Below are 61,918 nucleotides of genomic sequence, written 5' to 3'. Positions count from 1 at the left end.
AGAGTTAGATGTTAGATGAATGAAGTGTGTTTTATGATGATAAAATTAATGTTTCTGTAAATGGAGTCTGGTGGCTTTGGCGAGAGCGATACAGCGGCTGTTTCTGTTTAAACAAAAACTCTTTAACAAAGAGGTCCAGCTCTGTAGGGATCCTTTCCATAATGTCTGACAGAAAAACAATCTGAGCCTGTCAGTGGTTAAAACAAACACTTTTAATGGACATGCATTGATGGTGTGCAAACACCTGGAGGGATTACATTGAAGCCTGTTTCATCACTGCCGACTACAACGCTCTTGTTCAATACTGGACCAGGTTAAAAAATTGCCCCCATTAGTCACTGAGACACAAAACATGGGATAGTAGGGTCCATAAACAGATAGTATTTGACCAGAATTTCTCCCAGCGCCATTTTTTTTTCTGACAGAAATCCTAATACATAAAACATTTTATATCATTTGGAAACAATACAAACAAGGATGCTTAGAAATGAATGCCTGGCTGAAAATGAAATGTCTGTGTGTTAGTCTGAACCAGAATGGTGGACAGACCAACCAACAGACCAATATTGCGATCCCTATAAAACCATGTCGCAAGAAGAGCTAAAAATAGTTTATTCTATGTATCTCAACCTGTTTTTCAAGATTTCTGAATAGGACAGAGTGCCGCAGACTGGGTAGTGACAGACCAACCAATTGTTGGTCTTAATCTGTTTGTGGGTTTTGAGACAATAATTAAAATCACCAGCCTTTTCCTTTAAAGTAACACTTCAGGGATCATCTTTCTTTGAGTCCATGTATAAAATAATAATATATGAGGACAGTGAACTGTTACAGATTTGAATGTTCCTTTACAGTTATGACAATGACATACAGTATTTGGAGCTCTGACACATCTTTGTGAATTTCAAAGGGTCTTTTTCATATGGTGGCCAGCGCATTTGGCATGTTGACCTCATGTGTCAAGTTCAACTTTGGCCAAGTCCCTCATATGGAGACAACAAAACATAAATGACGTAGTCCTCTGTCTGGAGTTGACTCTCGTTGACTCTCTCTCTCTCTCTCTCTCTCTCTCTCTCTCTCTCTCTCTCTCTCTCTCTCTCTCTCTCTCTCTGACACACACAGACACTGAGTCTGCAATGCGCTTTTTGCACTATGAAAGACGTTTCTGCTCAGGCCAACTTCTTCATATGGAGGCAACAATACACAAATATCTTTGGTGCTCTGGATGCAGACCTAACTGAGTCCACATGTCTCCCAAAGAGATGATTAATGGCTAATACAACAGAAAAGGATTAACAAGCATCACCGCAATAGAGGTCATGAACTTTATACACAACAAACAAACATGTCACGTCACATATGCTTGTACAGTGGTTTTGGTTGTTCGTCTTGACTGAAAAGTTGATGAGTGATGAGGCAACATTTGAGCTTCCAGAGAGAAAAACCCCTGTAGAGCTTGCATATGTGCGTTACATCAGCAAAGCTGGGTAACTCACATCACCGCTGGGCTCTTCACAAGGGACTGTGGCCTGCTCACTCAAACTTGTAATATATTACCTTGAACCTGTACCTATTTTTACAGCAACAGAATTTTCTTCAGTATGGAAATCCTTGTTTGGACTTATGGGCAACACTGATTTTTATAGAGCAAGTCCATTGATGCAGTGGGGATGACAATGCCAAAAAAACACAGTTCAACCAGGCTCATTTTTTTCTGCAATGTCATCTGGCAAGGTTCTGCTTTGGCCAATCACATACATGCAAGCACCCAATTCCTTTGTAACATGAATGCTGTGTTACCGTTGTTTACCTCATGATCGTCGTAATTCAATGTCAAATAGCAAAGTAACTTCCCCTTTCCAGAGTTGTAAAGTCGTTTCTGTGAGTGTTGCAAACTTTTGTCCATGTTTTGGCATCTGCTAAGCCTTTAAATGCGTGAATCTGTTTCTCCAACCGGACTTCCTGGATCGTATTTCATTGTCTCACCACTACATTAAACCTTTAGTCCTGACCTGAGACCTTTAGTAGCACATAGCCTTTTGGCATTTGGTATCCAGGCTCAGTTCAGTTGACATGTTTGGATCAACAACTGTATAAGACAACTGCTCTGACAGCTCTGATTTTGTTTTATTTTCTGTTCACCATTGTCACTATTCCTCTGTTCTCTTTCTTCAATGCATCCCAGTTGTGTCACTGGCTTCCCAACATAGATAGACCTGTTTGTGTGGAAGAAAGCAGCCAAGTACATGGTATCCTCTAGACCTCACAAATGCACGCAGATAATGAAGGAATGTCATACTGTTGCTTCAATCTCTTACATCAGCTCAACACATTCTGTTGAGATGTGGCAGGATAACAATAAAACAACACAGATTGGATGCAGTCAGCAGTGTATCTTTGATGTGATCTGTCAAGCATCTGGTATAAGGAAGGCATATCGTCGGGAGGCGAACAAGCCAGAATTATCTTAGCATCTAGCTTAGCTATGTGGACTGACAGACTGGGACAGCTGAGCAGGCAACAAAATTAAACTCATCAGAGACACATTAACCACCTGCTGCTGTCGTAGATAGGTCTTCAATAACAAGCTCTGCTGAAGAAATGGTTTCCCTCTCTTCATAAATGTTGATTCTATAATTTTCCAGCAGCTCAGTTGACTCAATAGGAACGCTTCTGATCTTTCTGCCAAGAGACTTCACATTTTCACACCTATTGCAGGCAGAATTGGCTGCAAATGTGCAAGAAAACTGTGGATTGGTGGGAAATTTATTACATACAGAGGGGCAGAAGGGGGAATGCATGAAAATGGAAACAATTTAATGTTTCATTGATTTATGCATGATAATGTGGATAATTGTTTATGAATTTTTAGGAAAAAATACATAGTGAATTCTATGTCTCAGGCTGTATTGACAGAAAATGCAAGTTTGTTGGATAAGTTTGTCATGTGGGTTGTTTTGGATATGAAGTGTTTGGTGGAGCAAACAAAGACAAGAAAACACTGAGAGCTGGACTTTACCAAGTGGAACTACTTTGAAATAAAGTATATGACCTATAGTACAACTATCCTTAAATTAGACATTTGTCTTTGCTTGCATTCATTAACCTTCCTAAAACAACAGATGTGAGTATGATGCATTAGCTACCACCCTTTCAGAAGGTGTGGTCATTGCAATTATTCTCCTACTTCAACTATTCTGCATTAGCAGTTCAGCAAAAACTTTCTGTGAAGTTTGGTGAAAGTCGGAGTGGGGGATGGGCATGAGAAACGTTTGCCCTCCACATGGCAGCAGCCCAGCTTTGATACCCTGTAAACAGAATATCACCAATTGTCATGCACATGCTCTTGGGGCAAGTGTTAACTGACACTATGTCTTGAATGCACACGCCAAATTTCTTTCAAATCTGATAAAGGAGGGGGACAAATGGCAGAAGTTTGAGTTGAAATGCTGCAGACTGTAATGAGGAAACCAGTGTGTGATTGGTCTCACTTCTTCTTCAAACAGAATTAAACTAGCTAAACTGACTTTGCTCAGATTTGTGAAGCCTAAAATCTGCATGCTGCTGCTTGCAGCTTTAATTTTGGCCAACTGGCAAAAAGGTTTGAACCTGCAAATTGGTTCTTGTGGCCATGTTTAAGTTCCTGCTTTATCCACTTAATGTTTCATCTTTGTTGTCATGTGTCTTGTTCTTTTCATCAATTCGAAATTCTAATTGATGAAAATTAATATTTAGATTAACATTAATCTCTTTATATTATCTTAATATACATTTTAATTTTCTTTCTAATTCTTCTTTCTGAAGAAGAGGTGTCTTGCTCAGGGAGACAGAAGAAAATGTATCTACAGATTCCATCACTCCTATTTTCTCCAGTTTGATTTTCTCCAGTTACTTTATTTATAAGGTCTTTGACCTGAGTTCCTCTCTCTGATAAATCAGTTCCATCCATCTAAAAAGACCACACAAAAACACTTGTACCTCATGGGTAGTAATTCTTTGAATATTACATCAAGACATCTGAGGATCTTGTTTCTCAAGTCAGACAAACATGACTGCCATATTAACAGATTTTATTAACTGCTAGTCATTTAGAAACTGATATTGATAATGAACTTTGACAGATGACATTTGCTTGTCGAGAGGCTACAAACTAATCTGAGAAATAACATTATTGGAACACTCAGCCATTTCCTGCTGAGCCTAAAACAAACACACATGATTCAATGTCTACTCAACCTTTCACTGAGGGGGATTACAGTACTTTGAAACCTCATTATAGCATGTCTGATTATGGATTTAATCCTGAACCTGACATTGACTGGTCCACTCGACCGAGACACGACATCCGCTCACTCAACAGGAGCGACCTGGAACATAGTCCACTGAAACTTTGTCTTGAGCTCTTGAATTCAGGCATCTTTTACATGTCAAGGTGATAGACCGCCATGCTACTGATAAAATGGAAATTCTTTAAATTAATCAGAATGTTTTGTCACATTAGCAACAAACTATGTAGCTGTTTACAAATTCAGTCCAAAGACAGATGCCTGGAGGGTTTGCAGTGAACTCACATGTAACATTGGTAAATCAGGCATTAATGGAGGGAGGTTAAAGCAGAAAAGAAGACTGTCTGTCTAAGGAGAAACTGTTTTAGACCTTTCCTCCAAGACCATTTTTGCACCGAAGTTTGTCCCTTTTATCACAAAAATTGCAATAAACATTCAGTTTGCACACAGGATATTGCATAAATCTTCATGCACACTATATGATATTTGGCAGAACCTGATCATAATTTCTGCCTCAATGTTGGCTTTGGTTGCAGTGACACTCAGCATGGGCTTAAAGGTTCCTGTCCTTTCCAAGATGAATGCCAGTCCTGAATACTCATCTGGGACTTCCTCTAATTGAACGTTGTGACAATGTCGTTCCAGTCATTTTTCCGGCAGCCGCACGTTATTTCAGTAGCAGTAGAAGGTCGTTGTAGTTTGACTTCTGAAGTCTCATGAGGCTGGCGATTTGCAGCTACTGTAGCTGTCAATCAGGGCAATCAGTCATGGCGAAATTCCTTGCGCAAAGCCAGTTGAATTGCATGATGTTCTTGGTTTTCTTTTGTCCAAAATGGTTTGACAAGTTCCATCTTCCACCAGCTAACAGCAGCTATTATAGTTCCTGGTAAATGGTCTGATCCCATAGTTTATTGTTAGAATTACATAACAGTAATCATGTCCAGTTTCTCCAGTAGCATTTTCTTTGTCTTTGTTGTTGTTTTTGTGGGAATCATAAATTTAGCTTGCTCTTCACTGTTAAACTGTTTGTTGAGAAAAATGCATACAACGTTAAACAGTTTCTTCTTTTAGAGTCATCTTGTCTGATAAAACTTGCACTAGGAGCATATTTTGAGAATGGATGCCATGCAATGCAGCTGTTATTTCAATGTAAAATGTGCTGTTAGTTTTAAAAAAAAAAGGCAAGAATTTCAAAACAGCTGCCAAATAAATGTCTTTGCTTGTCCAATGGTAAAGATTTCCATTCATTTTGGATTTGGATTAATAATAACAGCTTTGTTTGGCCTGTGTGGAGCCTATTAAAGCCATCTAACAGTCAGTTCGGCATGTAGAGACCTCCAGCAGTGGGTCATGCCAGCCCAGTGAGCTCAGTAGGAAAGGTTGACCCACATTTTGTCGTCGTCTGTCTTTCTCATTGCCTGCAAGTCCGTTCTGTTCTGAGTATTTTCAGATGGTTTTTATATGACAGAAATGGCACAGTGAGAGATGTATTGTTGGAAGTTTGACTGCAGTTTTATATCGAACCAGTTTGCTGTTATTGCTTTCTTTTACCGTTCGTCCCTGGAAAAGTGACTGACCAAAAAAAGCACAAAAGAGGCCTATATGTAGACAATTTTGACTGTAAACAGACAATTCTCTCCTCACTAAGTACCCTGATATTCTTACATTCTTAAATAACACCCGCATCACGATTTCTGTTGGATATAGATGGCTGGTGGTGTTGATAGAAGAATGGGTTAGCTTCATTTTAAGTGTCTTGCTTGTTATGCTCTGCAGTAAAGCCTGGGAATTACACAGAACTATTATGTTTAATCTCGTATAATCTGAATTTTGTTTGGCCATTCGTGCCTGTAGTATATCTGTGTCAGCCTCCCTGTCTTTTTTGCTCTTTTATTGTTCTTTTTTTCCCAACCACAAAACCTTAACATTTGTGTCACGTTCCTGAGGAGTTACAACAATCTTACTTTTCTAAAATTGTTTGGTGCTGTTAAATTATACGCCTAGATCAGCCTAAAACTCCAGATCCCAGCATGCTCATCTGTTCCTCTGTTAACCCAGCAGATGAAGTGATCCTTGCGGTGGTAAATCTGTCAATATGTCTGATGTTATATACGTCTGTCTCTCACATCTAGCATATCCAGCCACTGGCGTGAAATCAAGAGGAGTCTACTTGATGTTGGGAGGTGGAAAAAAAGGGTGGTGGGGATACAAAATACTCATCTTTTGTTTTTTGTACCAGCACTAGCTTGTAAACCACAAACTGGAAGGCATCGCTTCACTTAACAACTACTTTCAGAAATTCCTAATTTTCCCAATTTTCATACACACACTCTTTAATTGACTCAGATTATAACTTTTATGCAAAAAAAAATAAATATTTTAATGGGTTTTACATTTAAATATTCTCCTTCATTAAAATAGGAACCATCCAAAAGAAAAGTAAGAGGGATGATGGCTAGTGATAAAGTAAGCAAAGAGCCAAAGCTTTTAGAGTTGTGTGCTAGGAGGGGGAGTATTGAGAAGAGTGGGTGGGCTGTGATATATGTAACAAGCAATGATGTCACGAGAACAATTTGTCTCGAAGATAAGGACAAGTGGTGGAGTTGTTATCTAAAGAAAGATGGAGAGAGAGGCCAGAGAGAGAGGTTAAATGCAACAAAATATATCACCACTCAGATAAATTATAAGATAACCTCAAGCCAGTATTTGCACTAGTTTGATTTCGGTCAAGGCGGGAGAAACTTTGTGTCCTTGTAATGCATCATAAAAAGTAATAAAAACATCTTTTTGTTTTGAGGAACACAACTTTTAGTTTGTTACTCTTTTTACTGATATTATTATTTTCATCATTATTATTAATCACAGCTGCCATCCAGTGTCCTGCAGAGTTTGGGAGCTGAGATTAAACAATGTCCTCAGTCTTTGATATATTATGTATCAGCTTATTTCTACTGTCCAAGAGGTTTTTTAGACTGTTGCAACACTGCAGCGCTCTTGCATTTCTTTGTCACTCCCTTTGCAGAGCAGAGAGATCTTGTAAAAGTCCAGCTGTGAAGACAAATTCCAGAGCTTCCAGGAAAAATGCTATCAGACAGCATTAGCCCAAATAACGTTGTTGATTAATCATTTACTAACAAGCTCTGACGTCGCTTCATATGAGAGACATCCAAAGGCTAAGGCATTACTCACACCGCCTGGTGTTTCTGGTCACAAGCTCACACACACACACGGGCGTGCGCACCCGTACATGCAACAGGAACACAGTTGTGCACGCACATACAGAAAAACATGCATTCCCTCATGCACAAAAACACCACTTAGAGCTAGTACATGTGTACATACCGCTCTCAGGCTCCTTTGGCCTGGTACCTGACTGTAGCTCACAGACCAAGTTTGGTTTGTAATTCAACCCCTCTCTCTTCTTAACATTGGACAAGCAGAGCTCCAGCAGGTGAGGAGAGCCCCCCCCCCCATGAGAAATTAACCTCAGCCAGATAAACGGTGATTAATTTAACTGATCAAAAACACATGGTTAAATTGCTGTAAGGCCCTGATGAGAAGTGAATCTAAGGGCCAGACACTAGATCTAATTCATTACTATAAGTACATATAGATTCATTGCCTCAGCAACATCAGCGGATCAAAGCAATATCAGCAGATTGGATTACTGAACATACAGTTATAATGATTCCTTTTTACAGCAAGACAGAGAGAGGCAGGGGAAGGATGAAAAAGAGAATTTGATATCTCTTTCTCAGTAATCCTTTGTATGATGACAGCATTTTCATGCTGGTGTCTCCCTCATTACAGTAAACCAGAACACATGTACTTGGTGTCGTTTGTTTGTGCTTGTAATTAAAGACCTGTCACTTAGAGACACTTGGGTCTCCCCAGGCCAAGACACACACAAAGAGAGATGCCTGTTGTGTAATAAAACTAAATGAATCATTGTAATTATTGTCAGACGGGTGCTGGGAGGGAATACCTCAGAGTCCAACATTATAATGTCACGTAAGCACAGGCATTGCTTTAGCTTTAAAGTTTAATGTGTGTGTGTGTGTGTGTGTGTGTGTGTGTGTGTGTGTGTGTGTGTGTGTGTGTGTGTGTGTGTGTGTGTGTGTGTGTGTGTGTGTGTGTAGGTGGTTATACAGTATAATGATAGCAATTAAAACAGTCAAAGGCTCTAAATGCACTTGTCAAGCGAGTGGAAATGCAAAACATTAATAATTCATCTGAGCAATAACTGTCCTCATAATATGATCTGTGCTCAAAGATAGTCTCTTGATATTTGATGGCATACCTGCTAACATATCAGTGCACAAGACAAATGGTTCAAACTGGGCTGAAATAATTTTTCAAAGATGGAAAAAGGCACATAAGCGCTGCGGGCCAAGTTGATTCAGCTACAAATGATATTTTCATTTTCATTTTTTGGTGCTGTGGTTGGGTAAAATCCCTCAACGCAACTGCTGCAAAACCATCTGTCCAAGAGCAGAGTAATCAGTGTCAGGTGAAATAACATGGATGGACCATGAATCACTGGAAAAGTTCTAATGTTGATTAAAAATCTGTATTGGAAATCTTAAGCAATGCTCTGGGCAGCTCACATGAGAACCTTGAAGTCAGCTCTTCGAAAGTTTTCTGTTTTTCAGGATTTAAACATGACCTTTCTTGCCGATGTGACTCAGTTTTTGTTATTTTTGAATTTCTACCTGCCACTGTGTGCTGTCTTCTATAGAGCATAACAGATTAAAGGTCTGACACCTGGAATTATTTGAGTCAATGTTACACGATATGAATTACATCTGGTATTTTTGAGCCATATATCTGGAACTGTTCTAATTTGTATGCATTGCTTGTATCATTCAAATGGTTGTGTTTTGAAAGATTTGTGGATTTGTTCACTGTGGAGTTTAAATCCCGGCAGTGGGAGTAAGTTACACATGTAGCCATACCAAATTCTGATGATCTCCCCGTTTCCACTTTAAATTATTTAAAAGGCAGTGCTCATGAAAAGTTGATGTTTTTTTTCAACATTAACAAGCTGTTGTAGCCTGCTTAGACCTTATAAATCTTACTAATATTTGACATTTTGTAGCAGTCAGTAACAAGCCTCCTAAAGCACCAACAATGGAGAGAGGGGTCATGAGAGTTGCACACAGGAGTCAGATCTATCGTGCTGACTTACTGCTGCCCAACAGTACATAAAGTAGTTAAAATTAGCTTAACCTTAAACATCTACAAACTGGAGGCCACTGCAGCCTCCAGTTTGGCTCTCTCTTATGTCATTGTCTAGTCAAACCAGGTTGTTGAGGAAACAGTGGGGGAGAGAGACTATAGGAACAAGAAGCTGTAGACTATTTGATTATGGATACTGTGTACTTGACAGCCACCTCTGATCACCAGGCCGTTGGTGAGTGTGTCAAGTATGTATGCTGGCCCATTTGCACTGATACACTTGTCCATGATACTTACTCCTTAGCTTTGTAGTGGTCTAGAGGAGTAGCACAGTAGGCATAAGTAGCTGTTTTCTGTGTGCACACAGACATTTTTGGGTCTGACTTCCTTTGTAGTTGTAGATTTGTGAGTACTCGTATGTATTTGTGAGTTCTTTGGATCTCAGTTCCTGCCTTGTAGGAGGTTTAATGTGAAGGCAATGAGTAAAATCTTTTCCACTCTTTGTATTGTGTTTATATCTCAACATATTATCACATTCTTGACTAATAATAGCTTTCAACTATTTGTGAAATGATTTTTATTACAACACTTGAGAGAATGTCACCTAGTAATGAATAAATGAGTGTTCATCTGCTTCTCTCTTATGATTATTATATTTTACATGACATTGTTTTTCCAAGAAGCCATGTCACAGTTTTCAAACATCACTTTTCAAGAATGTCATATTTAAAGGGAGGGCGTTTGCCAAGAACCTCTGAAAAATTAAACAAATGCATACCTGGAAAGAGCAAAGCAGTGACTGCAATAACAAGATGTACTGGAGTAATTCCTCATCTGCAGCCCTTCTGCTGCAGTGACTTTACCATTATTATCAACTCTGCTGAGCATAAAACCTTGTGTCTCCGTATTAGTTTCATGTTTTGTTGAAATTGTTATGCTCTTTGATGGTTTCTGCTCCAAACTTTTTGGATTAACAGAAAATACTTAGGCATTTTGCCAGCTGTCTTTCTTAATCCCTAAAAAGTTTAGGTATTGGATATGTGAGGTTTTCACCCGACAGCAGCGATACCAGAGAATTTGAATGCGTCTCCTCTGACTCTAGAGTGTTTAGTCTGAGAGCTCCACTCCCCCATCTGCTTTACAGCTGCCCGTTAGAGGGTCTAATTAGAACAATGATAATGTCCAATTATCTATGCTACATTAAGCTAACATCTAACATAGCCAATCAGGAGGTCAGGGAGCGTGAGGGCTCAAAGCTCATGAGAGGAGATGTTACTGCCAGAGAGTTGAATGAATCATTGGTCAAGGTTTTTAGATTTTGGTCAGCGGTGTTGACCTTATAACCAATAGAAACATTGTATTACATAATTTGCTTGCAATTGTCTGTATTTGCCATGTCCACTAGCTTAATTTTCCATGTTAGCATGTTAACATCTGTTAATTAGCACTAAAATGGAATGTCATTGGTTTTGCAGTATTGTGTAGTAATATTTGGTCATAAACCGAAGTAAAAAATGTACCTGATGAAAAGTTAATGGATTGCAAAAATTTAGTGCAGTTCATCCTGAGGGGAACATAAATGTTAGTACCAGACTCCATGTTAATCTATTCAATACTCACTGAGATTATCACTGAAAACCACAACTGTTAAGATCATGGAGGTTAGAGGACTCACCAGGTTAACAAAGGATCAACAAAGTCATGAGGATACGTCATCTGGGAGCAATGAACATCTGTGCAAAAATTTTTGTGGTAATTCATACAGTGAATACTAAAATGTTGTAAGTAAAAACACAAGCTGGATGAAAAGTAAGGGGATGACCGAGGTCTTTCAGATTCACCCTCTGGGCACCATGAATGTCTGAACCAAATTTCATGGCAATCCATCTGATATTTGTTGAGGTATTTCCATCTGACGCAGCAATCCTTAGAGCTGCTGCGTTAGCATGGCTAAAAACTGAAGATACAACCTGTTCTATTCTATTCTATTCTATTCTATTCTATTCTATTCTATTCTATTCTATTCTTATTCTATTCTATTCTATTCAGTATCTTTGCCACTATTGGACTGGATTTCCCACTAATGCACAGTTGATCAGACAGCATTTGAAAGTTGTGTTGATGGATGTCCTCAGAGGAAGTTTGAAAAATGGTAACAAAAAGTAGGAAGATTAGTCACCTTTTTATTTGTCACCATTTTCACAACTTCTTGCCTCCACATTGCCTTGACAAACGCATCTCTTATCTGGTCTCATTGTCCTTACTGCTTCCTTCTCCTCGGAGCATCTCAAATCTGGTGGTACAGTCTTTGCACTACCTTCCTCTGACTTCTGCCCTTTCCCAGCTAGTCCCCTGAGCCCTCAACATCAGTTACAGTATCCTTTCCTCCTCCTCCTCCTCCTCCTCCTCCTCCTCCTCCTCCTCCTCCTCCTCCTCCTCCTCCTCCTCCTCTTCATCCTTTCTCACTCCCATGCCCCTCAGCCCTGACACCAGCCTCCCTTTGAAGTCCTCTTTTAAGAGCACAATTAACCCCCTCCTCCAGACACCGCACTCACTTCTCACCTTTTTAATAAGGCACTCATAGACAAGTGTCAGACCTTTTTTTTCTCTCTCTCTCTTTCTCTCACACCCTCTGTCACATGCACACTTAGATCTACAGGTCCTTACAACATGCCTGTAAATTCTTTGTCACCCGGCTACAAACTGAGAGACCCCATCTGTGTGTACACTGTGGCACTGTACACATGTGTGTGTGTGTGTGTTTGTGAGAGCGAAGGCAAATGAAAGAGGGAGACAGAGGTGGTTTCTGGTGGTTTGACTCAGTGTTAATGTAGTTTCCGGTCCTTTGATACAAAGTGAATCAGTGGTGACTGGGGGTGAAAAAAGCCATTAAAGCAGCAGACCACCTAATTGTTGCTCAGCATGTGCTTTTTTGTACACAATATCTGTGCAGTTCCGTTTGAGACAAATTAGATGTTATGATATTGCACCAACATCCACAAAAGTGTGTGGACACCTAAGCCTTAGTCCAAAACTGTATTCATTATTATGCCGCTAAACAGCCTGGTTGCAAGGGTTTGCTCTCGTTCAGCCACAAGAGCTCAACTTGGCATCTCAAAGAGAAGAGGGGGCGTCCGTTCTCCCGCAATTCACCCTCATACCTCCGCGATCTGTACATGCTCAGTGTTTCCTGCACCGGCGGGATACATGGCCTTAGGCCCCCACAGTAATTCAGTGCAGGTGAATCAAGCCTTTGTGACTCAGCCTGTAGGACAAGGATGTTTTCCTCAGGGTTCAGGGTGTTGATGAGTATTGTCTGATAGCAGACATAATGAAATAATAATAAAACAGCCTCTCTGATTTATCTTGTTTTGTCCTTGTGGGAGACACATTTTGTAGATTGTGATGTGTCCAAAATCCCAAATAATTGCTTCTGAAGCTCAGACCTGGCTGCATTAAAGTAGTCAAAACCTTTGCTCCCATTCTGCCACAAGAGCAAGAGAACGAGGGCTGATGTTCTGTGGGTATTCAGGGCTGGTTTCACGAGATATGTTTTGACTGTGGCTTGGATCAGACTGATTTATCTGATGCGTATGGCTGTCTTGTTGTCAACTGTCTCAAGCGAGACTAATTTGCTACAAATTCTGTGTCAAGTAAGACTTTTTCAAACTAAAAAAAAAAACACTGCCTGACAACCGCATCAAACTGCTGAGCTCTTGACACTCTGAGTCAGGAAATATTTGTCTTTTGGAAGAATTCAACAGTTAGTTTGACATTTTATTTGAAAATTCAGCACTATACAATCAACTCCCAGTTTCAGAAAATCTCAGACATGTTGCAGAGCTGAGATGCTGTAGCCTCTTCATGTGGCGAAGTTCAGTTCTTGGCTCAGGATAGTTTCTTTGGGCAAACAAAGGTGGCTGCCACTGATCAACAGATCAACAGATCTGCCTCTGATTGTTTCTGACATAGAAGCATGGTTTTTCAAAGTGTGTTCACCTTACAGAGGAAAACCATGAGCCACTGTAGTATTTACCACTCTAGAGCTTCCAGTAAAATTGTACTAAGCAAAAGTCCTTTCTTGTCCTAATATGTGGCCAATCTGTTGTTGTACAGTTCTGGGAGGTCAGAAACACAAATACGTTGTTTTTGTCATCCCACTCCACTCCGAGCATTTCTGCAACAATGTGAATATGCCTTGCAGCCATAACTAGGGAAGCACACTATTGAACTATCGCTGGAAACTGTTCTTTATTTCTGTTAATTAGAACTAAACTAAACAGAAAATCAGCCCTAGAGCAGTACCCAAACGAAGCGCTCACGTACTTTGAGGCATATAGCGTACATCTTTTCAACAGTGTGCATGAGGGTCCAGAGTTCAGAGGCTTTAGGAGGAGTGACATGGGGCCAAGCCTGCACACTACTGAGTTAGATTGAGAGGATATTCCATATGCAAACACAGACGTGCTGCCTTCCTATAATAACTTCCTCAGAAGCGACAGCAGCTCAGTGTTGAGCTATTTAAGACCAGCAAGCCCTTTGAGGAGGGAGGATTTTCCTTCCCACTCCTCTCTCTCCCTCCCCCCACCTCTCTCTTTCTGTCATTAATAATATGATATTGTCCCATCTGTCGGGGGAGCCAGCGTGGAGCACGTGTTTCCAGTTATGCTCATCAGAACCTGATGTGGGGAGGCCGGAGCGAACGAGAGGGACTGTAACTGGGAAGCCCGGCCCAGAGTGGGAACGGCGGCAACAGGACAGGGTAATTAAATCACAGGGTCTCCACAATTTCAGGTATACACTTCAGTGATATATGAAAACTCTCAAAGTCTGTTTGGAATAAGGACAACTCTTGGGAGAGATAGTGTGACCTGCAAAACGTTATTCTCAAGCTTGAGGAATAAATAATCAAATAAAGTTGTTTTTCCTGACCTCCCTCACATGATCTAACATTGACACACTGCAAAACATTTTCCCTTCCAGATCCTTTTGTTTTCATGGCTCCCTCCCAAATGTTTACATGCACATATTTTTCACAATATACAAGTGATCATGTCATTACATTGCCTAATATGATTGGTTGTTTGATTGGTTTACAAAGTGAAGTGAAGGTGCCCTGGGACTCAAGTAACTTGACATCACTATTAACATATTTGTAAGATTCCATAATGTAAAACACAAACAAGAAAATAGTGTGATCAAAGGCCTTGTTCTGCCCACTGCTATTACCCCACCTCCAGACAGTATTGCTGCAATCATTCTGTGCTAAATCAGATGCAGAAATAAACATCTCTGGGGTTTGAATCTGTAGCCAAAACACTCTTCGGATCAGGGATCTCATCCAGCTATCCCACATTTACACAGAGGAAGGGAGCATTTCTGATCAGGGATGCAGCACATGATAATATATTATTGAATAGCATCAATACACATGCAAATATTGGAGATTTGTAGACTTTTAAGAAAGAAGACAGTGGGCCGTTGGTTGGTAGGAACCTAAAATTACTTCCCAAACACTTGGTTCTAAATACAGATAAACACATTCCCAGTCATAACCATTACGAATATTCACAGTACAGCACTTGCAGTGTTTCTGTGCCGGTGAACCTCTCTGTGGTCTGCTGTGTTGTGGTCTTCGAGGGTCGCGAGTCATGTAACTGTATCTCAGTGACCTGGGTTAGTGCTGCCAGCAGAGCTGCAGTCATCTCAGTGATGTCAGGGGAAAGCATCCACATGCCCAGAGATGGTGTAGTGGATGTAGGGGAATACCACTCAGTTAAAGAAATAACATCTGTTATCATCGCGGCAGTGCAGCCCCGTAATTCCTTTTTTTTTAGGGACCTGTATGGCTTCTTTCCCACGGCGAGTAACCAGAGAGCCGAGGCTGTAATCTGTGAAGTCCTCCTGGTCTGCTGCCCACAGCGACCATCAAATGAGACTGAATTTTGTGAAATTTTTTGTGATCTTTAGGTGATGTTAGATTTGAGTCATAAAATGTGCGTTTTCCCGGAGGGAATGTTCCAGTGTACTGTTACAGTCACCTTTTCCAACTTTTCCAATTGATTCTCTATGGACCTGTGCGCCAGTCACAGATTCTTTATCGTTTCTGACTGCGAGGGACTGCATTAAGCGTTCACATGCAGTATATGGAGTCAACAGTCCCAGAAATGTTATGTTGTGTTGTGTTATGGCATAGTTCAGAGGAGCTCCCTGAGTGGCTTCAGGAACGCTCCCCATAAGATCAAATCAGGCCTGTCTCTCTACTCCCTGATCTCTCTCATCATTTCTATTCAGTAATGCTTTATGGAATTTTGACTAAGAGCCAAATGTAGATTACTCAATAGCATCTTTGCATTAATATCATCTTGTATCCATTAGACTAGGTTCAAGAACTGTCTTGAGATGCCCTAAGGAAACGAACCCATAGATTTTGAATCGTTTTGATTTGGTTTGATTCTGTTTGCTTTGCTTCAGAGAGATGAACTTTTGAATGTTTTCTATCAAAGGATAGCCTTCTAGTAGAATTAAAACCTTGTTTTTCACCAACAAACAAACAGAAGATGCTTCTAAGAAGTTTGGGCTGTCGTGACGCATAGTAGAAAATCCGTGTTGTAATTTAGTAACGCGCCTAGCACAGTTTGTGTTTTCTTACCATGTGTACACATGTTTGATTGTGTGTTTGTGTGCTTTTTCATGTGTGTATGCGCATGCTTTCATGTGCATGAATGTGTGTGAGTGTGTTTGTGAGCCACAGTAGGCTGCAGGCGAGGTTACATCTTGCAGCAATTAAGCTGCATGCGTCTTTTACGCCCCTCCATTCATCTACTGCAGGGTCTTGTTTCAAGGCCAGCCTGCATTAGACAAACTGAGAACATTTGACGGCTTGGTGGCTGAGGCTACATGGGAGAACACAGCAACAACATGTTGCACACATCAGTTAATTACTTGACAACAAAATGCGGTTGTATTAGATGGAATGTAAGCATGTTAACAATGTTGACAAACCATAGAGACGTGCATCAGAGGGAAGAGATGAAAAGAAAGGGAGAGGAGGAGGTGGAGGGAAAGCAAAAGGAAGGAAAATAATACAGAGATTGGTGAGGTGAGATTAGGCGAAGTGATGACAGTTGCTGGAAAACAGTTACAAGGAATAAAAAGAAGGTTCTAATCTGGAAATGTGTCAAACCTGTTTTATTTCTCTGTTTCATTCCCCCACTTCCACAGTGTTCATTACCGTCAGACCTCCCATCAGAACACACATGTAAACACCACTGTGGTCTCAATGTTCTGCCAAGGAGAGAACCGCGGCTCAGTGACAATCACTCTCCCCCGATGACAACATGACTTATCATGGCAGAGATCACTGACATGCTGAAAACCTCCCCTGTTTATAGGAGCCTGGATGCCAAAAGCGATTCGTCCCCAGCATTGCTGAGAGACACTTAGCACAGCTAAATGTCACAGTATAATTATGTTTAACGGCAGTTCAACTGATAATCAACAAACAATTCCTTGTAGATGTAGTCTCACATAAGTGTTGTTCATGAAGACAATGAAAGCACTGAAAAGGCCTGGGCCAGCTCGATGTGGCTGTGCCGTGTGTCGTTCTTCACTGCCTCATGAAGGGAGCTGCATGAGATTCAATTAACTTATAATCCCAGTGCTTTATAAACTGCCAGTGTTTCATTAAATGTAGCCGATTCAAAGAGATTTTTCCTACCTAGGTCTTGTTATTGTTGGTGCTATGGAATTTGTCGTAAATACGAAAATAAATGAGGCCAGGTGCAGATGTGTGGCATTTGAAAGTCAGGTTCAAGTATCAGACGCCTTCTACCAAACATTAAAATAACAATAAGAAGAATAACAGAGACAGTTCACATCTGTTCAAACAAGTAACAAAGACAGGGAGCACAGGAACTTCCTCCAAAAAGTCCATCTTTAGTGACCAAAGCCAGGACTCCTACCACTACCAGCTTTGACTGAAGCTCCTTTGCTGGTTGTGGGATATATATATGTTTTTTTAATGCTGGGCACCAGGGTACCTTCCTCTGTCTGCTAGCTGGCTAATAATTGCTAACAGCACAGCCAGGAGTTCGTAGCACTGGAGGAACTGCTGTAGCATGTTGCTGCTGTGCTAACTTTCTGTCTATGTCTGCCTCCTTTTTTCTAATTTTCACTAGTTTCTGGTCCCACCTGTGGAGGATGTTTAATGATGAAACAGTGCATTTAATCATGCTGCCAAACCATCTACCATATACACTGACCAACATTAGGGCTGCAACTAATGATGATTTTCATTCATTTAATCTGTCCTTTTTTCCCCTCAATGAATCAATGAGCTGTTTGTTCTATAAAAGTCAGAAAATGGTGAGAAGCGTCAATCAGTGTTTCCTAAAGCCCAAGATGACATCCTCAAATGTCTTGTTTTGTCAACAACCCAACAATATTGAGTTTACTGCATATTTTTTGGAATCAATATATATCACTCATCCTGTCACCCAAAGTGTCACTCTGTTGATGCTGTCCATGGTGTAGCAAATGTGGACAATGACATGCTGTATGGTTTTCAACATAATGTCAGACTTATCCACCTTCCCACAAGAGGAAAATGTTGAAGCTTTGTAAAATTACAGACCTACAGCACTGTGACACGTGCTGGTGTGTGTGTGTGCATCCTTTTATGCGGATGCCAATCTGTACATTTCCCACAGTGGGTGGAAAATGCAAGCCACAGTGGAGTGATGCTCCTTTTAAGTCTTTTAGATATGGCATTTTATTGTGGGTACAGCTAACCTCAGTCACAGGGCAGAGTTCAGCTGCAGCACAGATAAGTCAAAGATTGTCACCAGGCTGAGGAACCTGGCAGCTGTGAAGGCTTTAGAAGTAGGATGGAGCAGCTGGTAATAAGTCGGCTCCATCTCACAACAGTCTTTTGATATACATTTCTGTGAATGGGCTATAGTTAGCTAAAAGATTCCCAGTCCAGATGTCTTTAATAGCAGCCAAAAAGAATAGGAAACAATTAATTACAATAACAACAGACACAACAGCCCATATGTGCTACTTGAAGATACAAGTACCAGCACTTGAGCAGATAACGCAGGCCTGCTCCCTGAAACCAAGCTATGACGCACATGAGTGAGAAGCTATTCGACAATATTTGCTCAGCACACAATCCGTGATTACTAGGAAATACGCAGTGTAAACAAATAGTTAGCAAAGACACGATAGAAAATTTGAAAAATGTTCTGAAAGTGGCGAGTTGGCAGCCGAAGCTGTCCCACTTTATTGCTGCTTCATCACAAGTAGTGAGCCGCTGTCGTCAAGATAGCCTCGTCATCAGCTCCTATTCCCCTCCCTGGCCTGTTCCCATCGTGCTGCTGGCAGCTGACGCAGATTTATAAGCGACTTCGCAGGAGTCTCTCAGTCGCAGATTAGTCATCCCTCCAGTGATTCAACATATACACTTGTCCCTCTCTCCTGATCTGCTGCTCTTGCTTCTCCATGTTTTTTCTCTTGGCCACAACCTCTTCTCATTTCCTCCCGGAATGGGCTCCTTCAGCCACAGTCTTCCTCTCCCGGGCTTTGACCTTCTGTTTTGACTTCTTCACATCATCTAAACTCTGTCTCCACTCTTCATTTATGAGCTCCTTTTGTCTGTACAGAATTCTCCTCTATCTGTGCATCTATGTATAATTCAAGGAGAGGAGGAGGAGACAATCAGTTCACTTACTTTGTCACATTCATAGATTATGTACCTTTCTTTTTTTGTCGTTTTGCATCTCAGTCACAAAATACTTATCTCTGCTCTGGGGTTCCTCAGGGTTCAGGTCTGGGTCCCCTCATAATTCGCTCTCTTTTGGCATTCGATGCTCATTAAATGGCCATCAAACTTCACTGCCTCAATGGCAAGTCATTAATTAGAGATATTTCTATAGATATATTAAGGTGTTTGCATTTGTCACAGTTGATGTAATGATGTGGCCATACAAAACATCTGATTTGGACGATTTAAAGGTATTCTATGCCTAAAAACCAATGTGTGTACTCAAAAGTACAAAAAGTAATCCCTCTCTGTCATCTCTGTTTATCCACTAGGAGCGTGTGGCGGTGTATTTATTGGCAGAGACTCTGACCACCTGTGTTTCCTGGACGTTTCTGGATGGCAACATTTGAGCAGTTGGTGTGTATCCTCCAGGAAATGACAGTGCAGGTGAGGTTGAGACTTTATGTAAAGGTAGCCACCAGGTGCCAGACCGTAAGCAGCATGCATCTGAGAGAAAGGCACAAAAATGGTGGGCATGGTTTGTTTTACAAACAGTTCATAGTACACTAAATCAAGACAATGTTGCTTCAAAGTACTGCAGCAACTAATGCTTATAAAAGTAAATTAATTATTCGCTTCATTCAAAAAATGTCAGAAAATAGTTTTCTGACATTTTCCTTGAGCCAAAGATAAAGTCTTCAATTGTGCGTTTTTGTCAGTCCAACAATAATTTAAGATTAAGAAAAGCTACTCATCTTCACATTTGGGTAGCTGCAACTACGGATTTTATTTTTGATTTATTTATTTTTCCTAAAAAGGTCCATTGATTGTTTCAGTTCTTCTTGCACTGGAAGAAGCAGATAAAAGAAAAGGTGTGACAAAACATTTAGCTCACTTGAAAGCCACTTCAGTAAATGAAAAGAAAACCCTGAAAGGTCATTTTATCTCCGTTAAATAACTAACAGAACTACAGGAATGGCTACTAAAAAAAAAAAACAAGCTCATCAAATGACATTAGATTGAATATTTAAGTTGAGCCAAGTCTGAGATTTTACTGCAGCCTGTGATGCCGGACAAATATGGGCCCTGGCTGGATTAGGATCACAGCAACAGATCTCTCCCCACCAACCCCCGAGGCCTGAGGGCAGAACGTGTGGGAAAGCAAGATTGACAGGAAGTTGTCGTGTAAAGGCAGAGGTGTGTGTGCGTGTGTGTGCGTGTATGCATTTGTGTGCTTTTCTTGCGTGCGTATGCGTATGTGTGTGTTTGACCAGCGGGCAGAACACAGGGCCAGGGCAGGAAACGAAGTGGTTGTGCCACCGGTTAGAGGAAACAGAACGGCAGATAAATTACCCAGAGCTGGGCTGGCAGGACATCTGAGAGCCAAAGCTGCGTGGACATTGAGGGAGGACAGAGTGTTGACATGGAGGATGGTGTGCTTAACCCAACAGGAAGATAAACAATGCATCTTTTTTTATTCACGCAGTATTCCAAACTCAAAGTGTGTATTTCCTACTCTGATTCTGTAAGATGATGAACAGAAAGTAGACTGGATCATGTGTTCTGTATGTGTGCTTAGAGGAGGACAAATGACAGGAGTAAAAAGTTAAGTAACTTAATGAGTTGTTGCACCACCACAAGCCGCCAGAAGAGTTTCAGTGCGTCTTAGCATAAATTGGACAAGTCTCTGTGTGCTATGGAGGGATAAAACACCATTCTTAAAAAAGATATAACCTCCTGTGGTGCTTTGATGATGGCAGTAGAGAGAATTAATTAACACGTCAGCCCACAAAAAAATGTATCATACTCATCAAAAATCAGTATGTTTCTTTTTATGTCCTCAGCTTTTTCCTTTGTGACCCATCTGTAGATTGTGTGAGCTGGACAGCTTTACAAGAGCGATAAGAGATCCAGTTTTGGCAAAGGCTGCCATCTAGTGGTTATTTATTGCTTGTTCAGCCTCATCCTGCTCTTGTACTTTTCCAAACACTTCCAACATTGTGTCTAAATACATTTTACGTTTGAATGACACCTTGTATACCATTTTGGACCATTAGGGTAACAGCCTTTTTTTGATCATAAAGGTTTAATGAAACTGAACATTTAATGGGTCCATAACAATCTCCATGTGACATAAAAGCCCTGAATCGTATATCTTGTTTATCTCATAGCCAAAGATCTTAGGTTGCACCAATGAGAGCTAGTATTGTTCCTGTAGTCAGCAAGGTTGGCAGGTCAGAAAAATATTGAGGAAGAAAATAGATTGGGAGCTGTGTGATTTGGGATAAAATGTGTCCCGTTTTCTCTCGTACTGGATGATGATTTAAAATCATTGAAACTCTGAAATATTGTTGTTTTGATGTGTTTGTAGTTTGCTAACTTTGTCTCAGCAGGCTGGAAAAAGAGGCAGTGTTATATGGCATCATAACTCGGTCTTATATTAATCTGTGATGGCTTGTAAATCCATGTGGGTAGGGCACACGGTAGCTGTATGCATACATGTAATAACCATTTCATTCATTCAATCACTTTTCATTTTATGCTAAAATACTATTAAGCTTTCAAATTTAGTCAGGTTATTTTTACAGTAATTGTCTTGATATGGAAGAGCAGTGAGATATAAAACACAGACACACGATGGTACAGTATCTTGAAAATTTATTAATGTGGGCAAAAAAAGCAGTTGGCAAACAAGCATTTTTTCATGTCACTACAAAACTGTCAGTGAAGAAACAACCGACAGGAAAGTTGTTTCTTTCTTTTCCCTTTCTTGTTACAAAACATTTTAGTCAAGGCCTACAGAGAAAAAGAGAGAGGTCATTTATTTGTACAACCCATGAAAGAAAGCAACAGCTCCACTCAGGCCAGAGCAAATTTCGGTCAGGTGTAAATCATGTTCAGTAAAAAAGTTCCTGAGTGAGAAGCAAGCTTCAGTCAGAGACAAATTCATTGAATCCAACGACAGTTCAACAGTGTAAGCTGTGTTCTCAATAATCTCAAACACTGTTCAGAGGAAAGTTGAAACCAAAGGGTGTATGGCTCTCAGTACAGTACTAAGGCAAAGGAGTGCGATGTGAAAACAGTTCAGAAGTCTCTAGAAGACACGTTCAAAGAAACACACTTGAGTGTATTCTCAAACATTGTACAGTGTCCATCCATACCTACAAAGAAACACTGAAAGAGACGGGAGCTTCACAAACAGAAAAAAAAAACATCCTGGCAACTGAAATAAATAAATGATGGTGCAGGGAAGTCTAGTGAAATTGGCATCTATTGCTGATATTGACAGGAATTCTGAGTTAAAGTACTGCAGAGCCAGAAAAATACCGTCTGATTACAGGCATGTGACAGCACACAGAACTCTAGTTTTATGCTAAACTCAACCACTTGCTTACAGCCAACACATTTTGCATGCTTTTCAAGTAAGAACAAATAACCAAAGTGTAAGAGTAGACAAGAGGAGAGGAAATGTAATCTTACCTACCCTCAACTTAAAAAGACAAAAACCATTGAGCCCATACTGTTGGGCATTTGTTACAGCTGAAATGTTTGTTTTTCCATTACAGTAAACAATTCTACTCAACCCCTTACATGTAAAATATGAATAATAATGGGGAAATAAACTAACTCAGGTGTCACTAGACCAAATAGTGCGTTGTTATACTCAAGGAAAAAGCATCTCATTCACACAAAACAGACACAAAACAAGGCCATCAAAAATACAGCTATCAAATCTCCTCATTACAGTACGGTAACATAGAAAACATGACATAATACATTTCAGTAAAATACATTTTTAGAAATTTTTGTGCTAATAGGAAAATAGCAATACAAACAGTATCATGCATTTTCTTCATAGAAGTGCGGCCAAAAAGACATTTCTATGTGATTTTTGGGCTGGCGTTGAGCAAAGTCACATGCATACGTAAGAGGGCATGAATAATTTAGACTGTATCAGGAAAATGCTGACAACCATCAAACATTTAACAAGTAAAAACACTGTTGTATCATAAAATAGATACTATTAACAGCAGCTCTAAATGATTTCTCTGAGCTCACTTTGTAACAGAAACAAACAACATCGAGCTCACTGTTTTCATCAGATTAGTGCACACATACGTGTATGTTTGTATTATCACTCTTGTCACACTGCACGTGATTCAAAGTTACTGCTCATTGACAGTGAAGTGTTAACATGCACGCACAAATTGTAAATTTGGCCACTTGTTTGAATGGTCAGTTGGCTGATGTACAGTATCTGTATGCTGGGCTGGGGTTTCCCAAAAACATCTTCCATTGCAACACTGACTGAACTTTATATCTTTGATGGTCAAAATGACCTTAGCAAAGGCAATGAACATATGACTGTAAACCTTCTCCTCATTAACAAATACTCAAGGTTTATTCAGAGGCACCATGTGTTGGTTCCTTGCTTCTCAGCAGCATTGTGTGAATTTGGATGGAAGGACGCGTGGTGGCAGCTGACGGCAGCAGTTCACTTCAGTTCACCTCATGCTTTTGGGAAACTGGGCCAGGTGTGCCTCAGCAGGCCTCCTTGGCTTGACTTGGCATCTTGCACATCATCAGGATCTGCTTCAAGGCCTTCTGGACATCCTCATCCATCTGCCCCTGAAGGTACAAAGCACAAGTTCAGTTCAATATGTAAAATTACTCTGTGATTTAAAGGGCCAGTCCACCCAAATAAAAACTTTTGGGTTGACTGGATCTATCCAGACATGGTAGAAACCACAAGTAGTACATGATAAAATATTCATTTAATATTCCCTTTAAGCTGCAGACTAATGCATGAATTTACCTGGACAGCATAGAGGAGGTGCATCCTGTAGACTGACACAATCTCATGGTGCTGCTTCTTTGATTCCTACACAGAAAGCGTGAAGTAAATACAAGATGTTTCAAAGTACAGTTCACTCCAAAGTGGGCATTATTGTGCATTCTGTGTAAGAATAAGGTGGAGAAAGCTTACAGCCAGCTGGTACTGTAGTTGTTTGATTTGTTGCTGCATTGTCTCCAGCTGCTGGTTTTGCTGCAGTCTCTTGGAGGGAGAACCTGCAGTGTAAGAGAGCTGTGATAGGCTGTTTAAGGCATCCTTCAGCTTCCCCACCTCCCGTGACAGGTCATCTATCTGAGAGGGACATACATAAAAAATGTAGTTAATGAAAGAGTACCTTTAAGGAGCTTTTCCCTAAGTGCTACAATAGTGATGGTGGTTCTGCAGTGGCTGCCATTTTCATGACTCACCCGCTTGTTCTTCTCTCTCTCTGAGGCAACGTGATTCTCCACCAGCTGTTTGAGCTGACACACAGCATCCTGGGACTCGGCCAGCCTGGATGTCAGCGTCTGGTTCTCCTTCTCCCTCGACATCACCAGCTCCTGCAGGGCCTCCCGCTCTGCACGATTCTCCCGTGCCTGATGGGTGAAGAACCGGTTGTAAATTACAGGAGGGAAGATGATTTATAGTCAACACTGAAAAATGTTTTTATCTAACCCGGAGGACACCTTGTCTTCTCACCTTCTGCCATGCATCAGCAGCCTCCAGAGCCATCTCATCCTGCTTCCTGAGGGCCCCTTGGAGGAGCTGCGTCAGATGGTTCACCTCGCCCTCCAGCTGCTCTCGCGTGGTCTCGTGCTCCACTCGTGAGACTGAATCATCTGGGATGATGTCTTTCTCTGCTGTCAGCCTTTTTGTGAAGTAGACACAAGAACCAAATGGTGAAGTACAAGTATGTAGAAGTACAAATAGTTCGACTAGTGACCACACAGTCAACTGGATCAGCCTCACTATGGTAAGAAAAATAATCTTGATATTAATATTCCTTTAGCTCCCACACAGTGGACTGTAAACAAGCTGTGGAGGAAAAAAGTATATTTGCCTGTGATATGCAGTGGACCAGAAGTATAAAGTACCCCCAAATTCTACATAAACAAAGGATTTAAGTAAACACACTTAATTACATTACTCCACTCCTTTTCTAATTACTCATAAAGCACCTCAGAAACATCGATCAACCATCAGTTTTCTTCCTCACCTGTTCTGAAGAGCCTCCACCTGCATGGACTTCTGGTGTAGCTGCTCTTTCAGGGCCTCTGACTGGCTTTCCAACTCTTTGATGGCATTTCCCAGAGATGACATCACCTGTGTGTGGTCGGCGAGGGCCACAGAGCTCTGTGCCTGAGCTTCTGCCTCCTGCCTCAGCATTAAAATCTCCTCCTGAGCTAACGAGTGCTTCTTCTGTGCCTCAGCTAGCAATGTCTGCTGCTCCTCCACCTTACTGGTTAGCACCTGGACCTGTTGTTGCAACTGCTGTTGCTCTGAGGAGGGTGGTGAGGCTGCTCTGCTCTCAGCCTGGGCCTCGGCTAGCTGTTTCTGTGTAGCACTCAACTGACTCTTTGTTTCGCTGTAGGAGTGCGAGAGTTCCAGCAAGCGGCGCTGCAGCCCAGCAATTACCTCGTTTAGTTCAGCCTTCATTTCTTCAAAGTCTTTGGCTGCAGCTTCAACTGGCACTGTGCCCCTGAGAGCCTCCTAAACAACAAGAAGCAATAAATGAAAGAATGAGTGAATGAAAGGAAGTATGTGACAAAGAGAAAAATGAGGGAGTCTGTCAAAGTATTCAGTGATGTACTGTACAGTAGACTGAAAGAATAATTGAGTGTACCATCAGTTCGGAATTGCACTAAATAATGATCAAATTCAATGCACAGAACAAGAAATATAATCTTTTTATATCCAGCCATTCTTCTTCATTGTCAATACCTGGCGCCTACATGACCCACAATGCAACTTGACCGCCATAAGTTCAGTCAGAGATTCAGGTGTGTTATGCTAGTTGAGGATAATGTAGCCTCGAACAGGCTAAATTCATTAGCTTTCACACAGCTCCCTCTGGAGCAACAAACAACGTCAAACATCATTTCCTGCTATGTGCAGTCGACCGCAAGACCTGTGGACAGACTTTGATGTGTCTCCTTTCAGTCCTACAGAAATTCAATGAGAAGAAGAAGAAAAAGTCTATGCTTACCTGGAGCATCCTAATCTCCTCTTGTGCCTCCTTGTGCAGCCCCTCAATCTGTGCAGTCCTCTGTTCTTTCTCCATTACACTCTGTCTTTCCTCCTCCACCCTCCTCAGCGCCTCTTCCAGCTGTCTGATGTGTTGAACTGCTTTCTCTTGCTCAGATCCCGATTGGACAAGCTGGGCCTTCAGCTGTTTAACTTCAAGTTCAAGTGTGGGTAATGTACGTCTCTGGACCTCCTGTTTCTCCATCAGCTCACCTCCTCCCCTTCCCACCTGCATTCTCAGCTCCTCCACCTCCTCAACAGCTTGATGGTATCTCTCCTGAGTATCTGTTAGCTTCGCCTGGAGCTCAGCTAGACTCTCCATCAACTCTTCCTCTCTCCCTTTCTCCCTCACACTTTCATACTCCTCTCTCTCTCTGCCTCGCTCAGGTTTCAGCTGGGCCTGAAGAGAGCGGTTTTCCTTTCTGGTTTCTAGTAGTTTCATCTGAACGCTCTCCAGTGCCTGTCTCAACAGTCTGATCTCCTCTTTGCTCCCTTCTCTGCCTCCTTCACCCTCCTCTTCCTCCTGTCTGACAAAAGCACTGCCTGAACTGTCTTCCCTTTCCACTTGGGCAGTGGAGGGGACTTGTGGCAGTGATTCAAACTCATCCTGGGTGGAGTGGAAGGAGGAGTTGGAGGCCATGCTGTCCGGACGACTGATCTCCTTCAGGTCCTCGCTGGCTTGGAGGGACGGATGTTTCTGTGAGGTGAGGATGAAGAGTAAAAAGAGTTTAAAGTGAGGGGCAAGAGAGTTGTTTTTGAGACAAACTTGAAAAAAAATGGGAACCTCATTTTTAATCTTGCACCTGAATTATTATTCTTTAAAATGTTACTTTTATGTATTCTTTTAACTTTCTACTATTAATATATAATAGCTACATTATTTGTACATTGCCACATTATATCCAAATTAAAAACAGAATTCAAAAACATTTTGAGAAAATTGTGGAATGCTCCAAAGGCTCAGTCGATCACAAGCAAGGAGGGAGCGAGGTTCACCACTCTTTGAACACATGATTGTATGAAGGATATTACTACATGACCTCAGGAACACTTTGTAAGACTATTGTCGGTAAACACAGTTTGTTTACAGTTGGTTGCATTCTGTTATTTTTATGTTTTATACAGCGTCCCATCTTGTTTGGAATCATGGTGGTACAGTGTACTGCCCTCAACTTCAGTATGTTCGTTCATTGATTTATGGTTTAGCTCATGAGCACAAATGAATGGGTTACATACCTTGAGTTTTCCTGCAAGTTGCTGGTTCTCCAAAGTGAGAGCAGCAATCTTGGCTTGCAGAGCGGAAACCAGAGCTGCAGACGCTGTAAAGCTGTGCTCGACCTGTCAACAAACACGCACACACACACACACACACACACACACACACACACACACACACACATACATACATTCACATGCAGAGGCAAAAAGAGTGCAACGTTAAGGACCACTCTCTAGCGACTGAAAAACAAAACAAGCCATGACACGTCTGAGGCTTAGGTTAGGCCTCCTTCAAGAATGCCCAAGGTGAAAAAGTTCAGCAGTACACAGCTGTCTGTTGTCCGAGTGCAGTATCAAACCTTTAAAGCTGCGTTGATGTAAGATTTTTACACCAGAAAAACTTTTAGCAAACTTGTGTTACAAAGAAAAAAGTTAAAACTGAATCAAAATACCCATCATGTAAAAATGTCTAGTAATATGAAGCCCAAAAGTTTTTGAATTCTCTTCATCCAAATAGGAAAAACCTTCAGTTGGATTTGGCAGTATATTTATACACCAACATTTATATTCAGTGCACTTACTGTACTCAACACTAAGTTTTAATGCTCTTCTTTTCACAGTAAAAGCCTGATGTCATTTGCTTAGATCAAGTCTTATGTTCTAATCACCACATCTGTTTTCAGGTCTGCTCATACGTAATATAAACACGTCACTTTAGCATCGTTCATTAATCACCTTTGTTTCCAGTTCAGGAAAAGTCCCCGTCTGCTCCACCGTCTGCTTCAGGTCTTCGATCGTCTCCAGCAACATGTTTCTCTCCTCATGGAGCTTCTCAACCTCCTCTCTCAGTGCCGTTCCTCTAACCTCATCCTCCTTTGAAACGAGAAAGGGGAGGAGTGGCGGGACAGAGGGAATGGGAGGGGAGAAGAATGGAAGATGGACAAGAAGATGAAAGGAGGAGTAAAAGGTGAGAGATGGAGCAGAAAGCAAAAGAGAAAAGGAACACAGGGAAAATGGTATGAAGGTTAAATTTAGCCAGTTGGTACATGAGATGCTATTGTATAATAAGTTCATCAGAGATTAAATGTCTGCCTATTTGATGTCATGACTGAAACATCTTTCCAATCAGCATCTCTCACCTGATGACCATGTGCACAAACCTTGATGTAGTAAATGGCTTCTTTAATGCCATTTTTTATATATATATATATATATATATATGTGTGTTGTCTTACTTTCCTTTGATAATTCTACACCTTATTCAGTTTTTTTCTATTTGTTAGGTTGACTTTTATGTTAATCTTACCTTGTAGTTGAATTTTTTGGGAGTGTCACTTTTGTTGGATGCAGGTGTCCCAGCGGAGGTAACAGCTGAAGGAGAGGAGGGTCCAGAGCTCTGCAGACGGATTAAGGTAGTTTTAGTTTTAGTTTGTTTTCCTCACAAACGCTCATCATGATTTAGTTGGAAATAAAGACTAAAGTGTTAAAAACAGATGCGTGCATTATGTTCATAATCAAGTGGTACAGAAACACCAGGAACTGCAGTATGACTCAAAATGTTAGTGTCCTGTTATGATAATTAAGTGGCATAATGGGTTATTACTGCCCTAGATATTTGTATTAAGCACAAGTTAAAATCTGGAAAACAAATACAGATTAGTACTTAAATAGGAAATAAATATACTGCATGAGTGAAATATTTTACCATACTGATGAGAGAAAACTGACCGAGATAATAATAATGTATATGTAATAATATAGAGAAGCAGTCACAGACCAGACATGCATTACTATAAAGGGTGGCATACAGAGACTAGCAGACAGACACACAGACAGACATGCTTTTACCTGCAGTGGGCTAATAGGAGGTGGAGGTGCTTTTCGTTTTTTGGGAGTTGTGATCCGTTCATCACTTAGCTTAGCTACTTGATCATGCTGAGGAGCCAGCAAAAGAGACAGAGGAGAAAGGCAACGAAAAGAGAGAAAAACGAAAGGTGGGATTCAGTGCTGGTTAGTGAAAGGAGAGTCAATCAATGAGTTTTGTTTTCCAAAAACAGCAACTAAAAGATTTTTCACAAGCTGAGAAATTGGACACTAACGCACTGGAAAAGCTGATACTAAACTACAGTCCATGAGGCGTAGCTACACAGCAGAAATAAAACTAAACTTGGATTTTTTTTCATCATCTTTAGCTCATTATGAATCACATAGTATTACTACAAACTAATTTAGACTCTCACTGTCATTCATGGCTGATTGGTTGATGTAGGTCCAGGTGTTTTGGTAACTTTGCCTTTTTTTGAGGACCTCCAAACAAAAGTACTGAAAAACAACACTGGTTTCTTACCTGAGGACTTCTAGGAGACTTTTCATCTGTCAAAAGGAGACAAGAAGAAGAACATTAAAAAAATCTAATATATTATATATGTAATGTTTTCCTACTGCAGGTAGAGAACAGTTTACACATGTACAGGAAAATAAAGTAAGACTGTTAGGGCACCTCCTCCAGATGGCAGTGTCGGCTCAGTTGAAACCATAGCGTGGGAACTATCAACCACACAGAGGTGATGTGTGTGTGTGAGTATTGATCATGTTGTGGAGACAAAGATCTCAGAACAGTAATATTACGGAGACTCAACTCCAATCTGAGGCGAAAAATCTGTTTCTCACAAGGCCAGCCACTAAAGGTTAAGCCTTTTTATGGTTCGGACTGAAGCAGGCATATAGCGTTTAAAGAGAGACGGAAATAATATCAAGTCAGTGCAGCATCCTGAAGTCACAAAACATGTATGAGTGTCCAGATAATGTCATCTTCTGCTTTCTGACTGTACTTTCTGTATGTGTATTACCTCTTACCTGAGACCTGCTGTCTGTTCAGGGCAGCAGCGAGTGCAGTTTTGACCTCAATGTTGCCCAGCAGCTTGGCGTAGTGGACGACATCGTGGCCTTGTGAATCTACAGCTGATAGATCAGCTCCCCGTTGAACCAACACTTCAACAACAGGTGCAGCGTTGGACTCGCTGGCCAGCATCAAGGCTGTCCTGCAACACGGAAAAGAACAAACAGTGATCACCAGTGTACCATCTCTCCATCATCCAAGAACATGAGGGTCTTACATCAACACCACTTCCAAATTCTGAATGTGACTGTTCATACCTGCCACCGTTGTCAGAAGCGTTGATTTCAGCACCGCAGTCCAGCAAAATACTGCACACTTCAGCATGAGCATGTTTGGCTGACAACAGCAAAGGGGTGAGTCCGTCCTTTGAGAGAAACAGAACATTTGATATGCCTGAAATCATCCTATGGAGGGCCCACAAACCAGCACAACACACACCTGCGTAACCTTTTGTGTGACATGAGGATGTGGGCTTAGACGTGAAGCATGGTGAGTGTCTGTGTGGTGAGAGAAATCTCAGATCCACGTGAAAAGGGAGTGAATGTCTCCTAAATGAGTTTCCCAGCAGATAAACAGAAAAGCCAAAAGTTGTTCCATTTTTTTTGAGCAGCGTGGCTTTTGGGAAATCCCCAAAATGATATATTTACAGTACAAATGAATGGGCTGGCTCAGCACAGTTTATGGCCCTGAGTTAGGCAACTTGGTCAGTATTTCATGCAACGTAGACATGCCGCATTTTTCACCAGGACTGACAGATCCTAACCCCAAGCATGACATTTAACTTAACCTTAACCATCTATGACCTAAATCTAACATGAACATTTGATTGGCTGGGCTTGTGGAGGGCGGCGTACAGCTTGGAAGGAGCTGCAGCCTACATCATCTTCATTACATTAGAACAGCAGATAAGGAATTTCCACAGGTTACTTATATTGTTAAAGGTGAAACAAAGTTAAAAAAAAAAAAAACAAAAACAAAGTCATGCCCAGCTGTAAAAGAGCATAAGAAACTTTAAAGTGTGTCAGTATAGCTTTGTGTTTTATATTACAAGGCTGCTGCTTCCACACGCCACAGAGAACAGAACTATGTTGTGGGTTCCTCTGAGCCCTGCTAAAGACTTTAACAGCCCTGCGTCTGCTCGGCTCAGTCTGTGTTCCTGCTGAACGGTTTCTGCTCTGCAATCTAAAAGACAGACAGGGTTTTTTTCTCTCAGAGTAATAGATTCAGTGTCTGTGTGGGTGCATGTGAGAGCACAGGTGTATAAATGCTTGCTTATTTTTTGCAACTCGGTGCCATCTTATCAGTTTAAAAGCCAGGATTCCACATTTGGGCAACAAGACCTGAATATACAGATACTCTCAAACAGACGTGTACACAGACAGCTGCAGACACCACAGACACACAGTCGTTCTGTTTATACGACTCTCTAGAGTTTATTTGGAGGACATAGACGTATTCTTTAGCTTGTGTCACAACATATTGGATGTCTAACACAATATGATGATGACAGAACTCCTAATGGGACAATGTTTATCTAAATTGCTACCCAAACACGCATTGAAGGAGTTTAAATTGACTTTAAAACTGTAACTAGGACGGTATTGAAGAGAGCCAGAGTGTTTTTTGGATTCAGCCTCTATCACATGAACAACTGGACCCTCATGTTAAACTTTAGCAAACATAACAGAGCTTGTAGTGTTTATGATGTTTTTCATCTTCTCCTCCTTGTGCAATGAAAATGTCATCGGCTGACTGTGTAATCTGAAAGTGAATATATCATTTACTGTTGTTTTTTTAAAGTGCTCTAGTTGGATGGCAATGGATTTGTCAAGCAGACAGTTCTGACCTGATCATTTCAGCGGTGGTGACAGACTGCTTTAGAAAAGGCTTTTTTTTTTTTTTTTTTTTTTTTTTTTTTTCTAAAACCATCTCTTACTCATAAAAAATGAAAATGACTGAAGTGGTCATTGTGCCAGCTCTCTCACTGCATGTGCTGCTAAACGAGGAGTAGAGAGGGATAACATAAACTGGTGGTTCTCAACGTTTTTAGCGTGCGCCCCTGGAAAAAGTAATGCCTCATCACATGTTGCATATGTCAGTGAGAAGGTAAAACTATCCTCAAAATAAAAGGGAATCATTGCTAGAAGCTCCATCTGAATACAGCTGAACCAGTTCAGTACTGGTGGAAGTAAACACTCACCAAGCTACTTCTTGGTATGTGGATGTCCACTGGACCAGCCTAGAAACGACTCATACTGATTTAACTTTTACCATGCTGCCTAGAATACATGTGCACACTGTCATTTTGTCCTGTACGACTCTTAAAGGGCCAGTGTGTGAGATTTAGGCAGGTCTATTGGCAGAATTTATTTATTTATTTATTTATTTTTAACCTTTGACCTTCTTATATCTGCAGAGGGAGCTGGTCATCTTCCACTGAGTTCACCATGTTGCACCGTCACGTCCATATTCAGTGGATTGCAATTTGCAAACTCACTGCTAACTACCTCCTACACACTGGTCCTTTAAGGCTACACTTCACAGTCAGACTACATATATTCCACAAACCACAGGACAACATGAAGAAACCAACAATTCCACAACACTGACCTTTTATCAACATGTTCCCCCTGAGTGCTACACAACATGAACTGCTACACTAAGATGACTGCTAACCGTTTGATTAGAATTTAGTGCTTGAGAAATATATTTCTATCAAACTGAAAACATAAGGAATCTTTTATACTACATATTTCCACTGTCTCTGAGAAGAATTGAAGTTTATGTTTAGTTGATTTTCTATAAACATTCTTTGTCTGACACATGTAAGACCTGCCAGATGTTCTCCTGTTTCTTTCCGTTTCTTGCTGTGTGTTTATTCAAGTCAAATATAGATCAGGTATAGATATTTGTTACAGCCATGATGTATGCCCGAGGCTAACAAGCTGCCATGTTCTGCTCAGCACAGAAACAGAAATATGTTCCAGACGACTTTGTGGTCTTCAGGTTATGTCCGCTAACAGCAGAGCACTAACAGAGCTGCTCCAGTCTCACACTCACACACATTTGCAGATGATTATGGCCCTGTCGTCTCACATGTATAAAACCGAAAACATACGAGTGTGGAGAACATGTAAATCCAAATTTTGCCCATGCTGGTTAGAGTTTTCTTATGTGCTGTAAGGAAACTCTAACCAGCATGGGCAAAGCATCATTTTGCTTAAAAAATGTAAATTGATAAGGAAGAAATGCTTGAAGACCACATGCAAATATCACTGAAGAAAACTACAAAGTCAGCTTGAGCTGCAATTGTAATTATTTCAGAAACCCTAAACTTTAGCTTTAAAATCCTTACAGGCAGTTATACAAAGTGGCAGCATGAACCAGTTTCTAAAGCCACAACATACAACTTGTTAGAGGCTTAAACAAGCACAGGGCAGCAATAAATTTTAATTAACAATAACATAACATCTTTACATGCAGGCTAAGGGATCACGGTGTGTGTGTGTGTGTGTGTGTGTGTGTGTGTGTGTGTGTGTGTGTGTGTGTGTGTGTGTGTGTGTGTGTGTGTGTGTGTGTGTGTGTGTGTGTGTGTGTGTGTGTGTTTTAATCTCCAACAGGCCGGCTGTGGCATGATAATAAAAAGGGAAATAAATGGGCAACAGATTCTCTTCTCCATTTCTCTTCTCTCACTTGCTCTCTTTTTCTTTTACACACACACACACACACACACACACATACACACACACACACACACACACACACACACACACACACACACACACACACACACACACACACACACACACACACACACACACACACACACACACACACACACACACACCCCAGTTGGGTTAAAACCACAGGCATGGAGCATCACTGCAATGGAGACCACATGTCTGCGGCTTGAGAGCAGAGTTCCCACAGTACACTGACCCTCTACCTCACACACACTGAAATAAACACACACACACACACACACACACACACACACACACACACACACACACACACACACACACACACACACACACACACACACACACACACACACACACACACACACACACAATATTAATCTTTAAACAGAGAAGGACAAATGAGAGGAAATGTCAGGATCTTTCATATTGTACATTTACAGCTGTGAGAGACAACTAGGTATTCTACCTCTGCTCTCTTAGACTAAAAAGCACATAAAGGGATGCAGACAAAGCTATAATTAGGCAAATAAGATATCTGACAGCAGATCGAGCATCCTGTTGCAAACGCAGGAACTACAGACAGGTAAATCTTAAAGACGGCCCAAAGCTTACAAACAGTGGTTAACCTTCTGCGAACAAATTCCTCTCTGGAAATTACACAGTAGAAAGCGATATGAATGAGAGCTGAATGGTGCATTTCTGTGGTCTTCCTGGGGTTTCAGAGCCTCTTACTATCCTGCCAGGAAAAATTAGTGTGGGAAAGAAAGACTGGAAGTAATAATGAAAGCACATACTGCATCTTTCACGTTGATGGGACTTTTGAGTTCACACAGCAGTTGGACGGTCTGGATGTTCCCGCTTGCAGCTGAGGACGAAATAAAACAACAATCAGACAAGGAGAAGAAGCACACAGGTGTCCAGAGATGTCTGGGTGGTCCTTGACTGAATTCAGCAAGAAGTGTCTCTCATCTGTCTCCAAAAGACCAAATTAATCAATATGACTGGACTGTCTACTTTCTTTTTCATTAAAAGGCGTATGGTGGCTGAAGCATAGCAACATGACATTTGTGAGCCATTGCCTCTACTTTTAAATGTGAAACATTGATAAAAGAAACCCGCTAATATACCTTAACAGCCATGTCAACTACCACCAGCACTCATGAAACAGTGATGACATCTGTGTGAATCTGCTCATCGCTCATCAGCTTAGTGACTATTATGGGAACCTTTGATTGAAACAAACTGAGAAATCACATTCAGTCACTTAATTCCAAACAAAGTAGATGATTTTATCTCAGCTTAAACTTTATCTCACAAGATATTTTCCCACGTCCTTGTCTAAGCAGACTAATCTTCAGTAAAAGCACTTTTGTTTGATTAACTCTCGGCACACTGAGATACTTACCAGCGTGATGCAGAGCAGACTTTCCTGAGCTGTCTGCAGCATCGATGGGACATTTACTCTGGAGGGGAAACAGAAACATATTAGACATGAAAATCAATGTTACACATGAATTATGAATGATTATGAAAGATGAGTTCCACTGTAAATATGAAATGTATTTCATTGTTTGCTGTGATTACATTTAGTCTCCACTCTCCATTAATCTGCCATGTCTTCTGCTAAGTATGAAATTCTTTCCCTTTCCAAAAAATGTGCCTGGCATCACAAAAATGTGTCCAAAACATTCTCTGAATGCGTTTCATGCTGCTTTGGAGCATCAGTGATCGTGTTAGAGGAGTTTATTGGCCGAGGAGCTGAAATCTTTGAGTTTAAAAATCTTTTTGGTTTCGGTTTACCACTTGTGCTTTACATAGTTTAAATGTTTATCTGATATGAGACAACACTGTGAAGCAGCTGGAAACACACACATTTGCATCAAACTATACTGTACATCACAGCATTTACATGTTTTTAATTCTTTCCTACCCATAGTTTGCTAGCAGTGGTGACATTTTACATACTTTAGGAATCATAGTATTATCCGTTGCTAGCCCTAGATCCAACTGTCCTTGGACAGTCACCAAATTAACAACAGCCTGTCAACAAACTGGCATTATTTGGTGCAATGTCCTGCCATGTAAAGACAAAAAGGTTTGTCCGAACGTTGCTGTTCAAAACAGTTTGGGGCACAAAAAGGGGTTTAGAGATTTAAAACTTAGTGCTGTGTGTACAAGTAGACTTTCCTGGATGATTGATCAGGCAGGTGTGTGTTGCTGAGATGCTGTCATGGGATAGTTAGGTCAGCAGTTCAATGCAGGAGCAAGGTATGTGTGTGTTTAACCAACAGAGTGAGGACATTTTTGGAAAGAGAGGACATTTGGCTGTCCTCAGCGACTCACAACAAAGGGCTATTTGAAGGTTCAGTCTTGGTTTTGGGTTTAGGTTAGAGTTGGAGTTAGGCATTTAGTTGTGAAGGTTAAGATTCGGACAAGAGGCTAAGAAATGCATTAGGTCAATGAGTGCTCTCACAGCGATAGAAGTTCGAGTGTGTGTTTGTGTGTGTGTGTCCTCCTGCTGAGATCTGCTGATCTGCGCACACACAATCAGCAGACTGAAGAAATGAATCAGTGAAACTGTCTGGTTTCAGACATCTCAACAGAAGAGTGGGACTATTCAGAGTCTGGGTTTCATCCGATTTGTGCTCCTGCTTTCACACATTCCTTATTTGCTGCACTAAGTAATGCGTCCAAGAAGAAGTCCTGCTGGGTGACTGGATGCTCTGCCATTAAAACATTCTTTCTTCCATATTTCTTGCACTTTTTGTTGTGTAACACATATTGAAAACATTTCACTCAATCTAAAATAGTGTATAGCCACTATATTAAAGCAAACACCAGGGAGTGCATTTTCACTGTGGGACCTTAGGTTGTCATATTATTGGTCATTTGAATGCAATAAATATGACAAAGCAACTTTAGTGATTCACCTTACCTGAATAAGCTTTTTGCAGCATTCAACATGACTGTTTTTGGCAGCCAGGTGTAACGGATTAGAACCTGAACATAAATCAAAAAAAGGCCTGAGTTAGGATCTTTATTGGGGCAACGAAATTGGTGACTAATTGGATAAAATCAATAAGAAAACAACCACAAGAAAACATCTTAGCAGGAAAAGTGGCAGCAACATTAAACATTTTGCTCTTTTCTTTACAGTATTTGTTGAGAAAAAATAGCATATTTATGCAGGAAAACATTTGTTCTATCACTACTTAATATATAACTACAGTACATACCTGCAGCATCAGTGACTGACAGGTCCGCTCCATGGGCCAGGATGACAGATAGACAGTCTGTCTGACCGCGAGCAGCTGCCACATGAAGACTACACACACACCCAAACCAAAGAACAAATTACAAACAGAGTAATTGTTAGTTAGAAAAGCACAACAACAGAGATGTTTGTAAGACAGCTTCTCTTTCTTTGCTGGTTTTCAGAGAAACACTGAGTATCTCATGACATGGGAACTGAACTAGTGAATAAAGTCATCACAAACACTTTTCTGCCATCCTATCAAATGAAACTAACTTTCTGTCCGTGCCGAACAGCACTTTGAAGGTCGATCCCTCACAGTCTAAATGAAGTAGATCACATGAAAAGAAACAGTTCAACATGTTGGGAAATATGAACCTTCAGTCAGCAGCTGGTTAGCTTATCCATCTTTTCTTATCTTTTCCATTATGTCAGCCAGGAGCAGTGCTTGCTGGAGATTTCACTGCAACCAAGCAGCTACAACTTATAGTTTTTACACTAAACTGTCTGCTTGTGCGTACAACCCGGATTCCAAAAATGTTGGGACGCTGTGTAAAACATTAAAACAGAATCTTACAATATGCTCCACGTTTCAAACAAGTTGGCACAAGAGACTGGGAAAGATGTGGAAAGCTCCAGAAACACCTGTTTGGAACACTCCACAGGTAAACAGGTTCATTGGTAACAGGTGATAGTGTCATGATTGGGTATGAAAGGGGCATCCTGGAAAAGCTCAGTCGTTCACAAGCAAGGATGGAGCAAGGTTCACCACTTTGTGAACACATGATTGTATAAAGGATATCAGTACGTGAGCTCAGGAACACTTCATAAAACTGTTGTCAGTAAACACAGTTTGTTTACAAATGATTACATTTGTTTTTATTTCCGTTTTACACAGCATCCAACTTGTTTGGAATCAGGGTTGTATGTGTGCAGCAGGCAATCAATACACTCCTTTCCAGCTCAGCAAGCATAATGAAAAAAACACTACACATGCCCAGCATTCCCCTTGGTGTGTGTGCGTGTAGGTTACACACTAACACACACTCACAACTATGCCCACATGCCTTTCAGTCAGGTTTTATCACCATAGAGATACTGTAGACTCCTCCTTTGTGCATCCTGAAAAGATCGGAGTGTTGCGATCCCAAACCACCACATTCATTGTGATTTACAAAGGCTGTGAGTCTGCATCTGCATGTGTTTCTGTGCTCCAGTCACACACAGAGAGAAGGTCAAGGATGTGAACTACTGGTGGAACAAAAAGCCTGTGTGTTTGTTTCAGCGTGTGAGAATCCGTGCATTCGCTTCTCCCTGCATTTGTTCCTGTGTTTTGATGTTCCTGGCTCTGCGTGAGCTGCTTAGCACATTGAGGTCAGTGGGTGTTGTGTTTCAGAAAAAGAAAGAGGTCAAATATTAACACTGAGCCTCTGTGTTATCAGCAATCTCAGTTGGTGAGGCAACGAGCTCCGCTGCCTCTGCAGGAATTAACTGGCTGTTGAAACACTGAATGTCAGGGAGGCTGAATGAATGGTCGAAAATGTCAACCTTTCGGGAACTGAGAAAAACAGTCGTATTTTTAGATTGCCCATTCATTTTTAACATTGTGCAGCAGAGCGTGAAAGGAGTTTCATAACCCCAAGAATCTGAGCATATGCTGGAGAGATATGAAAGGAAAAACAAAAATCCCTAAGACTGGATAATGTTTCCCTAAAATTAAATAAACCCACTTTTGTGTCACCACAATCAAACCATTTTGTTGTTTAAGTGTGAGTCTTGTCAGTGCGGCAGATCTTAATTCAAGTGTCTTTTTTGACTGAAGCTGCTACAGAAACCTTTACTCTTTTGTAGATCATATTAAGAATGCTTACGCTGATTTGCCCTCACTGTCCAGCTTTACAGCGCTGGCACCTTTCTTGGCAAGGAGCGATGCCACCTTCTCCGCCTCACCATGCTCCACCGCAGCAAGCAGGCGCTCGTCATTTTTGTTCCACTCATTGACCTACAGGGGATGATTTGTAGGAAAAGAGAGGAAAACAGAGAAAGAGAAAATAGGAGAGATGAGTAACAGAAAGGATGACATCAAATGTAATCACTGGGGAACAAGGGCATCTAATATATTTATTTTGTTGTCATCGTGATGCATGTATCCATGGTTTTTTCCCATCTGTGACAATACTAATGTATGCATTCTTAAAAGTGACGTATATCATTACACACTGACACCCACAGCAGCAAATCTTGCTCTCCAGCTAAAAAAATTTACATGTCCTCAACATGAGTAATGTTTCTCAGAAGGAGATTATTATTATTATTATTATTATTATTATTATTATTATTAATATTATTATTAAGCTTTGCTATAGCCCACACACAACATTTGTGTGCACACGCACACACACACATATGCAACATGCAGTGTAGGCGTGCACACTGACACATCCACAAACCAAATGGCCCCACATTTGTATCACCAACAGGCTGTTCAGATAATCAGAGGTCAGCTATTGGGAAAGCTTCAAGCATGATCTCATGCAGAGACAGTCTTGCTACACTGCAGCCTGGAAATACAGCAGAGCAAGCTTTAAGTGTTTACCTCCAAACCAAAAAAACTAAACAAAAACAACATTTGAAAAACAGTATGAAAAAACATCCACAATAGTTATATCCATCTACTCACAAACTATAATCAACCAACATCAGACGAGGAAAGAGGCAGCCCAGCCATAAACATAGAGTGTTGGCACTCATTTGAAGGAAAACTCATTATATTAAAGACAGATTAGAGAATGTGTTTCAAGAAATAGTTGTTAAAGGTTGTAAATGAGTTGTTTCCTTACCCTGAAAGCAGAACTAAACCTGTGCACCCCAAACAAGTCAGCAGCTTGAGTTCATTGGTCAGCTCCCCTGAGCATATTAGGATGCAGCACAGTATTGGATTTGACCCGATAGCCTACTGACCTACACGTGATAAGGTAATGAACTCTCTGACTCCAAAAATACTTGAGGTGGCAAACTGTATTCTATTTTAAGAGACCAATAAGCCAGCATGGTGATATGGTGTAAATAGCCTTTGTGGCAAACTCCCAGATGCAATCACTGCAATACCTTTTGCACAACTGGTGGAAAAATGCAGGGCTATAAACATCCTCTGTCACTGAGACAGCTAGGATGACCCCTGAGCTCTGCGGCCAAACCCACACAGGCATTAATGTGCACCAGTAATGCAAAATACTAAATTGTTGGTGTTTTGAAAACTCAAAACACAGACAAGTGAGAGCGGAAAAAACATATCTGGTTTTCAGACAAGGAGCTCTGAGAAATTGTAAAAAATAAAAAATACCCCCACACACAGACTCCTCCTGATCCAGGCTTCAAAGCACTGAAGCAAGAGGTGAGATACTATTTAGGAGGCGGTGTAAGATGAGAAAGTGCTCGTACTTGGATATTAAGACACTCAGCTGAGCACTGACAGAGACATGTGAAAAAGATATATGAATCTACCAGGTGCTCTTCCAAGTCTAGGTTGAGCAGTGATGGGCACACTTCACTGAGACTTTCCAAAAATATCCCAGAGCGGTTCAGTTACTACAAATGAAATGCAGCATCAGGGAAAAACTTCCTGAATAACACATGCACAGTGGTTCATCACAGAAAACTGATGACCACAAGATTTCGAAAACAATGGAAAATCAGCTGGCAATGTGGGATCCTTTGAGTTTCAACACTCAGACTGTACAATATTCCAATAATACGAGAGATGCTGGCAATACTGACTTGCATGTGCTGTCCAATCTATAAATGTGTTTCTTTAATTTGCTAGTGTTTTGTTTATTTGCATGTGTTTTCTTGAAGGTACCCTGTGGAGTTTCTGACCACTAGTAGTGCTGTGGAGCAGTGTGTCCAAGTTGTTGTTTTTTTTGTTTTTTTTTATGTATCATGCAAATACAAGGATGCACCTACAATACACATATCTGAGCATGCAGGCAATGTGACGCACATTCATGCTGCTAGCTTCAGGTTACTCTATTAATTGACAGTTGGTGGTGGTAATGTGCAATAAAAGAAAAGCAATGCACCAATGCAGGATGAGGAGCAAGGAGGAAGAAGAGCAAACATGTACGTAAACATGCTGTGAAACTCCACAGGGAACCTTTGAGTTGCCATTGCAGGATTCTCAGCCACCATACTTTACTGTGAGATGAGACGGATCAGGACTTGGGTGACTTACCGCCTCTGCTTGACAATTTCTTGGGGGCTGGAACAAAACATTCACAAAGCTACTGTGGGGGTCGGGTGAAAATGGAACAGAGAAGTCAGGGAACGTGCATGTGTCTCTCACTGTGATTGGTGAGCAGTGAAATGTGACACAGCAGGAGATAGCTGAGGCTACAAAGGACATGTCCCCCATGGTGTGGCAGTCAGGACTTTCACAGAGGTGGACTGGATGTGCTGGTGTAAAAAGTCTAAAAAGACTAGGAAAAAAAAAAACGAATATACCCAAGGCATAAATGACAAAAAAGGAAAAAAATATGTACATACACCTGAGCGTAGGCTGTGTTTCAGTTGCTCACGTTTTACAAAGTCTTCAAAGAGAACGTAAAAGGAAGTTGAAGAGTGGTTTGTGTACATAACTCCACACAGTACTTGCCGCTCTTCTTATCATGTTCTGTGGACATCAGGAAGGGTGGAACTTGGTGCTGTAATTGAGTGCCTTTGTGATACGGAAACAGCAGCAAAACAAACCCACTCCTCCATATGACAGATTGAATAACAGGAGCAGTCACATGTTGCAGATGGTGAGCTTTCATTTAATGTGACTTCATTAACAGTTGGGAAAAAAAATTATTCAGTTGATGTTGCATCTGATTCTTTGCTGTGAATTGATGCTCTTGATGGTAGCATGAAAGCTCTGCCAACTGAGCTCATTAAAGTAGATGTTATGAATCCTCTTATTTCCTATATCTAACATCTGAAAGTAAATGTGATGGCTTGTGACGAACTAGCTGCTTGTCAATTTGATGTTTTCCCTGTGCATCTCCTAACCCTCTGACACAGAGTGATATCAGAGAGAAAATACTGGGACAATGTCTAGATTAAAATGTATTAATTTGAGCTACAGACATGTGCTGGGCAGATACAGGTTATTAAATGCACCATACACTCAAACTGCCACCAAAGTTTATGCTTAAAATGTACCCAACCAAAATTTAGAGAAACACCCAGAGTCACAGCGGAGTTGCGATACAACATGGTCAACCACACAAACCTGTCCAACCGAAGACAGTCGTGAGTGGAGTAACCTGGCAATTATAAGCTCAAAGTGTGCTCACAAAGATGGAAAACCAGACACAAGGTATGAGCTAGTGCAGCGTTTTAAAACTGAGGGATCTGGATAGTGTAGATTTTCTTGGTTTAGAGCTTTGTACTATCATTAAAAACACGACTAGCAAAACAAGCACAACCAGTTCTCTGAACACTCGCCTCAGTAAAGATTTCTTTTTGCTGTTGTGGGTTGTCACTTGCTTCAAATCAAGAAACTGCAGAGCATTTAGGGCAAAGCAAAAGCTCGGAAGCCCCATAACCCTTTGTCCTCCTCCCTTAAGCATAAAGATTTTTTTTAAAATGCCTTCTAAAGCAGATTTTTCAGGACTCCAGTTTCTGTGCGAACGTGTGTTCATGTAAAATGCAGCGTCTGGGATTGATGATGTCATCACCTCAATTCATGTGTGCCCATTGTTGCTTTGTGCAATGAATGAATCTGAAACAGCAATGGCAGACTCCTTGTTAGTTCACGTCTGGTTAGCACTGTTAGTCCCTGTGCCCGAAAGGTGTTAAGTAACTACAAATAAATAATAATAACAAAAAAGCTACTATTGTTTGTTATTGTCACCTGCTGGCCCAGCATGCTTGTTAGAGTTTTTGGAAGCGTTTTATGCATCTAGGCCTAAGTGCTAAAACGCTTTTACTAATGGTTTTATCTGAACCTCCACTGTGTCTACAGAATTGAGTCAACACTCCCTATTTCTAAACAGAACTATGTACTGCTGTTTTATTACCACGCCGTGCATGCTTATCCAAAGGGGTTTATATACAGAGAAGTGGAATACAGATAAACCAGTCTTACAACATCTGCACAACTATGTGCACTTCAAACACTTCACACATGTGCATCTCAGAAGTGTACTTTCTCCAGAGTCTTCATTTCATGATTAATTTCACTTGTTTCATATTAAGTAAAACTTCCTCTTTGCACACTGAAGCATCACACTGGCAACGCTCAAATGAAGCAAGGAACACACCCTAACCCTAACAGTTATTTACATTATAGATTAATTAGCTGACTATTTTTCTTGATGAATCAATCATTTGGACTATAAAACATGGAAGCCCAAGATGACATCCCAATCCAAAGATATTTAAATTACTATGCTCTTGATGTTATGTAAGACAAGAAAAAACATAAAAATGTCCCATTTTAGAAGCTGAAACCTTTTCTGTGGATTGACGAATCAGCTTGTTGCAGCTTTACACATATTCATAATGTAACTAAAATTGGGGGTGGGTGACTATTTTGGTCAAAGCAAATAGTTTGTGGGTCGCTCTTGGTTTAATTCTTTATATGACTGAAAAACACCTCTAACCTCTATGCCAACAAGCATACAGATGACATCTGAACTGAATGCTCTTATCACAGTCTCATTAAAACAAACTGCAGGTGGGAGACAAACTGGAATGGACTTGAACCCCGACCAGCAGTAACATAAAAAATTACAGGGGAAACGCTGATGTACTGTATAGCATGATCCTGCCTAACGGCCTCTGTGATTTTAATGGACGGGACAAAAAATAAAGGGCCGACAGATCAGCATGACACCGATAGCATTAGACTACATTGTAATGGACAGGTTTAAGTGGAGCGGAATGCACTGCTCCAGTTTCAGCCGCATACACAAACAGTGTCATCGCAGGGAGGCTGATGAAATAATCATGTGCTGGCATAGATGTTGCAAAATCAGCGAGGGCCTCAGCTCCAACATAACACGATTACATAAAGTGTATTTAAAAGTTTCCTAAACCAAAAGGGGGCATAAAAAAGGAGACTTTTGCTGTTCTGAGAGTGCAAACAGTGTACCATCCCATTGTTGTGCACCAAAAGGGAAAGTATCCTTAAAGTAAAAGACAAGTTGTTGTTGTCTTTCTTGTATATGGTGGTTAAAGACCTGAAGAAAGGAACTGAAAGCTGTTAGGAAACTAAAAATGTGTTTCCCATGGGAAAATATTTTGTGTGTGTATGTGTGTGCATATGATTGGAAGGTGGGTGTGGACACAAGTAGCTGTTGGGGTTAGATTTCCAGAACCAGTTCTGAACTAAAACTAAAACACGCTGATATATCCAGGAAATAACATTGATTCATTTTTAATATCCTAATACCAGTGCCAAAAAAAACAATAATGGCAGGCCAGCCCTTGCCACTGGCAGTAGAACTCCCTCTAAACGCCTCATTAGAGCTGAAACAATCAGTCGGCACAAAATGAGTCAGCTACTATTTTGATAATCAATTAATCATTATTATTTCCAGCTTTAATGAAAATACTGTACTAATGCAGCACATTCAAAAACAGCTTAACCAGTGAACAACACATGAACTCTAGATGACTCTGGCCAATATCTGCTTGTACTGAAGGCTGAAGGCTTAGCCTACCTTGGCCCATACTGGACAGCATGACTTTAGCCCATATTGATTTGCACCAGCAATCAGTCATGGGTCTGTAATCCTGAAATACACCAGTAAGATCACTACTGGTCTGTGTGTGTCACCAGGAAGTGCGAAGGATCTCACTTCCTGTCTTGCTTCCAGTTGTTTCCCTGACTGCCCTCTTCCTCTCCGGCTGCTCTCTTTCAGGTTTCCCTCTCATTCTGTTTCTTGTGCTGCGATAAGTGTGTTTACAGTGGGATCAGGGTGTGGACGGAGGTGTTTGTTCCCTCTCTGTCTTTACCCTGACACTCATTAAGACCCACAAAGAGTGGGCTGATAACACTAAGTGTTTCCTGTTTGTACAGGCCTGAGGCAGACTGCAAGGACAAGGGCAAGAGAACAAGGAGCAGGAGAGGTGAAGGGGTGAGGAGAGAGAAAACAATTACTGAGCTGCTGGAGATGTGCTGAGAGACAAAAATAAGCACAGAGATGTTGGACTGGTATAAATCTGAATTTGTAATGTGTATTTATGTTCTGCGTGTTGCTTTACAATTATATTTTAACAGTCCTTCCTGACCTCTCTCCTTTGTTGTTCCCTCCTCTCCTCACATATCTCAGGTGTTTATTTCTCTCTATTTGTGAAGTATTGAAAACAACTTATGGAATCACAGCTTCAAACATCCAGTCATTACTACAGTTTCAGAATTAAGTGCAAAGAAAACAGATGCTCATCAAGTGTGTGTGACTGTTTGTTAACCTAATGGTTTTTGCATAAACATGTCTGCTCTGTGTTTTTTCTGCTTCACTGAACTTCCTCAGTTCTCTGAAGGAAAAACAAACGAAGATGGGGAAATAGTAATTCCTACATCACATTCTGTATGTTTGGAGAGTTCAGCCTCTAAGAGCAAGTGGAGTTTAGCAGAAAAATGTTTACTTTGGAAAAGTTTTAGTATTTCCCTCCAGGATAGACCAAATAACGTTTTTGTTGATGAGCAGATAAAAACTGTTTGTTCTTTGATTTTCTGGGTTGTCCCATTTGCCTTCCCTATGGTCTAAATCACTTTAAAAAATTGTGTGGAGGGTCTCTACTGTTTATGTCAATGCAGATGCTTTAACTCCACATAAAAAGGAGTCGAAGCCTATAAAACCAACTTAAAACAACATTAAACTTAACCTGACAAGCAGAGAGCCCAGGAAGCCTTTTGGCTCATTTGTTTGTCAATGAAATGCATCTGAGCACTCAAACCCTGGTGACACTGGAAAAGGAAACCAATGTTAGGCAAACTCTTTCCCAGGAAATGTAAAGATTAAATATATATTGTGAAATGCAACACCAGGACTAGCCACATAGCCATAGCAACTGTCACAGAAATCCAGGAATTACTTCTCCAGATGCCTTCTGATGGATTAAAGTGTTGTTTCAGGGAAATTTGACCTGATGGTGGCACCAAAGTTGCTACTAATCATACTCTGGGGATGAAAGATATCCCCAAAAATTTCACGGTGACCTGGCCAGTAATTGTGAGGAAATCTTGTTCTGGACTTAAGTGTTGGACAAACAGACCAACCAACTAGGTCCTGCTGTTAGCTGAGCTAGAAAAACACATGTAGTTTTTTAACATGAAGAGAGAACGGGGGGTATGGATCGGAAAAAAACTGACTGACTTACCAGAAGGCTAAGACTACATGAAAAGTAAATAAACAGGCCAAGTCAGGTCAGGTCATGTAGATAAAATAACAAGAACCAAGGCAGCACAAGATTATTGGGCAGAGAAATGGAGAGAAGTCCTCAGGTTTTTTAGAAAGATGACTGAACACACACCATCCACTGATCCACTGCACACACTCAACCAGATTTGTCTTTTGTGTCAATGAGAATTAGGTTGTCTATGGGATTCCAAGCAGAGATGAAAGATAAAGCTAAATGAATGCAGCAAGAAAAGTAGGTTAGATGGGTAAGACACAAGCAACATAGACTAAACTCCAGAGGGGAATAATCTGCATGCAGGCTACAAGAATATTCTTTGTTTGGGAGAGTGGTTGAGAAACAGAGGAGGGCAGTACAGACAGACAGTGACGGAGAGGATGGAAGAGTGAACAATGTGCAGAACAAAAAGGAAAAGAAACTGAAGGAAAGACAGAGATTGACACATCGAAAATATCTCTGCCCTTTGATCAGTCATGGCTGTGAACTTCAAACCCCTTATCGGCAACAAAGCAGATGCTCAAATGTCCCCAAACAATACATCCTTTCTCTCATGCCACAGCTGAAACCGCTTACTGCCCTCTGTACTACAAACACACATCAACACAAGCACGCACACACACACACACACACACACACACACACACACACACACACACACACACACACACACACACACACCGCAATAGTTTACTAGACTCTGAAATTCAAACCCAGAATAATAGAGTTAGTAGACAGAACTGTTAAACAAAGACCAGATGGCTGCTCTCATAATGAAAGATGCTTCCATGTATTTCTCAATACTGCCCAATCTGGACCGCACGTTTACTTAATGAAATCAATTAAACCATGAGAACATTTTTCTCATTTGGCAACTTTGTATGACAGAAATTTTAGTGGTACCACCCTCTCCCCACAAAATGTCTTTTAACTGTTACAAGTAAACGCTGGTACAGTCAATATACTGTCCGTATGTGAGTATCAGCCAATGATGTAGGTGAGAGGAGTCCCTCAATCTCGCATTGCACTCATATAAACCTGCCGCCAACAGTTGTGTCAGTGATTTGGGTGGATTATGCTAGTAGTGGATAAAGTAGCCTTGAGTCACTAGCCTCACACTTGTAGTCTTCACCTCAACCCCAAACACACACTCAAGTGACATCACTTGAGGCACGTTATCAAACTTTGCACAGTTCTCTCTGGAGCCACTTCATTCAACTTTTTTTCACATAGTTCTCCCCAAGACCTGGAAACAGTAAAATTAGTTCCCCTGTACAGACACCAATGAGAGCCAAGTTGAATGGCACCTCTATGAACATTCAATGTCTGCCAAGTGGGTCTCTGCACCAAATTTACAAACATGTGAGACTGCCAAGGAGAATATGTGTGTACTGATAATTTTAAAATGAATCAGGTAGTTGCCATGTTAATTTATCTTAGATCACAAGTCTGCCATTATGTGACATTATGTTAGAATTTGTAACTTCAGATGTGAATGTGGAATGAGGAAACGTGATGATTACACATCATTATGTACAGTGTTTTGTATAGTGCCTCTAAGTAGCGGTGGGCGGTTCACCCATTTCGTCACCATCACAGGTGTCAGGCTTGCCACGAGATGGATTTTGCAATTCCGGCATTACCATGACAAATGTTCCCCGGCTAATGTGGGATCTATTGTCGACCCACAAGCTGGACCAGTGTTAGCGTATTCATTATTCAGGGACGGTCAAGAGAAACTCTGTGAACTTCAAGTGTCATTTGAAGTCAATTAAATAACCGGAGTTGTAGCTTCACTTTGCTTTTTGCATTGCCAGACCCAACATTATCTCCACTCTTCATACTGCAGTGCAAGCTCAGCTGGTTTTGTTAGTACATGAAAGCCCTCAGCTGTGTGCTGCGTGGGTATGTGTGTCTGTTGCTGCCTTATGGACATGAGAAGAGGTAGAATCATGTTTCCAGTTATTTTATCACTGTAAAAAACAAAAAATAAAATTACTGTGATATAAAGTTTTGGTCCTATCACCCACCCCTACCTCTAAGTCTGTATTTCAGTTATTTTTAGCTTTACTGCATTTGTGTTTATTCAGTCATTCAGTATTTACTTGGACTTTTCTTGGAAGGCTAAATGCAGTCTCAGATGGAATTACTATGTATGCCAAATAAACACTCAAGTCTTGCTTCACACTTATAGTATTTCAAATAAGCACTTAAAGATGGTTTCACCAAATTTAGGACAGAACTATTTTTGATAAACTAAAGACATGAAGTCATCTTGTTATTGTTATATAAGTATCTCTCTCTTGCAGCCTTTCCACTGTTGACTGGGCATCAACACTAAGACTTTACAGAGAGGAAAAGCCAAAAACAAAGAACCAAACCCTGTCATCACGTCATCCATGAGCGCCCCTTTGCCCTCTCTTCACTTCAGTATCAGAGCTTGAAAAACTCACATTAGTTGACATTTCCCTCTCTAATTACCTCTTATTTTACTGCTTTTCCAGAGCTCCTCTCATAAACAACTCGTGTAGGCCACCATAATTCCCCAAAGTGAGGCCCATTGTTGTGCCCATGTGCTCATTCACAGATGTGAATGGCACTGTGACAACACACAGCATACACTGCTTAGTGCATTATAGACTGCCAACTCGTTTGAAGATGCAAAAAGAAACTACTACATGCTTAAGTTATTACACAGTTCTTTTCACTGAATGGACTTACTGTATTTTAAAGCTCAAGGATTGATGCACAAGTCCAGCATAGGACATTTATGGGTGCAAGAAGACCTCCAGTAAAAAATAGCCCTCGTGCAACACTTCCTCCTGACACAAATAGCCTTTCCTGCCCTATAAATAAACACTGCTGGACTTGGAGAGCAACCAGCCTCATTACGCTGGAGGGCTGCTCATAAAGTCAGTGGAGTAGGGCAAAAATATATCCCTCCCTTCAGTCGGGATAGAGTAGTTCATACACATTAATACACAAATGCACACAGACGTCAGTCAGTGTACAAGAGACACAGTGGACTCAAATAAAAATATATGTTACACAGTCTTATTGCCCATTCTGTTAAGCCCCAAGGATAACATTTTTGGCAACAAATCCGAAACAGGAAATAGTGCTTGTGTCTAGCTACTCTGAAATTGTACCCATAAAACTGTCTGTCAATTCTGTCACTTGAAATCATGAGACAGAACTGAAAACACATCTCACAAAAGCCAACCAACCAAAACAGTTCTCGGAAGTGCGCCGCAAATCAAGCAGGACAGTTCCAAAAGTCTCTCATGAAGAAGCGTTCTCAAAGCTTTTTCAGGTGAACTGAGTCTAATCCTCCCTCAATCCATCTCCGAGCATGAATATTGTTCCAGCTGTTCAGCGCAGGCCAAACCAAACAACTCGTCTGGACCAAAGTGGAGGTAGGGAGCCTGACTGTCCCTCTCACCCAAACACTCACCGTTTTCCCATCATCATCCCTGAACTCTCATCCTTTATCTGTCTCTTCTTTCTGTTTACTCCCTCATCTTCATCCCTCATCTTCATCTTCATCTCATTATTATTTACAACCTTCTCCACAACCTTTTCAACTGAACTCTCCTCAGCTTTCGTTTATCTCTGGTGCCACTGGCTAATTATTTTATTTTATTTTTTTTTTACTGTAAAAATCTGTGGAAGTCCTTCACATTTAAGTCCAGTCAAAGTGTCCGCTGAAAATAATTACTGTGTTAAATGTGTAAATATTCTGGCTCTACAAGCTGCTTTCCCCCGTTGCCTCTCTCTGATGTCCACCCTCACTCTTGCTCGTCTCCAGATATTTTCACATCCAACTCAAAGACAAACAAGACGATTTTGATGAGTTTCATTTTGTTTCAAGTTGGAGTTTGGATGAAGTGTGTTTTACAGTGATAAAATTGCTGTTTCTGTGCATGGAGTCTGGTGGCTTTGGGGAGAGCAATACAACAGCTGTTTCTGGTTAAACAAAACGGATCTTACCCTTTAACAAAAAGGTATGTGAAGGGATCCTTTCCATAATATCATCAGACACTTCTAACAATCTGAGCCTGTCAGTGGAAAAAACACTTTTTTGGTGGACGTACACAAATGCCCAGAGGGATTACATTGCAGCCTGTTTTGCAACTGCTGGCTGCAGCCTTCTCACTCAGTACCAGACCAATTTCAAAAATTTGGTGCCCCCATTAATCACTTGGACATGTGGGAAATATTTGACCCAGACTTTCTATCATTTGTCCAGGACACATGGACCAGCACCAGTTTTTCTGATGGAAACTCTGGGTGCCACCTTCATCATCAGTGTTTAGTTGGGTCTGTCTTTACTTCATCTATATGTAGTCCTGAAGCAGGTCAACAGACATGTCTGTTTGCTGACTCATGCTACTCTGGATGTACAGCCGGTTTTCTTTAAAGTCCCACTGATAAATATACGTACAGTAACCCATTCAAATACACACAAATATACAAATATACACATAAAGCAGCAGAGAAAGCACCATGTACCATCACTGATGTCTTCACACCCACACCAGACAACAAACAAGCCCATGCACAAAAACACACCCACACATAAATGAGCATGCAATCACATGCATCGGCATAAAGATCACACCCCCCTGCTTTTACCACAGCTCAATGCTTCATGTTCTTGCTGACGAGCAGGTTTCCTGGCTGTTTGTCTGCAGTCCATGTGCACAGGTGATAAGGAATAAAGAGATCCCATGAGCAGTTCTTGTTTTAATTGGATCCGTGTTTAAACAGGCTCTAAGCCATTTTCCTTAGGTTAACTAGTTCAAGACTGTATTGTCAAACCTTCTTTCAAAAGCCCTTGTGGTCAAAATCCGTGGTGAAACTTAAGCATAATAAGCACAATAGTTACTGCACATAACAGCTAACTAACTGTGGCAACTTAAGTCACACAGATCCATGAATGTATCACCATCTACACTCTGCATAAGCCACTGTAAACAAGACTAATACAAACACAGAGAAAACACTCATCATCATGAGACTATCTTGTCAGTTCGACAAAGGAGACAAAATAACATTTGGCTTGATGACATTTACTTTTTGCTTACGCCTAATGACAAGATTAGCAGACTGTACTCGTGACAAGGACTGTCCTAATACCTTTGAATGTGTGATATGAATGTGTGAAGCCTTAAGAATCAAGACTGTTTTCAGCAAGTAATCATGACATCATGAGATACTGAGATGATTACAGGTTACTGCTAAAGGCTGGATGCACCTCTTGAGACCACATTAGTCTGTTTAGGGTTGCAACTAATTATTCTGACAATTATCTTCTTGATTAATTGCTTGGTCAATAAAATGGCAGGAAATAATCAATCAATCAATCAATGATCAAACTGGCTGATTAATTTTCTATAAAAAATCAACAAATCATTAAACTGACCAATCATTTCGGCTGTATTTCTGTTCATGTAGAGCTGCATCTCATAATTCTTTTTATTGCCAATCAATCTGCTGATTTTCTTAAATGATTAATTGTTTGCTCTATAAAATGTCAGAAACCAATGAAAAATGTTAGTCCCACCAGTCAAAGGGTCTTCTTTAAATGTCCTTTTTCTTCCAACACACCTTCATATGTGAGAGGCTAGGACCAGAGGACTTGCTGCTGAAATCAGTCAATCCACTGATTAATAGACTGATTGTTTCAGCTCTAAACCTAAACCATGGCTCAACGTGCACGTGACTGGCTGGTGGGTCACTCATCCTCCTGGCAATCATGATTAGTGCTGTGAACACATATCACCTTTCATTTTCCTTCTCCTCATTGGCTGTATATGTAGTTTTACATCAATATTGACATTTCCTGCAATTTCCTTCAGCTGGATGTAGACAGAGTCTGAATACACTGTGTATCTAGAGAATAGATACTACAGTAAGTGTGAACAGGGCCATAGTTATCCTTTGGACTGCTGTACTATCTCCTGCTGACAACTGACAACACACACAAAGACACACACCCTTCCTCCACCTCCTCTCCCAGATTAATCCTGGGCCGTCCCTGAGGTTTTACTGTCACTCCCAGTACTAATACCCTTTTGCTACACCCAGCCAGAACAAACCATTCCATGCCAAACCAAGTCAGACTGGGCCAAATCAAACAGAGCCGAGTGGAGATACTTCAGGCTGTGCAGTTAAAAAGAAACCTTCTATAATTGAAGCACTGCTGCATTATTGTGTTACTATATAAATGACTTTTATTTTACCACAGTGTGTTTCAACTTTCATGGAAAAAGTAGAGTGTAACATTTGTCTCTAATGGCCATATCTTCCTTGATGAACTAAGAAGGAGGCGGAATATAATGGCGTCATGCTTTGCACACTGCCTTATTTCCAAATATTTTCAGATGATCAGCATGTGATTTTCTTCACAGTGCTGCTCCAGTTAACCGAGTGAATGCATTTCATAAATTCTGATAAAAAAAGAACTCCATTCCTCCACTTTTTGCTTACCTAAGTTCAGATAATATACTATTCAGTAAGTGTCAAACAGTACATGTTCAGTTTAGTCTCCAGTGTGCTCAGAGGATTTGAAGCCATGAAACAGCTGTGTGGAGTGAAAGGAGCCAGCATAATCCATACATCAATTAGACACAGAAAGAGTGGATGATTAGGGGAGGGTGTGTGTGTCTGCGCATATGCTGTGGATACTAGTCTACACACATGGATGTGAAAGCGTGTGTGTGAAAGCCTTGAGTAATCCTGCTTAGTCTAGCAGCTGGGGGAGCAAGTTTAAATAGTGTGACAGTATGTAGGGCTGGGTGAGGGTTTAATACTAGAACCACTGTCAATAGTAGAATACACACATAATAACAGATTGTGCATGTGTGTGCTTGTGTGCACACACATGCACAGCCGGTGAGTAATGTGCTTGGGGGTGGTAATAAGGGGCTGAGAGTACGATAACAGTCTAAGCAAATTAACTAATTTAGAGCAGCTCTGCTCAAACAGCAGGGACAGAGTCGTTAATGTGGTCTCAAAGGGTCGACGCACTCTGCTAGATTTAATTAAGATTTCTCAGACTAATTACACAACTGTTTTTTCTAACATAAGAAAACAGGTTTTATAATGATTTACTGCATTATAGAATGGTTTTTGCATTGTTTTATTGTATGTAGAGTGGTCCAGATAACTTCAATAAGTCCTTGTTGTCAGTCAAGCGCCCCCCACACTAAGCACTGAAAGCAATCATGAGCCAAAAGCTGCAACTGCATGTTAGTTCACATTCAATGTTTAGTTAGCTCATCTTTCATCAGACAGCCCCTGATTTAAACCAAATTTGACAACTTGAGACTGTATTTTTTAAGGCAAAGTTCTTTTACAGCAAATCCTTTGATCAGCTCTATGCATCAAAATAAAGTGAAACTGATTAAATGCATTCACATTAAATAAATAAGGTCTAATTTGAAGCCATCAAAGAGAACCATTCTTATTGACATTATCCGTGTAGGTCACGGCAAAACCATTTCTGACAGCTGATTGTTCAGACATGGCTGAAGCAGAATGCCTGTAAGTCTCTCTGTGGCTGTTTGCCAGCCCCATTCCCAGAAACCAGATTACACCGTCTGCTTGTCTTAAACACTGCTCACATACACGCACACAGAACCTCCCTCATTATACTGACTGTTTGGCCAAATAGGCTTACCCGAAATGATCCACAAACAAATCCCAAAATGCCAATGATATATTCCATATTCAGGCAGACACAGATAAACAGAAACAACGCACAGTCCAGTCCAGTAGAAAGATGTGCAAACATTTCAGAACACATACAGAAGAATTCCTCAGGTTCACTTTGACCTTGCATAACTACACACCTGCCCATAGATTCCCTGAAGCAGCACTGATATTATTCACTTTTAGCTAATGGCATGCATAGACTTTGGTGGACTAATTTAATGTGGTATAAGTCAGACCAGAACATAGCCACGATGACCCCTGTGCAGGAAAAGACTGTTATTACCACAGCTACATCGTCTGTCAGAAAATCACACATTCAGCCGTGTTCTCAGCTATTTTAACATTTTTTTAGTGCAGCAATAAAGCTCTTTAATACTAAGGTTGAAAATGCATGAGCACCTTCAGCGTAGGCAGTGTTTTCACACCACTTAGCCCCACAGCGCATTCACAGAGCAGCATTTAGGAAAGCCGATCATCTTAACCTAGTGACACATTCTGCTGAGTCTGCCTGGCTGTGCAGTTTCAAGCTAGTTTGTGTGGTATTTCTGCAGCCAAACATATTTTCATACAGCAATCAAGGAAGGCCACAAGATAATCACAAGCATACCCCAAACACAATGTGGTAAGAAAGGTCTGTTTTTCTCATATTTTAAGGAGGAAAATGATTTTAAGCTGCCATGCATCAAGAAAGGTGACTTAATTAATGTAGCACTGTTTTAAGTGCTCGTTTTAGTTGAATGCATACTGATGACAAAGTTTGCACTCTGCAGCCCACTACCCCTTACCGTACAACAAATGACTAGTATTACACAGTAGTACAATGGTGAATCTGTGCATAAGTGGTGTGTCATTATTCTGTCTGTATACGTGTGTGTAGACTCAGAGAAACACCACCCTGACACCCTTCACACAACATTAAGGATAGTGTATGACAAGGTGATATATTAATTCAATATTCAATATTCCTTTATTCGTCCCTCGAGGGGAAATTCCGAGGTTAACCTTCTAACCTTAAATATTCTCTAACCTCAAGTGCTGGATATAACATTTGCACATTTAACTTTTCATCCTGGAGGAAATCACTGTGCAGTCCACAATCACAGGGATATAAAAACACACCAGCTCCAAGAAGAAACATAACAATGTCCTGTAAAAATATCGGAAATGTTAAACATGCATGTATATGTATAATGTAATGTATAAACAGAGAAAAGAGAATAATCTGGCAATCTGGATACAAAAGATGAGGGATTAATCCCCATACATGGTCTACACAATCTGGTATAGACATATCCTTTGTCCTCCAACTCAATAACTACCACCTTTACTTTACAGTGAGTTTGACTTTCAAACCCAAGATATCATTTATGGCTTTAGCAGTACATCACACAGAAAGTTCTAGATTCATTGTACATAATTGTCTATGCATTTCCTGCAGTTCAGCGTTAAAATATTTTTCATGTTTGAAGGATTCAACAACTGAACAATATAATTAAGACTGTATGATACACTGCTGGCTACATATCTTACCAATAACAGCCATGTAAAAATGGCAGAACGGGGAAAACAGGGAAAACACAAGCGTATTTAATGGGATTAATAATGATCACACTCTGCTTAGTTTCATGACTTCCTAGGACACTTAAATAGAATGATTAATTAATGCTCCATTAACCTATACTTTTCCAATCAAAGTCAAAATATTTGCTGTGGAAAGACCACGAGTTACTTTCTGTGTGAATCAAATAAACAATGCCCTGGTCCTGTCAGCCAGCAAGCAAACCATCTCCAGTGTAATGTGGACAAATGCATGGATTCGGTTCTGCATAGCTGTTATTATGTGGTAGGTCTGGTTGATAAAGTCTATTATTTATATATATATATATATATATATGTGTGTGTGTGTGTGTGTGTGTGTGTGTGTGTGTGTGTGTGTGTGTGTGTGTGTGTGTGTATCTTTAGTGGAGAAACCAAAAAAATCTAGTAAAAACATGAACCATCCATGAAATTGAAAAATATACCGAAAAATATATCAAGGTTTAAATCTAGGGCCATATCATCCAGCTCAACATTTAGCCCCGATACTGCCTGGATCACATTACAGTAATAATACATCGTCTTCTCTCCTCCAGTAACATTTCTACCTTATTTAGGCCTCATGTTGAAGAGGTGTTTGAGTGAAGGTTTGGCTGCCTGGTGCGTTCAGTTCAGTGGGCTGGAGGAGGATCCTCAAAGTGAAGCCCTCAGTAAAGATTTCACACTAAAACACAGATTCCATTACGCATTATCTGGAAATGTTTTGACTTGAAGAAAAGCTATTTTACGGGGGCATTAGGTTTCTGTTATTTTGTTTTAAAAAATGAAGGGCTGGTTTTCGGGGGAAACATTCCTCTGTAATCTGTCACCGACACACATGGCTTAAAATAGAACCAAGGAGATATTTTCTTTCTATTGCGGTTGTTCAGGGTTTCTATAAAAAGCGATGGAATGGCTATTGGCTCAGAGGATAAACATGCTGGCCTGTGAAACTTTCTTTTTTTTGCATATCTTAATCATGACCATTAATTTTAATCACCATGTGGGCACTAGAGTACAGACACTGTTTTACCCAGGATGCCTCTGCATAGAAAATCAATGCACACGTCACTAAAAGTCTTTAAAAGTGTACGTATAGATCCTTCCTTTAATTAAAAGAATGTATTATTGTACTGCATTTCACAAATATTTTCAAACGAAAATGAAGTATCTCATTTTAGAATATAGTTAGTTAGATTTGCTTTTCCAGAATGCAGTAGAACTGAAATACACTGTTTTCAGATTATCAATACAAAGTACACACAGCGTGAGATACATGCTGTACGTTGATGGTGTGATGTTGTCTGTGGGAAGGGCTTTGCATGAACACGAAACACACAGACATAAAATGCTTTTGTAGTCAGATCAGTTGTCAAATTATCTCTACAGCAAAACAATAGTGCCTCATTACTGTCATTTCATTTCACAACCCTGATTCAAAAAAAGTTGGGACGCTGTGTGAAACAAATAAAAACAGAATGCAATCATTGCAAACAAACTGTGTTTACTGACAACAGTCTTACAAAGTGTTCCTGAGCTCATGTAGTAACATCCTTTATACAATCATGTGTTCACAAAATGGTGAACCTCTCTCCATCCTTGCTTGTGAACGACTGAGCCTTTCTAAGATGCCCCTTTCATACCCAATCATGATACTATCATCTGTTACCAATGAACCTGTTTACCTGTGGAATGCTCCAAACAGGTATTTTTGGAGCTTTCCACATCTTTCCCAGTCTTTAGTTGCCCAAAATTTTGGAGTTGGACAGCTGGGCATGCACAAATCATATTTACTGTATGCATACATGTTCCCAACTGTAGTATTCAGATCTCCTGGGCTTTGTAAAGGCGGATTAGTACACGTCTAAAAGAAAAAGCAATTTATCACATGTTGTTTTCATTTACGTTTTGCACAGTGTCCCAACTTTTTTGGAAATGGAATTGTGTAATGTGTGTGCACTTTCAGTGCAAGAGAATTGGCAGATCAATCAAAACTGCTCAGTGGTTTTTAATAGACGATGACGAGTACATCACTGCAGTTCAGTCATTTCCTTTTCCAAACAGCATCATATCAAGGCACAGATATGACAGCGAGGATTTATTGCAATTAAAAGACAAACAGAAAAATCATCAGACAGCCAAGCGATCAAAGTGCGACAATGTATGTGGGTGTGAGGTCTGCAAAGGCATGCGTGACTGCAAATGGCTTCAGTCGTGTTTCTAAGCAACATTCACATCCACTGCTCTTCCCTTTCTTCTCTCATGCCGCCTACGACTAACTATTTTAGTGTGGATGAGCATTTCGCTCCAAAAGCATCCATCTCAAACAATTTACAACTCTTACTATAACAGTAGAGGTTTTGAGTGGAAAACACCCAGTAAAGGTGAGATAGCCACCATCCCTTCTGCACATGAAGGACGAACTATTGTGACCTTGCAGACCAAGGCTGGACACAGCACTTTCTAGAACAATGGACACTATTGTTCCCTCCAACATAGCTGACTGAATTTGCAATAATTTACTTATATTAGGCCCATGTAAAATGACAGCCTGTTAAATATTAAATCAGACAATATGAAAAATTTGCTGTTTTTCCCATTTTCTATTGATACATATATTTAGCTCTGCATTCCTTATAAACAGTTGTAAGTGTACAACTGAATGTTCAAGATGATCTGTCGGTGGGTCTCTGGTGAACTAACCATTTCTCTCCACTAGCAGAAGTCTTGCTTTCTACACATCCGTGCACTATTTAAGCCTTGCCGTACATTGTGGCTATCATTGAGTCAAAGCATGGGTGTACTCCACCTAATTCTTCCTCTGCGGGACAGCCTCCCGCTCAACAGAGCATACCATTGAGCCAGAGTGCACCATCCTGCCCTGCTGCGCGCTCCTCATCTCATGGAAACTGCCTACATAAACCAAGTATCTCATTTAGATGGCATTCTTCTCTCCATACTACTTCTGACACTCCCTCCATCCCCTAAAACTTATCCCATCCATCAGCAACCCTCCAGATTTTTCCTGTCTGGCGTTTGGCTCTGTGTCATTACGGTCACCGTGACAACAGATGAGTCAGATGCTGTGGAGACGCCTCACTTCCTGTGAGTGTAGAGTATCATAGACAAAATGAATGACTGAACCAACATGAAGAAATTCCTCCCTAAAGACTGATTCATAGCCAGCAGAACTAAATCCTCATTTGGAGATAGTTGTGGTCTTTGTAGGATTGATGTAGGATCAAAAAAAAAAAAAATCACATCACACTGTACAGTCACCTTCCAAAGTGATTCAACTTGTCTTTATAAAAGTCTGTCATATCACCAACACCATAAGTCATGGCTTCTCAACCTCATGACCCCGTTTTTAGGTCCCTGAACTGTCATGACACCCTCAATTAGAGCTGACGAGCTGTCATGTGAAATTGAGCAGCACATTTCTGTTTACAAGAGCATGGAGGAAGCTCTAAATGGTTTACATCGACATTACGATTTGAATCTATTTATTTTTTTCTTTAATGGAAAAATATCAACACGCTGTGGGGTGCTGCTGACTCCAAGGTTGAGAGAATCTGCCATAAATCACCCGAAACTGCTGCAGCCATACATACACAGACGTTGACTCAGCCATGCAGACACACACATGTGCGCACATGGTTGCATGTACACACACCTTACACAGCCATGAGCATGTGTTATAGTACTCACATCGGTTTTTCTAAACTTGGCTTTAAGGCTCTTCATGTTCAGTCTGGTCCATGCAGTCACTCACTCAATCACTCAGTCAAGGCTGTGAAGAGAAGAAACACAGATGTTTAAACTCGGCCTCAGTGATGTTTGCTTCCATTTCCAATGTGATTTAGTGTTTCTGAAAAGACTCATCTACCTGACTTATCAAGAATTTTGTGATGCTGCAGGGATTTATGTTCAGTGGCAATAGTCTACAGCCTTAGTAAATCGACATTTTGCTTAAAAAAACTGCTCCTTATGAAAGCCTCATCAGCAGTGACAGTAAGTGGCATAAGCAAATGTGGAAAAAGTTTTCATACCGAGTTTGATCACAGTGCTCTATACTTGAGCTGTCACAAATGTAAAGCACTTTTACATTTAACTAGTTGTCTCCAATTAATGGGCAGTTTGGGGAAAGAATCTCAAACCACATGCACTTCTACTTTAAACCTGTGGCTGGAAATGGTATCCGGCTTCGTATTGTGTCCTATAAGTATGTTTTAAGTCACCACAGAGCCCTTGGGGATGTGTGGTGACTATATTTTAGTGCCTTGACTGTTTCTTAACATGCCTGAAATTACCTTCTCAATTATTTACTCCCAAAATATCATTGGGAGCATTCCAGTCAAAAATAGTACATACTTTCCACATTTATCATTAAATGTGTCTGTTTTGCTTGTATTTCAAACAAGAACACTTTGTAAGCAATCTGAGCCTCTTTCCAATCACTACTGGCAGTTAGGTCTGCAAGAATAATCATTTAAAATATATGCTTTTATAAAGATTTTGCAGACATAAAATAAATTAGAAAGACTTATTCAGATTGTGATTCTCTAGTTTAACGTGGGTAGATGCTGGTGTGTAGGAGGAGGTGTACTGTAAGTGGGCGCATCAAGGACAGCCATGTCTGGGCTCCCCTGGCAACATCTAAAACAGATTAGTCCATATTTGCAAATCACATTCATTAAGATTTGTTTTTTTCTGGGAACCCCTGACGAGATTGACTGTAAAATATTAGCAGCCCATTAATGGCACATTGGACCAAAACAATAATCAAACGGAATATCCCTATAGATATCAGAGGCTTTTTTTTTTTTTTTTTTTAAAGAACAGATATCCTACAAATCTGTTGTCTCACTGCTGGACAACAAACTTGCTCCCTGATCCGCTGACAAACTTCAAACTGCCACCAACAAACAGTTCAGAGCACAGTCTATCATGTGGCTACCTGTGCGTATTTGCATACGGCTCCTCAAACAATGGAAGCTGCGCGTGAGTCTATGCACAAACATTAACGAAGCTGCAAAAACTGTCAAATGCGCGCGACGTGAGCACTTGAATATGAGCCTGGACGGCTTGTAACCGCCGTGGGAACGCTCACGAGTCGTTTAACATCCCGCTGAGACTTACAAACAGTTAGTTACGAGCCTTTTGTAAAAATGTCCAGCCATCATTTCGACCAACAACTCCGTCCACGATATGAAATTACTGGACACACTTACCCGGTTCAGTGCTGGTAGTCGCGGGAGCGCAGGACACATAAAAGAAACCGGTTTTTGTACCAAAAACAGATTCGCTACCGAGCCGGTGAGAAAACAGCGAGCCGTTGTTGAGCTAAGTCGAGCAGGAGGATGCATAAAGGAGAAGAAAGCCGTGCGCCCCTCCACACTGGCCCGACTCGGCCCGCATACATTAGAAGTTGTTCCCGGACTCCTGCCTCTCTCTCGCTCGAGACTCAACTCAACGGCTGTTGCCCGGTTTAGGAAAGTGACGTCACTCTCCCAGTGCTCTCGTGACCGCGGCGAGCGAGCCCTCTTCTGTTCTCCATTGTGCCCCATTCATGTTCTGGCTAAAGGAGTATTTCCCACAAAACCGCGCTCACACACCTACAATAGAATAAATTAGCCCAAGTCTCACCCTTTCAGCCGTGTAAGCTTGTGTTACTTCACCACAGTGAACTCTATATGTTTGACGAGGTCCCTGAACCCCCCTGACCCCTCCAAAAATGGTGAGCTGGTACTTACCTCTATGTAGTTGGAGATCCAATATAACAATCACATATTTCACGCCATTTAATGCATTTTTAATTAAAAGTAATAAATCAATGC

The 61,918-nt window shown here is 40.8% G+C and overlaps 1 protein-coding gene across 3 annotated transcripts; it reads right to left on the bottom strand.

Annotated features, from left to right (window-relative positions):
* Positions 1 to 21,871: 21,871 nt before the first annotated feature.
* On the bottom strand, positions 21,872 to 61,552 carry rai14 (retinoic acid induced 14). 3 transcript variants are annotated; one of them, XR_011603416.1, is made up of 21 exons: positions 61,313 to 61,552; positions 59,790 to 59,871; positions 39,254 to 39,384; positions 37,366 to 37,454; positions 37,065 to 37,129; positions 35,535 to 35,592; positions 34,924 to 34,994; positions 30,683 to 30,789; positions 30,383 to 30,567; positions 29,874 to 29,899; positions 29,375 to 29,461; positions 28,833 to 28,922; positions 28,262 to 28,399; positions 27,545 to 27,646; positions 26,271 to 27,005; positions 25,281 to 25,774; positions 24,764 to 24,932; positions 24,493 to 24,660; positions 24,218 to 24,372; positions 24,047 to 24,112; positions 21,872 to 23,859 (listed from the first exon to the last, which is right to left on the bottom strand). XR_011603416.1 is itself a non-coding variant. In XM_070989104.1 (21 exons), exons 2-21 carry the CDS (start codon positions 59,823 to 59,825, stop codon positions 23,773 to 23,775), a joined length of 3,063 nt encoding a protein of 1,020 aa, XP_070845205.1. In that variant the 5' UTR covers positions 59,826 to 59,871; positions 61,313 to 61,552; the 3' UTR covers positions 21,872 to 23,772. The 3 variants fall into 3 exon arrangements, 2 of the variants coding, with proteins under 2 accessions (XP_070845205.1, XP_070845206.1); XM_070989104.1 differs by having other exon boundaries at positions 24,218 to 24,376; XM_070989105.1 differs by lacking the exon at positions 29,375 to 29,461 and having other exon boundaries at positions 24,218 to 24,376.
* Between the last annotated feature and the right edge of the window lie 366 nt (positions 61,553 to 61,918).

This window comes from Chaetodon trifascialis, chromosome 20 (genome assembly GCF_039877785.1).
Source record: "Chaetodon trifascialis isolate fChaTrf1 chromosome 20, fChaTrf1.hap1, whole genome shotgun sequence".
Classification (NCBI taxonomy): Eukaryota; Metazoa; Chordata; class Actinopteri; order Chaetodontiformes; family Chaetodontidae; genus Chaetodon; species Chaetodon trifascialis.
This window is presented reverse-complemented; position numbering and strand designations above follow the sequence as displayed.

What these genes read in the sequence shown, in the direction of transcription:
- rai14 (XM_070989104.1), bottom strand. Translation starts at nt 59,825, where the DNA reads ATGAAGAGCCTTAAAGCCAAGTTTAGAAAAACCGAT. An exon ending in CCATCAACGTGAAAGATGCA is followed by an intron (nt 30,790 to 34,923) that starts GTATGTGCTTTC and finishes TTTCTCTCAAAG; the next exon opens with GACGGACTCACCCCTTTGCT. An exon ending in AACTTGCAGGAAAACTCAAG is followed by an intron (nt 27,006 to 27,544) that starts GTATGTAACCCA and finishes CTCACCTCACAG; the next exon opens with AAACATCCGTCCCTCCAAGC.